Source organism: Lotus japonicus, chromosome 2 (genome assembly GCF_012489685.1).
Source record: "Lotus japonicus ecotype B-129 chromosome 2, LjGifu_v1.2".
Taxonomy (NCBI): Eukaryota; Viridiplantae; Streptophyta; class Magnoliopsida; order Fabales; family Fabaceae; genus Lotus; species Lotus japonicus.
Window position 1 is genome coordinate 61,470,131 of NC_080042.1, and position 66,272 is coordinate 61,536,402.

General features: G+C 37.7%; 5 protein-coding genes and 1 pseudogene across 11 annotated transcripts; 5 read left to right on the top strand and 1 right to left on the bottom strand.

The window, feature by feature from the left end:
- The first annotated feature begins 6,487 nt into the window (after positions 1–6,487).
- On the top strand, positions 6,488–15,730 carry LOC130738680 (disease resistance protein Roq1-like; annotated as a pseudogene).
- LOC130738679 (toll/interleukin-1 receptor-like protein) lies at positions 9,155–12,950 on the top strand. Of its 2 annotated transcripts, none has more exons than XM_057590780.1 (3): positions 9,155–10,902; positions 11,819–12,348; positions 12,715–12,950. In XM_057590780.1, exons 2-3 carry the CDS (start codon positions 11,843–11,845, stop codon positions 12,716–12,718), a joined length of 510 nt encoding a protein of 169 aa, XP_057446763.1. In that variant the 5' UTR covers positions 9,155–10,902; positions 11,819–11,842; the 3' UTR covers positions 12,719–12,950. The 2 variants fall into 2 exon arrangements, with proteins under 2 accessions (XP_057446763.1, XP_057446762.1); XM_057590779.1 differs by having other exon boundaries at positions 12,734–12,950.
- Positions 15,731–22,436: 6,706 nt separating the features above from the next.
- Positions 22,437–30,025, top strand: LOC130738681 (disease resistance protein Roq1-like). Its single transcript, XM_057590782.1, has 8 exons — positions 22,437–23,107; positions 23,272–24,385; positions 24,571–24,858; positions 24,970–25,755; positions 25,838–26,704; positions 27,250–27,610; positions 27,694–28,419; positions 29,598–30,025. Exons 1-5 carry the CDS (start codon positions 22,467–22,469, stop codon positions 26,393–26,395), a joined length of 3,387 nt encoding a protein of 1,128 aa, XP_057446765.1. The 5' UTR covers positions 22,437–22,466; the 3' UTR covers positions 26,396–26,704; positions 27,250–27,610; positions 27,694–28,419; positions 29,598–30,025.
- Positions 30,026–39,052: 9,027 nt separating this feature from the next.
- Positions 39,053–44,860, top strand: LOC130738688 (uncharacterized). 2 transcript variants are annotated; one of them, XM_057590793.1, is made up of 7 exons: positions 39,053–39,190; positions 39,634–39,669; positions 42,439–42,581; positions 43,185–43,322; positions 43,604–43,825; positions 44,036–44,095; positions 44,467–44,589. In XM_057590793.1, exons 3-7 carry the CDS (start codon positions 42,558–42,560, stop codon positions 44,488–44,490), a joined length of 468 nt encoding a protein of 155 aa, XP_057446776.1. In that variant the 5' UTR covers positions 39,053–39,190; positions 39,634–39,669; positions 42,439–42,557; the 3' UTR covers positions 44,491–44,589. The 2 variants fall into 2 exon arrangements, with proteins under 2 accessions (XP_057446776.1, XP_057446775.1); XM_057590792.1 differs by having other exon boundaries at positions 39,069–39,190; positions 44,376–44,860.
- A 482-nt stretch (positions 44,861–45,342) lies between these two features.
- Positions 45,343–56,212, top strand: LOC130738682 (disease resistance protein Roq1-like). Of its 5 annotated transcripts, none has more exons than XM_057590783.1 (7): positions 45,361–46,061; positions 46,367–47,474; positions 47,642–47,929; positions 53,256–54,041; positions 54,125–54,768; positions 55,135–55,449; positions 55,937–56,212. In XM_057590783.1, exons 1-5 carry the CDS (start codon positions 45,547–45,549, stop codon positions 54,602–54,604), a joined length of 3,177 nt encoding a protein of 1,058 aa, XP_057446766.1. In that variant the 5' UTR covers positions 45,361–45,546; the 3' UTR covers positions 54,605–54,768; positions 55,135–55,449; positions 55,937–56,212. The 5 variants fall into 5 exon arrangements, with proteins under 5 accessions (XP_057446770.1, XP_057446766.1, XP_057446767.1 ...); XM_057590784.1 differs by having other exon boundaries at positions 55,135–55,420; XM_057590786.1 differs by having other exon boundaries at positions 55,135–55,265.
- Positions 56,213–56,405: 193 nt separating this feature from the next.
- On the bottom strand, positions 56,406–57,274 carry LOC130736788 (methylecgonone reductase-like). The gene is made up of 5 exons (XM_057588577.1): positions 57,161–57,274; positions 57,020–57,083; positions 56,906–56,964; positions 56,605–56,746; positions 56,406–56,509 (listed from the first exon to the last, which is right to left on the bottom strand). The coding sequence occupies exons 1-5, from the start codon at positions 57,272–57,274 to the stop codon at positions 56,406–56,408; spliced, it is 483 nt and encodes a 160-aa protein (XP_057444560.1).
- Between the last annotated feature and the right edge of the window lie 8,998 nt (positions 57,275–66,272).

The following is a 66,272-nucleotide window of genomic DNA, read 5'->3' on the forward strand; positions in this document are numbered from 1 at the left end:
ACTGATTGCCACAGCAAGACCCTTTGGAATAGGCACTGAGCCGTGCGCATCTACCTCCTCTGCTGGCAAGTTCTCCGCCACCGGGACGTCCTCACAAGGCAGAGGTAACTCTGGGGCAATTAATCCTTCGCCAACTCCAGACATCAATGGCATCAATTGAGTAACTCTTTTGAAAAATAGGTTATTTACCTCCCCCTCCTCTGGTTCTGATTCAGAAGAGCAATCCCTAATTAAAGGGATATCATCCACCTTGCTGGCCTCATCAAAAGGGGAAAGGATAGGGTTCATGTTGCAATCAGCCCTGGCATTATCCAGAATAGCAGGCTGAACCGGCGGACCCCCTCCAATTGGGCTGCTAGCTTGCTTATAGGCCAACCCTTCTGTATCCCTCGAGCCCAAAGAATTTGAGGACCCCAAATTTTCAGATGGACAAGGAACAACATTTTCCAAAGGGTCAACTTGTAAATTCCTTTCCATATTACTATCCCCAACGTGCGATACTTCATGATTCTTGGAACCAGCTACCCCACAATCATTGGGTCCACTTCCAAAGCTATTCATTATTATCCCATTATTCCCATTGCGAATTTCTACCTCCCCAATAATGAGTTGCTCCTGATTCAAAGAAGCATTTACTGCCTCACACCCTTTCCTATGCTCCGAACGTTCAACTGACGGCTGCTCTCCCACCCCGTCATCGTCATCCTCCGATTCCGCCGCCGGAAAGCTTCCTTCATCACTCGACCACTCAGAATCATCACTTCCCTCCAATGGGTTCTGGCAGCGTCCATAGCCACCCGAGCTACCAAATTCTTCTATCAAACGAATTGTATAGGTGATGCCATTCACAGTTACCTTGTACAACAGAAAAACTAGCTCCGACATTGAAGTTCTTAGACATAATCTTGCCCCATCTAACCTTGCAAAGCTACTGGTTTCTCCATCCACAACTATGACTTCTCCAATCTCCTTGGTCACATCTTGAAAAAATTGAGCATTCCAAAGATGTAAGGGTATACCCTCACAACGGAGCCAAATAATTCTCCGCTCAATGACCAAATTCGGGGACCAAGGGTATATACCTTCAAAAATATCATCAAGCCAATCACCAGCTTGGCTGTACAAATCTTTCACACTTGTACCTTCCTCTCCAGTCAAAAGAACAAGGTTATCTCCTAGGTAGCGTGCTTGCACACACTGCATGCCTTCCAGAATGAATAAATCTTGGATTGAATTAATCAATTCAATCTTCTTCAGTTTACCCACCATACTATTTGTCAACCATGGATCCTCTCTCTCTTCTACTTCAAATCGAAGTTCTACGTCCTCATCAGCCTTCTTTTCCTTCCCTGGGGAACACTTCTTATCATTCTTCGTCGGGGCGCTCTTCTTCTCTTTGTCGTTCTCATCTGATAAAATCTCCTTGTATGTTCTTCGATCCCCTCCCAACTTAGCCCTTATCTGCTCCTGATGGAATAATTTCTCTGGTTGTTTTCGGTTCTCCATTCTGGGTTGCACACCAGAATTCCTCTAGGAGTCAGAGCTTGCAACAAATCTCCTTCCGCCACTATCATTGTCTGTTTTCCTGAACCTCGGAAGGTTTACAAAGATCTTCGTACTGCCTATGATTATGTTATCTAACCTCCGTTCCAGGCCTTTATGATCGTCCACATCCCAAAACCGCACAAAACCAAACCTCATTCCCACCTTATTCTTCTTTGCTGGAATCACCACCTCTTTTACATTTCCATACTTCATAAAAACCCCCCACATTGCCCTAGCATCAAAATTGTTCGGGAAATGAGAAAATAAATACGAGGTAGCCCTCCTCTTCTTCTTCCCTCCGACCAGCTCCCAATCATCACCAGGGAGTTCAGACTTTTGACCCTCCCTCCCAAACTCGCGCAGCCTCACCGACCTTCCCCCTGCTCTCACCCCCTCTCTCTAGTTTCTCTCTCATTGTCTCTACCTATATGGTTGGTTCGTGCATATATGTTTATTTTAGTTTTTTATAAGAACATGTTTTGAGTTTGAGATGCATTAATTACTTTTTTTTTACAAGAATACTCTTATTTAATTGAGCATTTTCTCTCTTTTCTCTCTCTTAAGCATTAATGATGTATAGAAACTAAGAAAAATGAGGTAAGGATAATTTGGAAGTTCAATACTCCCTAGTCTCTTCGTTCCAAAATGGTTGTTCTTTAAGGTAAATGCACATAGTTTAAATGCTCATTAATTGATATAAAATTTGATTAAAACACTCTTATTTAAAGTTGAGTTTTATAAAGAGAGAGAATGATAATTATTAGTTAAGTGATTGGTGAGAATTGTGATTGGTAAGAATCGGAAGTGGTAGGTGAAGTACAATATTAAATGAGGGTGTATATGAAAAAAGATGTAACAAATAGTCTTGAATTAGAATTGATCTCGCGCCATGCACAGATGGAATAGAACAAGAAGTACACTGTTAGCATACGTTAGACCTATTCACATTTCATCTCTCGTTTTTCTTTTTCAAATACGTATATCACCTATTTATATATATTTTCTAATCATAGTTACATTCCAAATCTTTTTTTCTAATTTGTTATGCTTTGAATCTAGTATTGATCATACGATATGCACGGATGTAATAAGAGTACTCTGTTGGCATACACTGGCGTTTTCCTATTTCCTCTTTTGTTTTTCTTTTTTTTAAATATGTATATCACCTATTTATGTTTTTTTTTTTTGTAATCCTAATTGCATTCCAATTCCTTTTTTTTTATAATTTGTTATGTTTTGAATCAATATACCAAAACCATTTTAATTTTATAGATATATATATATACACACACGAAACATTAAATACAAATTTTTTGAGTTAATTTCGAAATCAATTCTTTAAAACTATTTGATATAAAGTTTTTTATATCATATTTGATATCATTTGAACGTAAGTTATTACATAAAAAATTATTTTGTAATATAAAAAATAATAATAATCATTAAAAAAAAACTTTTTCAGCATACATCTCAATGGTAGAAAATTCACAATTGACTTTTATTAATTATTATAATTTCATTAAAAACCAATTAATATCAAAATTAATAAAGTAGTTATTTTCGAAAAAAGTTACAATTGACATTTATTAATTATTCTAATGTCATTAATGACTATTTAATACACTATTAATACATTATTAATTGGAGTTAAAAAAAATACATTATTCATTGACATTTATTAATTATTCTGGCTTTTCCTTTCTTTTTGTCTTGGGTTTTCTTTTGATAGGATTTTGTTTGGCTCGGTCTTTGAGTTTGTTTTCGGGTTTGTTGTTCCTTTTTCCGATGTTCGCGGCTTTTTTATTTCCGCCGGCGTTGGTTGGTTTGTATTGCCTGCTTAAGAGTTTTGCTCTCAAGCCTTTTGATACTAGTATATGACCCGTGCCTTGCACGGGGGAATTTAAAATTATGTATGAATTTCATTGTGTTTATAAAGAAATTGTGAACTTTATTTTGTAATCGTTTTGTAAATTTTATATATTTTATCATAGCTGTGTTTATTTCGTCTTGGTTGCAGTTAATAATTGTAATATGCTAATTTAAATATTTAAAAATAGGCTTAATACATAAGAAGGCCCCTGTAATTGTAAAGGGAATCAAATCCAGGGCCTAAAATTTTTTTGCATTAAATTGGGTCCCTAGAAATTTTTTTTTTTAAATTCAATTAAGGCCAAAGTGTGCCAGCCTTCAATTTTATCCCAATCATCAATTCCACGTGGCTTTTATAATTTTTTTAATTAAAAAAATAAATAAATAATTATTTTTAATTCCAACTCAATAATTTAATCAAAAAAAAAACTTAATAAAATCCCTAATTTAAATTAAATCCCTAATCTAATAATCCATAACCTAAATAAAAACCTAATCTAATAATAACAAATCCCAAATCTTATCTATTCATCCCCAAATTGAACCCTGGTCATCTTCTTCTGTTTCACGTTGCCAGAGCCCCGCACACACCACCTTTTTCATTTTTCTTCTCCAACCAAGGCAGCACAATCACCACCGTCATCTCTTCTCCCCTGTACCAGCGAGCACCGCTGCTCCACCATCACCCCCATGAACGACGTGAAACAAAGAAGAAACGCCTCCAACCACCGTCAACTTATCTCCTGCTTTCTAGCGAGATGACTAAGCCAATGATGAAACCAACCCCACGAATGAACTCCCCTTGAAGCCAGCTTCAAAACCCCTCAACCAATTTGATGATCTGCCGTCGTTGACTCCGGTGACCGCCGTCGGCGCCGCCATCCCCGTCCTCTCCGGTGAGCTCTGTTCTGAAAAAGGAAGGTAATTTCTCGAAGCTCTCGACTTCTTCTTCTCAATCTTTGGTGTAAAGGTTCGATCTTGGGTCATAGTTGGTGGTTTCTCTTCTTCATCTCTTCCAGGTTTGATATAATGTCCTTGGAGTAATCAGAACGTGATGATCTGCACGTGCTGTGAAGGGGATCTATGGCTTCAATCTTGGAATACAACTAAAATTGATCTTGTATTATTGGAGATGGCTGAGGAGGTCGTGGTGGTTGTGGGCTACAGCAGGAATTCGACGGTGGTTGTGGGTGAGGGGGAAGATTTTAGCTCTATATGATGTTTCTTCTTCTCTGGGTTGCTGGAAAATTGGGTATGATCCAAAGTTGGAGTTTTTTTTTTTCTGGGTATGGTTTGGGGTTTATGGAATCAGTATGAGGTTTGGGGAGATTGTGGGGTTAGGTGCTGGGTTTGTGATGAGCAAAACACTGATATTATTGTTGAATTGCAGGTGAGGTTGCCTTGCCTGGTGGTTGTTGTTGAATTGCAGGTGAGGTTGGCTTGGATCCTTCTCTTGTTACTGTCATCACTCTGCTTCTGCTCTTGTTGGAATTGCGGGTTGGAGGAGGAGGATGAGGGTGGATCTAGGATTTTTTGGGTTTTGCTGATCTGGGTGTGGTGTTGTTGGATTTTGTGGGTCTTCTGATGAGGGATTATTAGTGATTATTAGATTAGGTTTTTATTTAGATAAGAGATTTTATTAAGTTTTTTATTTTTTATTTATTTATGCTTTAATATATGAGTTGGAATTCAAAAATAAAGTTTTATAATTTTTCAATTTAAAAAAAAAATTATAAATGCCACGTGGAATTGATGATTGGGATAAAATTGAAGGCTGACACACTTTGGCCTTAATTGAATTTAAAAAAAAAAATTATAGGGACCCAATTTGATGCAAAATTTTTCCAGGCCCTGGATTTGATTCTCTTTACAATTACAGGGGCCTTTTGATGTATTAAGCCTTAAAAATATTAAGTTTTTTGTCCAAAAAAGAGAGATCCATATTGGCGAAGTTGATGTTGCTAAGTACGGCGTTTTAGGGTCAGCTTGTCGACAGTGTGATTTTTAGTTCTTAAGAGCACCTGAGTCGACGTGATTTGAGAAACATGTAGCCTCTGATCTTCCAGAGTGGAGGGCGAAAATGTCCTTCTTCGAGGAGAAAATTTCAGAGGTGGGGGGCACACACTGAGAGGAGGTCATTCACGGAACGGAAAAGCGGCCATGGCAGACAGGGGCGGCAGCCTAAGAGAAGGACGATCGAGGAAGGGAGGGACGAATCAGTGAGGAAAAATTGGAAGATATTTGAAACGCAGAGAAGGAGAAAAGATGAGAAATGGGAAAAAAGGGTTTTGATAATAATTGGCATTAAAGAGAGATGAGTGTATGTTAAGAAGAAAGGTGTAGGAAAATATGAATGAAGGAATGCATGTCATGTAGGATTTTTTCATATATTAACCAATCAGGAGGTGACACGCAGGCGATGACTAGGCTGAGATCTTTTCTTGAATGTATATACTATGAATTATATTAATATATATTTTTATCTTTCGAAAAAAAATACATTAATTATTTATGAAAATATGGAATTATTTAATATTTAAATTACTAAAAAATAAGAAAATATAAATATGACATCACCTACTTACTAATTATAGTACAAGAGAGAAAGCTTATGAAGAAAGACTTAGAATGAGGGGTTACACTTGTTGGAGTTTCCACTTTTTGGTTTCGAAAATCGTATAAAGTATAAGATAAGATTTCTAAAACAACAACCATTTTCAAAAATATATGAAAAGTTAAAACAACAACCTTTTTTTTTACATCGGAAAGATAAATTGCACCCGGCAGGAATCATATCGATCCCTGGACCTCCCCCTACCCAACCCAATATGTCTCCAGCTCTTACCACTTAGGCTATCCTACTGGGACAACACCAACCATTTTAGAATAGAAGGAATATATATTGATTAAAAATTAATGTAATACACTTAACTACTTTAACTAATTTTTTTTTTGGTGCGTCGAAAAATTTTAACTAAATTTTTTGAACTGTGTGAATTAATTTTTTGTTTAGACAAGGTAGTATTATCTTATAAATATTTATAAGGGATGTACCAAAAAAAAAATTAGAAGGGAGTCAACCTTCTAGTCCGATCAGTTTTCTACAATTGCAACTTTAGTTTCATTTAAGAGATCCATAACCATACATGGCTGTGCCACCATCATCTTCCTCCTCTCTATTCGCCTATGATGTATTCATCAGCTTCAGAGGCTGTGATACTCGTCATGGTTTTACCGGTAATTTCTACAAAGCTCTTTGTGACAAGGGAATCCGCACCTTCTTTGATGATAAGGAGCTGGAGAGAGGGGAAGAAATCACACCTGCACTTGTCAAAGCCATTCAAGAGTCCAGGATTGCTATCCCTGTATTCTCAGCAAGCTATGCTTCTTCTTCCTTTTGCTTGGATGAACTTGTCACCATCATTGACCGCATTAAGAACCAAGGTCGGTTGGTCTTGCCTGTCTTTTATGATGTTGATCCTTCTAAGGTGAGACATCAAACTGGGAGTTACAAAGAAGATCTGGATAAGCATCAGGTGAAGTTTGAACAGAATATGGAAAAGTTCACGGATAACATGGAGAGGTTGAAGAAATGGAAGACAGCACTTAGCCAAGCAGCCAACTTGTCAGGCTATCATTTCAATCTTGGGTACCCAACTTTATTTACCTTCTTATATTTTGTTTATATATATATATATATATACACACACACACATATTATAACAGTAGTAAATTTCCCCCATTAGTCCTATTCCATATTCTAGTACCTTACATGGTGGAGTTTGATGAAATAAATATATACATAGTGATTATTTTCAAACTTATAATGGATCATAAAATTATGTCGGTTTCAAGGGAAACTATTAGGTTTTCTATTCAACTCATCTTATAAATCCATACACCCCAACCAATGGGAGTACTAACCAAAAAAATCTAATAGTAGAATAAGTTATTTCATTGAATGGCACACACTTTGCATTGTAATAATATAATTATCAATACATGGATATTCTGCATTTAGTATCACTTCACATAAACTTCTCTGTTTTGGCAGGGATGGATATGAATATGAGTTTATTGGAAAGATAGTTAAAGAAGTCTCCAATAAGATCAATCGTGTTCCCTTGTTTGTTGCAAAATATCCTGTTGGATTAGATTCTAAAGTGCTAGAAGTAATATCACTTCTAGATGTTGCATCCAATGATGGGGTTTGCATGGTAGGGATTTACGGATTTGGAGGAGTTGGGAAAACAACACTTGCACGAGCAGTTTACAATTCCATTTTTGACAACTTTGAATGTTTATGTTTTCTTCATAATGTGAGAGAAAATTCAAGCAAATTGGAGCGTCTCCAAGAGAAGCTTCTTTCTAAGACAGTTGAACTGGCAATTGACATAGGAGATGTCAATGAAGGAATTCCAATAATAAAACAAAGGTTACAACGAAAGAAAGTTCTTTGGTTCTTGATGATGTTGACCAATTGAAGCAGTTGCAGGCTATGGTTGGAGGAATTGATTGGTTCGGTCCAGGCAGTAGAGTTATCATTACCACACGAGACAAAAATTTGCTAACAATCCATGAGATTGAAAGAACATATGAAGTAAATGTATTAAATGAGAAAGAAGCTCTTGATTTGTTGACCTTGAATGCTTTCAAAAATAACAAAGTAGATTCAAGTTACAAGGACGTTATAAATCGTGCAGTAACTTATGCTTCTGGCCTTCCATTGGCTTTGGAAGTAATTGGTTCCAACTTGTTTGGAAAAAATATAGCAGCATGGAATAATACATTAAGTCGGTATGAAAGGATTCCGGATAAAGATATCCAACAGATACTAAAAGTGAGCTTTGATGCTTTGGAGGAGGAAGAAAAGAATGTTTTTCTTGACATTGCTTGTTGTTTCAAAGGGCGTCCATTTGTTGAGGTTGAAAATATACTCCATGCTCATCATGGTGAGTGTATGAAACATCACATTGGAATATTGGTTGAAAAGTCTCTTGTAAAGATCAGTTCGAATGATGAAGTAACATTACATGACTTGATTGAAGACATGGGTAAAGAAATTGTTCGACTAGAATCAACAAAAGAGCCTGAGAAGCGTAGTAGGTTATGGAGCCATGAAGATATACTTCAAGTTTTAGAGGATGAAATGGTAAATGGTTTGGTTTTTCATCTTTAAACATGATTTATTGTTTTAGGCCATTATATGCTCTAGTTAGTAGTTATAATTGTTTATTACCCTTAAATCCTTAATAATATGTGAAGTTTTCTGTATATGCACGTTTAAGTCTTACATGTACCGTGGTTTATTTGTGCATTGTGTTAAAAGGGAACCAGAGATATTGAAATCATCTGCCTGGATTTTTCCTTGACGAGTGAAGAAGAAATAGAATGGAATGGAAAGGGCTTCGAGAATATGAAAAATCTCAGAACACTTATTATTAGAAATGCTCATTTTTCTAAAGCTCCAGAATATCTTCCAAATAGTTTGAGGGTATTGGAATGGGAAAGATATCCTTCAAAGTATTTACCATCTAACTTTCATGCGAAGAAACTTGCCATATGTAAGTTACCCAGATATTGCTTTGTTTCATCCAACTTGGCTGGGTTATTGAAGACAGCACCAAGGCAAGTGTAATGTGTTCATTTATCCAATCTTGTATCTTGATATATAAATTATAATAATTTGGTTTTTATGTTTTATATCTTTGTTTCTACATTTTCATTTGTTGCAGAAGCCCGTGAATTTGAAAGTTTAGAAGAACTTGGCAGAGGTACTTGATGTATTTGGTCTGTCAAATTTAGTAGAATTTTCTGTTATGGTCTCAGATCACTCAAACTTGGTTGTTGAAGTAGTTCCTTTTCCCTGTGTTATGATTCAACTTGAAGGATAATTCTATGGTGAGATGGAGTTATCTCAAGGTTCTTTTTCACCATAAAATGCAAATGGAGGTTCACGCAATGAGCTGCAAATTGATGCTATATACGGAGCTATGTGGTTGTATAGCTCCAGTTATGATAACTGATTCAAACTCTGTAAGATTAAGCTGGGCTTGTAACATTTATAGTGATAGAAGGAAATCACTTTGTTGATATTCTCTCATTTGTTGTGAAATGGTTGGACAACTCTGGTTTATTGGAGTTACATTTGCAGATGATGGTATTAATCTTATCCTTATTGGTTGTTGTAATTTGTTGGCTTCTCAGATTAGTTGCATATGGTTCTAATTGTCCCGTTTCCCTTTCTCTTTTTAATGAATTCCTTGTAGTTTAGTTGTTTTTGCTTTGCTATCCTGATATACATTGTTCATTGTATTAAATTTCCTATCATTCTGCCTACATGTTTTCTTTTTTATGATCAAAGATCACTCAAACTTAGCTCCTTTTCCATGTGTTATGATTTAACCTATGTTGAGATGATGCTATCTGGAGGTTCTTTTTAATCATAAAATTCACATGGAAGCTCTCACAATGAGATGCAAACTGAGGCTTGTGAGCTATGTTGTTGGTCTTATAGATCCAGTAATGATAGCTGATTCAATTTTTTAGTCTTAAGCAGGGCTTGTAACATTTTTGGTGATAAAGTGAAACTATCTTGTTGCTACTTCTATCAGGGAAAAGATTGGACAGCCATTGTTTATTGGAGTTAAATTTTCATATGATGCCATTATTCTTATCATTGATGTAGTTATGAATAAATAGTAAATACATCACAAGGAATCCAAGATGAGCTTAAACCATTAGATTGTACATCAATATCCAAGTTCTCTTATTGATGTACAAGGCACCTAAATGAGTTAGAGATACTAACATACATTGGCATTCTAACTGTCAAATTTAATTCATGGTGCTCAGGGAAGTTAACTATACCAGTTGTGATGCTATACTCTAGTTAGTTCTTTATTTTGTTTACACCAACAATCTAATGCTGCACTATGCAAAAAAGTTGTACACCCTTGCTTAATACAAGTGCCAAATTGTCTTTCTAGTTTCAAAAAACAGAAATTTAGATAAATCATATTTCCTTGAGTTTAAATTGATTTTGCCTTGACTTTTCCTTTCTTTCTTGCTTCATGTCTCCTTTTTAAAAGTGTTACATGTCAGAATTTATGTTTCTTTATCAAGACATGTATAATAATATCAAATCATCCTATCGGTTTTATGCAACTTTTCTCTAATATGAACTAATCAAACATTTTTTCCATTTCTCCTTGTTCATTTGTTTTAGAAAATCGTTTGTGGTTCTCTGGCTTATTGCGTTGTCAAACGAGATGTTTAGAGGTGACTCACAGCAGATATTAATTCCGTTGGTTGTTTGAAAGGATATTGTGTAATGATAGGATTTGCAGCTCAGTTTTTCCTGTGATAGAATTTGGACATTTCACTCTCTACTTCTGCAGCTTTAGGTGTTTTCTTCCAAACTATAGTATCCATGCCAACCCCTGAGTAGAACTTGGATTTTGGATGAGTGAATGCTACTCCTGAAAGGTAGGCTGATGTTCTTCAGTTAATGCAGAAAAATGTTCGTTTAGGTTGTTAGAAGTTGTAGTGTTAGTAGTAGTGTTTCTGGTTTTGATACAACAATAGCAACAACAGAAGTTTTATCCCACTAAGTGAACTCGGCTATATGGATTACTTGATCTATTTTTTAGTTACGGCCAGTTTTACGTGTGCTTCCGCCTAACATAAACTTCCTATTTTACTCGGGCTTAGGACCGACTATGACACAACCAACATATGCAGAGTTTAGGATTTTTAGTGGTAATGCTCACAAAATTTTCCCACTCCCCAAAAATGTGTCAAAAATAGTTTTTCTTGGATGTACTGATGTAGATATTTGTACAAGTAGAAAGGACTTGGTTCAAACTTAAGCGCTCTGCCGTATAATAAGACTCCTAAAGTTTTATTTAAAAAATTAAACCCAAGCTAAAGTTGAAATCAAGGAATTAAAATTAAAAAACATTATATGTACAGAGGCAACAATATATCCAAATTTGTTTTTGTAAATTCCACAAATAGCATTTTGGTTGATGCCTATTCTCCAAAAGGTATAAAATGACGATGTTTCCCCAATTGCAACGCCGGTTGCAAAATGCTCTTGAATGTGAAATATTTATTAATATTAATATTATCATTGTAGCATCATCATGATTCATGAATGTGAAATCTCAACAGTCATGTGGAATATTTATCCTAGAGAAAAAGACTTGCAATGCAACGCATTTACAGTTTCCATTCCTATTTCAATTTTGGAGGCTCTAGTGTTCCAGGCGTTGAGTAAGTTATATTCTTTTAATTTTTTAATGAGAAAAAAAGTCAAGCTTGTGTGGTACGCTATGTGCATATACCATTCTTCAACTCCTATCAGTTCTGTACTTTTACAATTCTTTTTTTCATTTTGTAGACCTGGAGCTTCATACTCATTCTAATGGCTTTAGAATCATCATCTTCCTTCACCTATGGTTTCACCTACGACGTTTTCCTCAGCTCTAGAGGCTCTGATACTCGCTATGGCTTTACTGGCAATCTCTGGAAATCTCTTTCCGGCCGTGGAATCCACACTTTCATTGATGACAAGGATCTTGAGAGAGGGGATGAAATCACACCAGCGCTTATCAAGGCCATTGAAGAATCAAGAATTGTCATTCCGGTGTTCTCTAACAACGATGCTTCTTCTTCCTTTTGCTTAGACGAACTTGTCAACATCATTGACCGCGTCAAGGCAAAGGGTCGATTAGTTTTACCGATTTTCTATGATGTGGATCCTTCTCATGTTCGTCATCAGACTGGAAGTTATGGAGAAGCACTAGCTAAACATGAAGCTAGATTCAAAGTAAACAAGAAAAAGTTCAATGAGAACATGGAGAGGTTGCAGAAATGGAAGGCGGCATTGCACCAAATAGCTAACTTGTCTGGTCACCATTTTAAACTTGGGTACACTACTTCACTCTATGTTTACCCTTTCTATTTTTAATTTGTTAAATTTTCTATTGTGTGATAGATTATTCATGTTATAACTTAAAAGGAAAAAATACTGTTTTGTAAAAGTTAGTTCATATAGTGTCAAACAAAATTGAATTATCATAATATACTCATCAATACATGGATATAATGCATTCAGTATGACTTTTCACAAACTTCTCTATTTGGGGAGGAATGAATATGAACATGAATTTATTGGTAAGATAATTAAAGAGGTCTCCAGTAAGATTAGTCGCACCCCTTTACATGTCGCGAATTTTCCTGTTGGACTTGAGTCTCGAGTGTTAGAAGTTGCATCTCTTCTTGATGTTGCATCAGATGAAGTTCACATTGGTAGGGATCTATGGAACTGGAGGAATGGGCAAAACAACGCTTGCACGAGCACTTTACAACTTGATTGCTGACCAATTTGAAGGTTTATGTTTTCTTCATAATGTGAGGGAAAATTCGAGCAAGCATGGCTTAGAACATCTCCAAGAGAAGCTGCTTTCGAAGACAGTTGGACTAAGGATTGAGTTAGGAGATGTCAATGAAGGAATTCCAATAATAAAGAAAAGACTATATTGAAAGAAGGTCCTTTTGATCCTTGATGATGTCGATGAAAGGAAGCAGCTGCAGGTTACAGTTGGAGGACTCGATTGGTTCGGTCGTGGTACCAGAGTTATTATTACCACTCGGGACAAACAATTGCTTACAAGTCATGGGATTGAAAGAGCATATGAGGTATATAAGTTAGATGAAGAAGCTGCTTTTGAATTATTTAGGTGGAATGCTTTTAAAGATAATAAAGTCCATGCAAGTTACAATGACATTTTAAATCGTGCAGTAACTTATGCTTCTGGCCTTCCATTGGCTTTAGAAGTAATAGGTTCCAACTTGTTTGGAAAAAGTGTTGAAGAATGGAAATCTACACTAGATTCGATATGAAAGGATTCCTAATAAAGAGATTCAAAAGATACTAAAAGTAAGTTATGATGCCCTGGATGATGAAATGCAGAGTGTTTCTCTTGACATTGTCTGTTGCTTCAAATGGTATCCACTGGTACAGCTTGAAAATATACTTCATGCTCATCATGGTGAATGCATGAAAGAGAACATAAGAGTTCCTTCTGAGAAATGTCTCATAAAGATTAACTTTTATGGTAGTCGCCAGGTAACATTACATGATTTGGTAGAGAATATGGGTAAAGAAATTGTCCGGCAGGAATCATCGAAAGAGCCAGGGAAGCGCAGTAGACTGTGGTTCCCAAAAGATATAATTCACATTTTAGAAGACAATATGGTAAGACTAATATGTATGGTTTAGTTTTTCTTCTTTGATCTTTATTTTTCATTTTGGACTATTATATGTTCACGTCGTTCTTGGTTTTTTACCCTCAATAATATGTGAATTTTCTGAAATTTTGAAGTCTTACATATTGACATTGTGGTTGTTTCATACTTTTTGTATTAAAAGGGAACTTGTGAAATTGAAATCATATATCTGGATTCCCCCTCAATTGAAGCAGTAGTTGAATGGAATGGAAAAGCCTTCAAGAAGATGAAAAACCTCAAAACACTTGTTATTAAAAGTGGTCACTTTTCTGAAGGTCCCAGACATCTTCCAAGTAGTTTGAGAGTCCTGGAATGGCTGAGATATCCTTCACAATGTTTGCCGTCGAATTTCCACCCAAAGAAACTTGTCATATGCAAGTTATCCAGTAGTTTCTTAACGTCTTCGGAATTGGCGTGCTTATTGAATAAGGCAAGGATGATAAGTTCATTTTCCTAATCTTTATATCAACAAAGTCACTTTGAAATTTGATTTTTCCCCCATTTTTTATGCAGAAGTTTGTGAATCTGAAAGTTCTGAATTTCAATGAGTGTAAATATTTAACAGAGATACCAGATGTGTCTGATCTGAATTTAGAAGAATTCTCATTTAAATATTGTGAGAATTTAGTTACAATTCACAGTTCAGTTGGGTTTCTGAATAGACTTAAAATCTTGAGTGCTGAAGGTTGCAGCAAGCTTAGGAGTTTTCCACCATTGGAATTGACTTCTCTTGAACAACTGGAACATTCACATTGTAGCAGTCTCAAGAATTTCCCTGAAATATTAGTAAAGATGGAAAATATAAAGCATCTTAATTTGATGGAAACTTCCATAGAAGAGTTGCCATTTTCATTTGGAAATCTTACTCAACTTTTGACGTTACGGCTCGAGCAATGTGGAAAGCTTAGGTTACCAAGTAACATTCTATTAATGCGAGAACTGGCTATGATTTTGGGTTGGGAATTGGGTGGGTGTCTATTGCCAAAACAGGATGATACACAGGGCTTGGCAATGTCTTCCAATGTAGACTATCTTGATCTCCCAGACTGCAACCTGTCAGATGAATTTCTTCCAATAGGTATCACATGGTTTGCTAATGTGAAATATTTAATCTTGTCGGGGAACAATTTCACCATTCTTCCTGAATGCATAAAACAATGTAACTCTTTATGGTGGCTTGATTTGAATGATTGCAAGCGTCTGCAAGAAATTAGAGGGATTCCACCAAAATTAAAACGTTTCTCTGCATCAGGATGTGAATCCTTGACTTCCTCAAGTATAAACATGTTACTGAATTAGGTTTTTTTCTTCTTTTTCTTATCTGTTTGACTTGATATTTGAAGTGTACTTTTTGTGGTGTAACTTATAAATGATTTATGGCTAATAGGAACTTCATGGGGCTGGAGATACCGAATTTTCTTTGCCAGGAGCAGCAAGAGTTCCAGAGTGGTTCGAGCACCAAAGCAAGGGACTAACAATTTCTTTCTGGTTCCGTGACCATATCCCTTCAATAGTTCTCTGCATTGTTGCGAAATCAAAGCATGAGAAGAGCACCAACAGTCTACTTCCCTTCTTTCGTGTCGGTCTAATTATCAATGGCTATAAATGTGCTCTTGACGATTCATTTCCTGGTATCCATCTGAATGTAAAACCGAATCATACATATCTTTATGATCTAAAACTGAAAGATAGGAAATTTGACTATACAATGGACATCAACAAAGTACTTGTTGATAAGGAATGGAACCATGTGGAGGTTACATGTGAGGATCGGATGATGAAATCAATGCCTCCAGAAAAAGGAATCCATGTATTCAAACAGGAAAGTAGCATGGAGGATGTTAGATTCACTCATCCTTATAAAAGAAGAAAATTAGATGATGATCACAATTCACAATAGTTCAGAATCCCAAAACCACTGTTGCTGAAAAAGCATAGATTCATGGACTTGGAAGCTTCTGAAACAATTTGTGTAGCACTAACAATATATTGATTAATTGTCATGCTCATGCATGTGGAACTGTTCATGTGTGGTTTTTACTCCTTCAGTTCTTCCTGCTCCCGCAATGCATTCATTGGGCGATGATGTGGATTATGATTCTGGTTCAATGGTATCAGTGTGCTGAAACTAGGTAAATTCTCTTTTGGTCTGCTATCAATTTAAGTTTGTAGCTAACTTTAATTGCCCTATTTCTTTTGATGTTCAACACAAAATAGAACAAAAGGAAGGTACTAGGACTATTTTGACTTTGTCATGTGATCGAGAGTAATCCTATCTCTGGACTAGTAGATTCTTTGTTGTGAATTCCTACATTTGTTTCAATCTTAAATAAAATTTTGGAGTTATCTAAGTTACTAATGAGAGTGATTTACACATCCTAGGTGGACCAATATAACAAAATAAGTAGGTAAGAAATTTCATTATTTTTTTCTTTATTTTTTACAAATAATTCTATTTATCCCCTAGGATGAGGTTAAATCGCCCTTATCGATAACTTAGGCAACCCTTTAATTTTTACAATGAAAAAGCAACTGTATTTGAGAGATAAGACAAATAGTATACTCGGCAATAGCGTTACCACCTCTACTCAAAAAGGAAACATCCACAAAATCAAAGCATAGAGCAAGGTCACAACAATCACAAATAATGAATAATGTATCTTTCACACCTCTCTCTTTAAGGTGGAAACGGGTGGAAGAAGGTGAGAGATAAGAAAAAAGGAAAAAGTAAAAGAGATAAAGTATAAGAAGTGATAGATGATAAAATGAGAGTTTGGGTTCCATGGTAGTTAAACAGTAGAGGGGTTGTTTTTTGCTTTTGGTTTTCTGTTTTTTGTTTTGGGTTCTCTTTGGTTGCTTGTATAAAAAAAAAGATGATAAGAGGAGAAAGATAGAAATAAAAATGAGTGAAAATGAGATGTATAATTAATAGTTGTGAACATATCATTATTGCACAAATAATAGAGTAAAGATGAGATCTACTTGGCGAGGGTTTGCGCCAAAATTAAAAAGCTGAAAATAATCTGTACCAAAACTCACACCTAAAGCCTAAATTAGAAGCTAGAAACACAGTCCATCTCAGACATAAAGTCTTTTGTAACGCCCCAATTTCTCAATCGGGGATCACATTAGTAACCCAACAAATATGAGGACTAACTCGGGTTTTTGTTTTCCAAAGGTGTATATCGGGGACAAACCAAGCAGAAGCTAGTGGGTCTGTGACACCTAGGGCCGACGAGAGCGGGGAGTGATTGCTGGTGCAGTGAGGCACGGACAAAGAGCGGCTCCTAGCAGTCTTCTAGGCGGAGGGACACATGAATGAGCCGATCTCACACCTGAACAAGAGATGTACTGTATAGGTATGAGAATATACAGTTGAGGAAGGCATAAAAGATTTGATTGGTACTACTCATGACAATTTTTTTGGGAGACCAACTCATAAAAACTCCAAGGTTAAGTATACTTGCCTTGGAGCAATATTGGGATGAGTGACCTCTTGGGAAGTGTTGTTACCGTGAGGCCAATCGTCAGATCGGGATGTTACAGTTTCTACACCTCATTTCCACTCATTTTTATTTTTATTTCTTTCCTCTTATCATCTATCATTTTTCATACTTTCTCTCTCTTACTTTTTCTTTTCTTCCTATCTCTTCCCTCCTTCCACCTCCAAGAGAGGTGTGAAAGCAACTTTATCCTTAATTAAAGCGTACGAGAACCTGTCTCTCGCAAAACTTTTCATTTTATCTTTTTCTTTTTATCATCACATCAAATATCACATTCTCCTCCCCCCCCCCCTCCCCCAACATCGGAACCCAATTTCGTAAGTACCATTTCTTTTTTGGTTAAGCATTATATTGGTCCTTGTCTTTATGGCGCCGTCTGATCTAAGTCCCTCCCCGAAAAAAGTATGGTTTTTGGTCCTCATGTTTGAAATTTGTTTGGAGTAGAGTGCTTGAGTGGCGTGCTGACCGTGCATACTTAAGTGACATGGATTAAAAAAAAATTAGAACTCAGATTTTTAAACACGATTAACCTTTCCTAATTACAACCCCTAATCTAATCAACCAAATTAACTCAGATTTTTAAACACGATTATCCCTTTCCTTTTTAGGTGTTACTTCAGTACCTTTTTAAAATTTGAAGGATTCAGTACCATTCAGTCCATTGTTTTTTTTTTGTTACACTTGCAATAATAAGCCTTCATTGTTTTTTTTTTGAAGAATCAAATATAATTGAATCAAGAGAGTCAAAGTACAAAAACATAGTGCCAGATGGTTCAAGAATGAACCTGAGCACTATCCCAAAAGAGGAACCGTCCCTTCATGAGAAGGGGTTCCAAAATCCAATCTACAGCGTTCAAGGTACAAATAAAGAATAAAAAGGGAATTAAAATCTAAAATCCTGAAACATTTATAGTTGATCCCTATTCTCATCTAACAGAACCCAAATAGGATCATGTCCCTCACAACCCAAGTTTGCCAAATGGTCAGCTACGTCATTTCCTTCTCTGTAAGTATGCCTTATTTCCAAACAGTAAATTTCATCCATGAGAAGGTCGATTTGGTTCAAATCATTGAGCAGTTTCCAGGGTTCTTAATTATAAGTTTCTTGAAGACAATTACGCTTATTATGAAAATATTGAATGTAATTAATTAATGCATTGATTTAAAAAAAAAGTTATGCAATCTTCCATATTTACCTTTATTTTTTCATCATTGTACTCCCTTCGTTCCTAATTATAAGACATAGTTTTAGATTTTTCATGTTCCTAAATATAAGACCTTTTACAATAATCTAGCAAAAATATTCTACTCTTCCATATATACTCCTCACATTAATTGTGTGTTTTCAATTCTAAAGTTTTAATTACCACCTACCATTAATTAGTGAGAAAAAATAATAAATGATAAATATGAAAGAATGTATGCATTTTTAAAAAACCTTTAAACACATTTAATTCTTTTTTAATAAGCGCAATTTTTTTGTATTAAGTCTTATAATTAGGAACAAATGAAGTATTAGTTGTATCTAGGGGTGGGAATAGGCTGTGCCTAGGTAGGCTTTGCTTAAATAGGCCTAGCCTGTTTAAAAATCTTAAGGCCTGAGCCTGGCCTATAGCCTATTAAAGGCTTTTTTTCAAGCCTGGCTTGGGCCTTCCGAAAGTCTGGCTTGGCCTGGTAGCTTGTTTAAAGGCCTGTTTCACAACAAGAGTTTTACGTTTGTTAACAAATTTATCTGTAAAGAAGCTATCAAACTTATAAGCTAACGGGTTAAATTATACTAAAATAATCTTTTCAACAATCAGACTTATAATATTATTAGCTAATAGGTAGTGATGAAACTAAACGAGATTATGTTGATTTCTTAGAGTTGGAGAGCCAATTTAAAATCGCACGTCATATTAAGATATTTAAATACATCATTTTTTTTTGTTAAATAGACTTATAACTTTGAATCGTTATATAAGTCAATTTGCTTAAATATATAAAAATCTCAATAAGTATATAATATCAAGATATTATTATAAATTTCTAATATATAGACATCATTAAGGGTAAAATATATTTATACTTATCATATTTATAATTTACCCAAAAAATACTAATCATATTTACTTAAATATGCTAGCCTGTAAGGCTTACAAGGTTTGTTGAATATTATCTCACTACCTCTTTAATGTTATCTCACTCTCTGTTAATAAATACAATGGTTAAATATTGAAAAAAGATAATAACTTTTTCATTAAATTAGTTGGGTCTTATGTTAAGAGACACCAAAATTTTTCTAAAAGGTCTTATAATTAAGAAAAGAGATAGTATTATAGAATAAAAAAGGATGACAAATCAACAAGATTTACTGGAATTTTACTATTTTACTTTCAAAGGAGTACCAAAAGAGAAATTGCCTTTTTTTTACTATCGAGGACAATGAAAAAATGACACATGAATCAATGGTCCCCTAATATACATCACTTTTAAAGCAATGCATATTTGCATCATATGCTTTGAAAGGCCATACCAAGTAGGGGTGTTCATCGGATCAGATCGATCCGATGAAACCGACAAACCAAACCGAACCAAAGTAATTGGATTGGTTTTTTTTTTTTGTCATTCAGTTAAAAACTGATCCAAACCAATAAAAACCAATGAAAATTGGTTCGGTTCACGATTTGAAAAATTAAAAACCAATGAACTGATGAACCGAACCGATGATATATATATATTTATTAATAAAATATTTAAACACACACATATATATATATATATTAAAGAAATGTTTTGATGAAATATTGTTTATGTTAGACTTTTTATTAGGGGTGTAAGCGGGTATGGTTCGATCCGCGAATCCGATCAAACCGATCCGAACCGAACACATTATGGTGGGTTGGATTGGATCATTGGTTCAGTTCATATTTTTTTTACTGAATCCGAACATCATCGGTTTGGATAGCGGATTTGGAGATTGAAAAACTGATCAATCCGAACCAACCCAATGAATTGAGAATTTTTTACATTAAGCTCAAACACTTTCAGCCCATTACATATTGGATTTTCTATATTTTTTTTTTATTTTTTTCACGTTTTTAGAATAATTTTCGTGCATATTTCCAAATGATATTTTTTTATTTTAAATTCGACCATCCGAATCGATCCAATCCGATTGAGACCAGGTTGGTTTGGTTCGGGTTTAGAAGTAAAAATCATGAAATCCGAACAAAACCGAACATGTTTGAATGGTTCGGACATTTAAAATCCCTAAACCAAATCATTCCAGTCCGATTACACCCCTACTTTTTATGTGTTTTTTTTAAATGACTTTTTATGTTTGTTAGACCTATTATGTTTTTGTTTTCTAGTATTAATTTGTAATGGTACTAATATTAAACACTACTTTAAATATTTCTACTTTGTTAAGTACTTAAGTTGTTGATTATGAATTATGGATTTGTGATTAAGCTATGATTGTGTTATTGATTTGCCATTTTTATGCATTGTTAAGTTGTGAATTGATAGTTAAAAAAAAAGTTGTGAAACCGATGAACCGTACCGATCCAAACCGCTCATCATCAGATCGGTTTGGTTTTGGAATTTTTTTTGCTAACAATCGATCAAAACCGAACCAATGAATTTTGATTGAATTGGTTTTTGGTTTCACCTAAAACCGGTCCAAACCGAACAGCGAACACCCCTAATACCAGGTTAGCAAATCAGTTTTTTAAAAAATTAACATATAATAAATATTTAATATTACTTTTTTAAAAAATATATTAACCTGCTATGATCGACCAAAACACATGAGCTATGTTTGGCATGCCTAGCTGAGAGCTAATAATCTAGCTGAAAACTGAAAGTTGACAGCTGAAAAGCTACCTCATTAAAAAAAGTGTTTGGTAAAACTATTTATTGAGCAAGATGAAATTATAAAATGACATGAAAGGGCACACAAATAATTACCACTTTAAATGTTTTAATTTAGTTCAAATTATTTATCATCTAAAAAATATAATATTAATTGAAATAGAATAAAATAAATAACTTTATATTTTAACTAAATAAAGTAAGTTTATATTATCTAAATTAACAAAATATTTTTTAAAATTTTATATTAAAAATAGTAATTATTTCAAAATAAAAATAATTACAGTTTAGTGTTTTTATAATTATAAAAAGGACATGATAGAATTTTATTAAAATGATAAGGATTAAAAAAAGAATAAATTTAATAAGTTTTAAGCTTTAAAGTTTAAACTATAAGTTACCCGAGGTAGCTTATTAAAAAATTTCAAACTACTAAAATAAAATAAGCTCTTTTACCAAACAATTTTAAAAAGTTTTTAAAGTGGTTAAATAAGACACGCTAAACTAGGGGTGCACATGGGTTGGGTTTGATGGATTTTGGTCAAAATAAAATCCGAACCGATCAAAATTGGCTGGGTTGGGTTGGGTTGGATTTCACGAATTTCTTCTTCGGACCCGATCCGAACCAACCCGACGAAGTTTGGATTGGGTTGGATGGATTTATTGGGTCACTATATTAAAATAATAATATATCTGAAATATTAAAAAATCTTGTAAAAATTATTATAAATTCAGCAAAAAGTTATAAAAAATACTAAATATGTTATAATACTAAATAGCATGAAAAAAACATAAAAAGTTATAGAAATAATACCACATAAATGACATATAGTCAAATATCATGAAAATATAAAACTTCATTACCAAATGACATGAAACAATCTAATATAAATAATATCTAAAAAGTGAAAAACAACACTAAATGTCATGTGATGATACTTAGAACTTAGATGTCTCCAACATACCAAATAACTATATATAAACATGTAACAAATAACTATGAACAAATACTCTAAGTTCAAATATGACAAATAACTACAAATATTTAAGTCTCAAAGTTTCAAAAAGTCATCACTCCGACACTAGCACTCCAAGTATGAGTAAAATTATAAAAAATTATTATTATATGTATGGATTCTGGGTTGGGTTGGATGGATTTGAACTGAATCCGAAATCCAATTCGAACTTGGTTGGGTTGTAGTAAAATCCATCCGACTAACCCGATTGCCCGATCCAACCCGCATTTTTTCTATTGGATCGGATTGGGTTGGGCGGGTTCATTAGATTTACCCGGCCATGTTCACCCAACCTAAACATAGCCATGGTGTAAAATTGCACCTATTTTAGTAGTGAAGTGAAAAGTGTATGAATGAATTCGAGGGAGGCACATGAATCTTCATGGAAACTTGCGGTCCTCCTCCGCGTTGCAACGCGTATGAATCAATTCTACGCGTTATCTCCTACTTCTTTCTCCCTTTTGAATACCCTACTGTAAACTCTTCATCCACACTCATCGTTCTTAGCTTTCTACTTCTCATGGCTTTGCTACCATCATTTTCCTCACCTTCCTGCATCTACGATGCATTCCTCAGCTTCAGAGGTCCGGATACTCGCCACGGTTTTGCTGGCAATCTCTGGAAAGCTCTTTCGGACCGTGGAATCCACACATTCATCGATGATGTGGAGCTCGAGAGAGGGGAGGAAATCACACCAGCTCTTGTCAAGGCCATTGATGAGTCAAGGATTGCTATCCCCGTGTTCTCCACCAACTACGCCTCTTCTTCATTTTGCTTGGATGAGCTTGTCAACATCCTTGATCACGTTAAGGCAAAGGGTCGATTGGTTTTACCCATTTTCTATAACGTGGATCCTTCTCATGTGCGTCATCAGATTGGGAGTTTTGGAGAAGCACTTGCTAAGCACGAAGAGAGGTTCAAAAATAACATAGGAAATTTCAAGTGTAACATGGAGAGGTTGCAGAAATGGAAGGTGGCTCTGCACCAAGTAGCTAACTTGTCCGGCCACCATTTCAAACTCGGGTACCCTTTCGATTCTTAACGTTTTGTTTTGGGTACCCCACTTCACCAAGTAGCAAACTTGTTTATGTTGATTTAGTTAAATCTATGTCTTACCATTTGAATTGTAATATAAAATATGATGCATTTAGTATTATAAACTCACACAAACTTCTCTAATTGGGCAGGAATGAGTATGAACATGACTTCATTGCAAAGATAGTTAAGGAGGTCTCTAGTAACATTAATCGCACTCTTTTACATGTTGCAAACTACCCTGTCGGATTGAAGTCTCGAGTGGAGAAAGTACTCTCGCTTCTCGATCTTGCATCCGATGATGGAGTCTTCATGGTAGGGATCTACGGAATTGGGGGAATTGGCAAAACAACACTTGTGCGAGCAGTTTATAATTTGATTGCCAACCGATTTAAAGGTTTTTGTTTTCTTCATAATGTGAGAGAGAATTCAAACAAACATGGCTTAGAACATCTCCAAGAGAAGCTCCTTTCTAAAACACTTGGATTAAACATTAACTTTGGAGAAGTCAGTGAAGGAATTTCAATAATAAAGCAAAGGCTACATAGAAAAAAGGTTCTTTTGGTTTTAGATGACGTTGATGAATTGAAGCAGTTGCAGGCTATGGTTGGAGGACATGATTGGCTTGGTCCTGGCAGCAGAGTTGTTATTACTACTCGAGACAAACATTTGCTAGAAAGACATGGGATTGAAAGAACATATGAAGTGGATGAGTTAAATTGGGAAGAAGCTCTTGCATTGCTTAGGTGGAGTGCTTTTAAAAGTAATGAAGTTGATTCAAAGTACAAGGACATTTTAAACTGTGCAGTAACTTATGCTTCTGGTCTTCCATTGGCTTTGGAAGTGATTGGTTCCAACTTGTTTGGAAAAAGTATTGAAGAATGGAAATCTGCATTAGATAGATACAAAAGGATTCCCAATAAAGAGATCCAAAAGTTACTTAAAGTAAGCTTTGATGCTTTGGAGGAGGAAGATAAGAGTGTTTTTCTTGACATTGCTTGTTGCTTCAAATGGTATCCATTGGTGGAAGTTTACCATATGCTTCATGCTCATCATGGTGTGTGCATGAAACACCACATTGGAGTATTGGTTGAAAAATCTCTCATAAAGATCATAAAGGAGGAGGATTGTAGCAAAATAACAATACATGACTTGATAGAGGATATGGGTAAGGAAATTGTTCGGTTTGAATCGCCAAAAGAGCCTGGGAAGCGCAGTAGGCTATGGTTCCATAAAGATATAGTTCATGTTTTAGAAGACAATACGGTAAGACATATAAATGGTCTTTATTTTTTTTTCTTTAACCTTCATTTATTGTTTCGGGCCTTATTTTTTGTTTTGGATTATTATATGCTCACGCCCAACCTATTTTTCACCCTTACTGTAAATTTCTCTAAATATATTGATCTTTTACATGTATTGTGGTTGATTCCTGTTTTTTGTGTTAAAAGGGGACATGTGAAATAGAAATCATATATTTGCATTGCCCCTCAGCTGAAGCACTAGTAGAAGGGAATGGAAAGGCCTTTAAGAAGATGAAAAATCTTAAAACACTTATTATTAAAAGTGGTCATTTTTCTGAAGTTCCAAAATATCTTCCAAGTAGTTTGAGAGTACTGGAATGGCAGAGATATCCTTCACAATATTTACCATCTGATTTCTATCCAAAGAAACTTACCGTATGCAAGTTATCCAACAGTTGCTTCACATCATTCAAATTGTCTGGCTTATTGAATAAGGCAAGTGTGATGAGTTGTTCATTTCTCTGACATGTATACATCTGTAAATAAATTCACTTTGACATTATTCATTTGGTTTTAATTTTTTTGTTTCTCCACTCTTTTTGGCAGAAGTTCATCAATCTGAAAATTTTGAATTTTGACTATTGTGAATATTTGACTGAGATACCTGATGTATCTGATCTGAACTTGGAAGAACTTTCATTTGAATATTGTGAGGAATTAGTTACAATCCACAGTTCAGTTGGGTTTCTGGATAAACTTAGGATCTTGAATGCTGAAGGTTGCAGTAAGCTTAGGAGTTTTCCACCCATGGAGTTGAGCTCTCTTGAAAGACTGAATCTTTCACATTGCAGGAGTCTCGAGAGTTTTCCTGAAATATTAGGAAAGATGGAAAATTTAAAAGGCATTTATTTGGAGCGTACTTCCATAGAAGAATTGCCTTTTTCATTTGGAAATCTTGTTGGGCTTGATACATTAATACTTGAAGAATCTGAAATGTTTAGATTAACAAGTAGCATTGTCATGATGCCAAATCTTTCTGCATTTGTCGCTATGGATTTGAATGGGTTTCTATTGCAAGAAGAGGATGATAAATTAAGCGCAATGATGCCTTCAAATGTACAACATCTTTGTCTCTCGAACTGCAAGCTGTCAGATGAATTTCTTCCACTAAGTCTCTCGTTGTTTGCTAATGTTGAAGAATTAGACTTATCATGGAATGATTTCACATTTCTTCCTGAATGCATCAAAGAATGTCGCTTTTTGTGGAAGCTTACATTGAACAAATGCAAGCGTCTTCGAGAAATTAGAGGGATTCCTCCCAACTTGAAACATTTCTGCGCAATGGACTGCAAATCTTTGACCTCCTCCTGCATAAGCATGTTCCTGAATCAGGTTTCATTCTTTTCTGTATTTCACTTGATATTTAGTTTTGTGCTTTATGTTGGGAAACTTATTAATTATTTGTGACTAACAGGAACTCCACGAGGATGGAAACACTGAATTTTGTTTGCCAGGTATTCCATGGATTCCGGAGTGGTTTGAGCACCGAAGCTGGAGACCATCAATTTCTTTCTGGTTTCGTGGCAAGCTCCCTTCCATAGCTCTCTTCCTTGTTAGTAAATCGATGGAGTCTTCACTGGGACTGAATTTTATCATCAATGGCCATGAATATGCTCTTGCTCATATATTTCATCCCGTCTATCGCACGATAAGGCCAGATCATGCATATCTTTATGATCTGCAGCTACAAGGAAGGAAATTCAAAGACATTGACCAAGCACTTTTAGAAAATGAATGGAACCATGCTGAGATTATACTTGTAAGTTTTTTGAGCACATTTATAGGGACTGGAATCCATATATTCAAACAGAAGAGCAGCATCGAGCATATTCGATTCACCTGTCCTTATAAAAAGAGAAAATTAGACTATGATCACCATAACAATCATAGAAATTCCCGAACTATTCGTTCGAGTGCTTGGCATCCTCTTCCAAGGGGGGTATTTAAATTCAATGTTGATGGATCTTCCTGAGGATCCTCGAGAGCCAATGGTATTGGAGGTGTGCTAAGGGACTCGAATGGCATAATTAAAGGGTTCTTCTCTAAGGCTGTGGGGTTTGCTGGGCATATGAAGCTGAGGTGAACGCAATCCTTAATGCGTTGCTGTTCTGTAAGCAATTCTCGGCGTCACACTTCATGATAGAAAGCGACTTGTATTTGGCAGTCGGTTGGGTGCGCTGTCGAGATAACAGACCTTGGAAATTGCTCAATGACTTGAATTTAATTGATCTGCTGCTATCAGAGTTGGATTGCATTGAAATCTTCCACATTTTCAGAGAAGGTAATTCTATGGCAATTTAGCCAAATCCGGTTGTGGAAGGGTGTCAGCCTTTGTGAGAGTGGGCTGTTTAAGTGCTGAAAATCTGCTGCTGTCTTCTTTTTTCCCCTGGTTTAGTCTGCTGATTTTCATTTGCTGTGGGTTTGTTGTTTTCCCTTGTCTCTTCAGGGGTTAGAGACTTAGAGTACCTGATGCTGTTTGACCCCTTTGTTTTCTTTAGTTGCTATACTCATTTTCTTTTGGGCTCTTGATGTTGCGTTTTTCTGCTGTAGGTGCTTTAGTTCTTCTGTTTTTTTTTTATCTTGGGGTGTTGGAGCCCCTGTTTTGTTCTGTTTCTATTTTGGCTACTTGGATAAGCCATGTTCCCAAGCTTTTTCATCTAATAATATTATCTTCAGCTTTCAAAAAAAATAAAAAAAATAGTTCAGAGTCTCAAAACCACTCATTGCTGAAACGCATAATTGGTGGACAATAGTTCAGAGTCTCTGAAGGAACTAGTTTAGTTTGCTTTGAGTAATTGCATTGATGTCTCTTGTCCAATTCATTAGGCAGTGGAGAATTCAATTGAGGAACTAAGGAAATAGCAGTCAATCTGAATGGTCAATCTGAATACACAGGGCTTGGCAATGTCTTCCAATGTAGACTATCTTCATCTCCCAGACTGCAACCTGTCAGATGAACTTCTTCCAATATGTATCACATGGTTTGCTAATGTGAAATATTTAATCCTGTCGGGGAACAATTTCACCATTCTTCCTGAATGCATAAAACAATGTACCTCTTTATGGTGACTTGATTTGTTGCAAGCGTCTGCAAGAAATTAGAGGGATTCCACCAAAATTAAAACGTTTCTCTGCATCAGGATGTGAATCATTGACTTCCTCAAGTATAAACATGTTACTGAATCAGGTTATTTTTTTCCGTATCTATTTAACTTGATAATTGAAGTGTACTTTTTGTGTTGGAATTTATGAATGATTTATGGCTAATAGGAACTTCATGTGGCTGGAGATACCGAGTTTTCTTTGCCAGGAGCAGAAAGAGTTCCAGAGTGGTTCGAGCACCAAAGCAAGGGACTGTCAATTTCTTTCTGGTTTCATGACCAGATCCCTTCAATAGTTCTCTGCATTGTTGCGAGCACCAACAGTTTATTTCCTTTCTTTCCTGTCGATCTAATTGTCAATGGCTATAAATGTGCTCTTGGCTATCCATATCATGGTTTCCATCTGAAGGTAAAACCGAATCATACATATCTTTATGATCTGAAACTGAAAGATATGCAATTCAACTACACATTGGACATCAACAAAGTACTTGTTGATAAGGAATGGAACCATGTGGAGGTTACATGTGAGAATTGGATGATGAAATCAATGCCTCCAGAATAAGGAATCCATATATTCAAACGGGAAAGTAGCATGGAGGATGTTTGATTCACTCATCCTTATAAAAGAAGAAAATTAGATGATGATCACAATTCACAATAGTTCAGAATCGCCGAACCACCGTTGCTGAAAAAACATAGATTCATGGACAAGGAAGTTTCTGAAACAATTTAAGCAGCACTAACAATATATGGATTAACTGTCATGCTCATGCACATGTGAAACTGTCCATATGTGGTTTTCACTTCAGTTCTTCCTGCTCCCGCAATGCATCCATTGGATGATGATGTGAATTATGATTCTGGTTCAATGGTATCCATGTGCTGAAACTAGGTAAATTCTCTTTTGGTCTGCTATCAATTTCAGTTCGTAGCTAATTTTAATTGCCCTATTTCTTTTGATCTTCAACACAAATGGAAGAAAAGGAAGGTACTAGGACTATTTTGACTTTGTCATGTGATTGAGAGTTATCCTATTCTCTGGACTAGTAGATAATTGTTGTGAATTGCTAAATTTGTTTCAATCTTCAATTAAATTTTGGGGTTGTCTAAGTTACCACTGAGAGTGATTTAACCCCATCCTAGGTGGACTAGTAGGATTTAAGATAAGTAGGTAAGGAATTTCATAACTTTTTTTTATAAATAATCCTATTTGTCCACTAGGATGAGGTTAAATCACCCTCATGGATAACGTAGACAACCCCTTGATTTTTACACTTCTAGAAATGAAAAAACAACTGTACTTGAGAGATGAGACAATAATATAGTATACTCGTGGCTTTCTGCAGAACTTTAATATATGTTTGTGCTTTCGTTTTTTGTGCTATGTTAGAAGATCTTGATGAGCTTCTTATTATAGATATTATGTCATTGTTCCATGCTCTCCCTCCTTTTTCCCTTTAATGTGCTATATCAACCCATATTTAGGGTCTCAGAATTGGGTTTGAGGACAAGAACTTCCTAGTTTGAAATTCTGTAAGATGTCACAGAGCCTCGATATGCTGCATTTAGTAAAGCTATACAAACTCATGATCTACACACACCCTGAATTTTTGTATTAAAATCATAAAAATCAACAAGGACTTCTTTGATTAAGGGCTAGCTAAATCAGATCAAGTTCTCAAATCTAAGTATATCCGTAAGCATGATCTTGCAGACAAGTATCGCATTCTGTGATTATATGGTTATTTCTACGATAGGTTAAGTGATTTAGATGTCCTATTCTTCTTATTAATACTAGTATTTTTTTTTGCTTTCAGCTATTCTCAAGAAATAATGCCATCTACTCCCTCTGTTGATTTATATCTATATCTATCTGTCATTCTTTTGTTTTTATTTATCTGACATTTGTAGAATTTCAAATGATCATTAATATGTTTTACCAATTATAGTCTTAACTTAATAGTGATAGCAAAGTTGAAGAGTCAGAATTAATGAGAGATAAAGAGCATATTAGGAAGTATCTATTGTTACTATTGATGTTTAGTTTATTCTTGTCAATGTGCATACCAGATCAAAAAGGCAATGGTTGGATGGCTTTGCTCAAACTAAACCTTGTTCTTCTTACTGGGAAAGAGCTACATGATCTACAGGAAGTTGTTACCTGTTAAGGAACTGAATCTGAGAACTAGCACTTAAGAGGTCCTTTTGTATGGCTCATGACAGTTGTTCTCTTGTGCTGCCCGAGTAGTAGCTAATTTTTCTAGTGGAGACTTATTGTACTGGTGAATCTTGGTCTGATTAGACCTCATGTAATTCTAGTTTCCACCAGTGTTGTGTTTCATTGTTTTTACTTGTTATTATCTGTACTTGTAGTTTACATCATCTTTATAGCTGTTTACATCATCTTTATAGCTTATGGAATCAATAAATTGTGCAAGTACTTGTAAATGTGTAGTAGAATAGAAAGCAAATGTAAAAATAAAGAAAGGTTTCTGACTTATGTTTGTTCAATGCTATTATTTGATTGGCAAATTACTTAAATTTTAAAACAATGATTAAACTAACATCAAAATATCTTCAACATCGATTTGCATTTTGTCCATTGTGTTAGTTAACGCACTATCAAATTGAGTAAGATTTCAGTAAAAAAGATACATTTTATAATTTTTTGGAGTTAGAGTTAGTGCTCCGAGGTAGGAGAAGGGTACACACTCCTTAAAAGTTTCTTTTTTGATTTTATTAAGGTATACACACTACCCATAAACCTAAAGAATAATATTCTAGTGTATGTAGACTTGAGTAGAATTACTTTTAGGGATTTGAGTCCATTTTAAAGTATAATTTACTCCGTGTAAATGTGTTAGGTAGGATTTTTACATTCCTTGGAATATTTTCAAATTTTGTTTAATTCAAAAAATTAAAAAATATAAAAACATGTGATGAAATTGTAGAAATAGGAAGTTATTTTCAAATGTACCTTCCATTTTCATGAGAATATAACATTCTCATCTTTTACCTTAGGCATAGAAATGTGATAAAGTGTGTGTAATGAACTTTCCTGAGAATAAATTATGTCGCGACTTACTTTTATAAAGCATCTGCCAAACATGAGAATACAACATTTTCACACATACTTTTCCGAAAATGTTTTTGGATACATTTCCATGTTTCATGTTTGATTTCACATGTCACCTTTGCTATAATGTCATTCTCATTCCATGTGATGTCTAGGAAATAGGAATCATTATTGAATGTCATTATACCAGACGCGGGAATTGTAGAAACCAATGTACGGTTGCGATTTAATGATGATGGGCTCCAACTGTTTCCACACTTCCAGCTTCATCACTCAACATTTAGAAAGAGATTCAGCGAGGATACTTCGGAGAGGACGCATTCAGAGGAAGCTCCATTTTTTTCGACTCAAAAAGTGGAAGAACAAGTCACGTAGCAGCTATAGTAGGAGAAAAACAGTTATATAAATTATGGTATATTACTCGCACCTCGCAACCTTCAACATTCCCAAGAGTTTTGCGTTTCAAACTTACATTGCACTCACTCACTCATTCCGGTGACAGATTCCCAATACCACCACCACTTTTGTTACAATGGCTAGGGTTCAGAGAACTCCACCACCCTCAACTTTGCTGGCTTCCACCATCAAAGCCTATGTACTTCCATTCATACTATTCCTCGCCGCCATCCTCTACCACCTCTTTCTTAATTCCTCCCATCCTTCCCATTACCAAGGTCACTCCTTATTCCTTTTTTTACTTACTTCCTTCTTTCAATTTTTATTTTTTGTGTGAAATTAATTATTCTTTTTTTTTTTCTTCATTTGTTTATGTGGCTGCAGTTTTGCAAATTGATAGCAACAGTTCCATCCAAACAGTGCATGAGGCTTACCACAAGCTTGAATCTAAATGGTAATTATATTATATAGTCCTTTTTTATTGTTGTGCAATGCAGTGTTAGCTATACAAAAGTTTAATTTTTTTTTGGCAATATGAGTTAATCCAAACATGTACAAATATTTTGTTTGTTGTGATCGAACGTGGTTTAGAAATTGCGTGAGTTATAGAAATTGCCATTGTGATTTGCGGCGTGCAATTTTAAACCTTGATTTATGTGGAAGGACCGTGATGAATGATGATCTAATGGTAACTAGTACATTCGACAAATACACGGAGATCCTTATTCACTGCCTCAATGATTTGGAACATTTAGTCTTAAAGAAGTGCATATGGTGTAGGAAAAAAAGGTTGATTATATTGAAATACTTGGTTTTTGTTTCGGGTAGTTTAGTCTGTGTAGACGAGTAGTGGCTTTGCTATGGTATACTCTACACTCACTCTACTTAGCATGAGTTCTGTAGCTTAATTTGGTACTATGTATTTTACTCTTTTTATTTTATTTTAGGTTGCTTTTTATTCAAGTTACCTTGGGTAGCTGGGGTTAGATCCATTCTAGGTCTAAGGATTTACTTTTAATTAGGATTTTAATACCATGTAAAGGAGTTTAATGGTGGTAACAGGAAGAATCTATTCTTTAAGTGAAGTAATTCAAATAAAGAACAATGATTTTTTCTTATGATATAGTTTATTGAACATGTTGATCTGTAATAGTTTGTTCTGAATGTGTAAAACTTTTGCGTGGCATCCTTTTTGACATTTTATCAGCATGCTTATCAATGATCTTATAACCCTTTTTCCAAGGTCCCTCAAGAATTCGGATGTGGAAGTTTCTGATATTCGGGAGTTTATAAAGGTTAGTTTTGAGAGGCCTTTTATGAGCTGTCTAATCTATCAATTAAATTGTTGTACTTGTATGATGGATAGAATCCTCATAAGAAGAAAGGTTATTCATATATAATTTATGTTTTGATTATTTCTGGATAATTCATAAAGAAGTCTTTAAAGAGAAATAGCAATGTAGTAATGTGAACTGGTCATCTATTAAATATGGGAGAAGAACACTGATCAAGATCATTCTACTAGGTTTATGCTTTTTCTGAACCTAGTTGAATTTTATTGTGTTAGTTTTTAGTTTATTTTCTTAGAAGACCAGTTTGATCATTAAATGAATTATACTTTATTGCTTATAACCCAGAGAATGTTGAATTCATTTGAACTTTGTAATGTCTCAAAATGATCTTTTCAAGTATATGTTAATCCCATCATTATGGTTCTAAAGCAATGAATCTGCTAAAATAAGAGATCTAAAGAAACAGCCTTGACATTGTGAGCAACTGCTTTAAAAAGTTGTTGCAAACGCTACCTGAGAAGATATATGGAGATGAGTTCTTTGTTATGCATGAGAGGTTCAAATGTAAGGTTGAGATAGGGTCTTTGATTGTGAAGTTAACCAATTAACTTTAGCTAGTAAGATGAGACTATTGGTTCGCAGGTGTTGAATTCAATCTACTTGCTAAATTTGGTCCTTATTGGAAAATAATGTTGTTGTGTGGTGGTGAGAGTTGCACTGAAAGCAAAGGAGATTCAGGCCAATGAAGTGTCGGATTTGGATATCTTAATTTAACTTCAACTTTTTTGTTAAATTTTAAAAACCATACAGTGTAGGTTGAACCATTGCAAGCAATATGACTCCTTTGAAAATAATATCTTGAAATGTTTTTGGATACTAAAACTCACAAACATGTTGTAAATGGGCGAAATTGTATCCATGGAATGAGACTGTAGTATTCTTATTTTTAATTTAGTATTTTCCCATGTCACGTGTCTAGGTATGATAATGTGGTTTCATGTATTACCTAAATATTAATTTTGAGAGCATGGTTAACAGATTAGATATGCGTATGAGTTTCTGACAAATCCTATCCGTAAAAGAGATTATGACACGTTTGGAATTGATGAAGAGCCTGTGAGTACTTTTTTTTGCATTCTTTAAACCTCATGTCTTTTTTTTAATTGATCTGTTTTTTAAAAGCTTGTGATTTTTTATGGTAGCATTTGATTGAGAGTGCTAGCAAGCTTTATGCTGGCAAAAACATCTCACAGCTGAAACTCCCTTTACTACATCGGCCATCAGGTGAGTCAAGATATACATCATAAATGATAGGAATTTTATGATATAGAGTTGTTACATGAATTTTTTTTAGTAAGACATGCATTGTTTTTCTGCCTCAGGTTTTATTGATCATACTTGGAAAAATATCAGTATGAGTGACTTCCAATCTTTATTTCCAGATGCAAAGCCATGGATTATTCAGGTACATGCAGTGTAATGCAAATATTATGTAACTAATAAGGTCCATAACTAATGAATAAATAGTATTATGAGATTACCTCACGCTTGCTAGCATTCTCAAATGAATTCAACATTCTCTGGGTTTTAAGCAATAAAGTGTAATTCATTTAATGATCAAACTGGTCTTCTAAGAAAATAAACTAAAAACTAACACGATAAAGTTCAACTAGGTTCAGAAAAAAATAAACCTAGTATAATGATCTTGATCAGTATTCTTCTGCCATGTTTAATAGATGATTAATTCATATTACTATATTGCTAATCCTCTTTAAAGACTTCCTTATGAAATGTGAATTATCCAGAAATAATCAAAACATAAATTATACATGAATGACCTTTCTTCTTATGAGGATTCTATCCATCATACAAGTACAACAATTTAATTGATAGATTAGACAGCTCATAAAGGATCTCCCAAAACTAACCTTTATAAACTCACGAATGTTGTGACTTTTCACTCCTTTTAGCATCTCAACAAGTTAGATACTTAGATGGATGGATTGGTTTTTCCAGTTATTAATAAGGTGTTAAAGGCATGCTTTGCCTGAACCACAAAAGCATGCCTAAGGTTCAACATGCATGCGCCTCAATTAACTGGGCTTGGCCTGAACCAGCAAGAGGTATGTTTGGTGCCTTACCTATATGCTCCAGGACGCCTTTTTGTACCTATTATTAAACTACTCAAAACATAGAAAACGTGAGAAACCTGGTGCAATTTTGACAGGATGCACCTTTTTTTTTGTAATGTTGGAATATCATTTAACCAACAGAAATGTCAAAATAGCTAAGACTTTTACTGTATGTTGGTAAAATATTGTTTTCTATGGTGCTGTCTGAGGATTAGGAAACTAGTTTCGTCACATTTTTAAGTCTGGAAGACGCCATCAAGTTCACTTTTTTGTATTGTGCTGTCTCTCAAAAGATAGATTTATTTGTTCTTTCTTGCAAAGACACTATACTAGCTTGCCTGATTGTTTAGTCTGGACCTATTTTATTCATTAAAAGCTTCTGACTTGACATACATGCTGAATATATTTGTATCAGTTGTATTCATTGGGGAGCAATCGTTCTGCTGAGTTTTCGAAGTCGTGGAATAAAATTGGTATGTTATTGAATACAAACTCCTGATATGCTGCTGTGGAGTGTGGAAAATTGGAAATAATGTTATCAGTTTCTACTGAGTAGCAAGTCATTTTCTTGATCTGAGTTAGTAGATAGTTTTTTAAATTGTAATGGTGGAGAAAGGGAGAGAAAATTACTTTTTAAAAAGTGTCTGCTTAGAAATATGAGAGACATGCCGGCTTGTTTCATAAATTATGAAAAGTAATATGGGGGAAGGGGATCAAGCAGGTTGTAGTTTCTGTTGTATTTAGTCGATCTGTTCTGCCCCTTTCCCCTTCTTTCTCCCCTCACCCTCCCACCCTCACTTATTAGAAGCCTTCTTGGAACAAAATGAAAGGCTTGGCCATGGCCTTTCTTCTTTTTTTTTTTTTTTTTCAGGCAGTGCAGTTTTCTTCAATGAACATAATTAAAAGATGTGTTATTCTTTAGTTTATAATATGGACTCAATCTGTAATTGATATCCAAGAACTTTGTCATGTTGGTCTCTAGACCAATTTAATGATAAGATATTCTGATTAATGTTTCTGCTTTTAGCATCTTTATTGGATGGTTTTGCAAATATTGGTGCGGTGGAACTTGGTGAGAAGGAGCTCTCTGTCTACCTTGCTGATAAAAGATCAACGGGAAAACCTTTTTTCAGAAATGGTATGTGCTGAATACAGTCAATTTTTTTTCTTACATCCTTTTGTCAGAACAACTATTGGTTGGCTTAAATAGTTTTGTTTGACTATCCTTGTCAGAACATGCCATTTTAAATTCATGATGAAAGATTGTATCTGTTTTACCTAAACCATGTCAGCTGTAGATCTGCTGCAAATTCGTAGTATTTTATTGGTACTTATACACTTTGTGATAGACTCGTGAGAATTTCCCTATATCAAACTTGTTAACTGCAGCATTTCTCTGCATATACACCTGAACTACTACTACACATGAGCGATTTAGTAACATTTAAAAAGTGTTACTAAATCACACAAACAATGAAATCAGTTTCAACCTGAATGAATAAGAACAACAGCCATATAGTAGCAAATTTGATTGAATAAACAAACAATGAAATCAGGTTCAAAATATGTTGTAAGTATCTGATTCTGATCTTCTAGTAGCTCAAATTCTTTATCTGCAATCATTGTGGGAAAACTGAAGTAAATGTCTAGTTTATTTATTAAGCAGCTAAAAAACTAAATATCTTCATAATTTTATTCAGAGTAAAGCAGGAAAGTAAGTTCACAAACTTTACTTATCTAAATAAAACCATTGAATCAGACAATCAAATAGAAATCTAAAACATGGGTTTGGATATTCATTGTTAATGAGGGGGTTTTGTTCAACGGCCCTTTGGAGCCCCTGGTCAGTGATGTGGGTGCAGTTCATCAAAGCCAGAGTTTTGAGCCTACCAATGGCCTTTTGAGCCCCTGAATTTGATGGTAAAAAACAGTTTAGCTATTTAATTACAAATATTAAATTCATCAGCGGGTAAACCACAATTTAACTACTACAGGAGCATTTTAACTAACATAATTTGGTCTACATTAATTTCACCACGGGTACAGTTCAGAAATAGATAGAAATGTTGACAAGGATAAATAAGTACACACAGCAACAGAAAAAATACCATTTCAATGCTAAGATCACCCATGTCGGAATGCCCGACATACTTAGAAGTGCCATAATCTCACCTTGCTTCAACCTCTTCAGCACAATCTTCCCCAATATCATTTAAAACAGTGACATCTATTCAAAGGGATGAAAATGAAAGCAACAAGTTTAAGGTCTTAGATAATCTAAAATTTGAATGATAAGGCACCACACCTTTCAACATGGGTCCATCTTTGACAAGTACAAATATCTTCATTGAACCATTGTTAGTGGAAACGATTATTGATAAGGGCGAAGTTTTAGAAATTGACAATAATTTTACTTGATTTTCAAATTTCTGTTTTTCTGGCTTAAATATGTTTTAAACTTTGGGGCAAGGCTCTCTCGTGTGGCTTGTCTTAACATATTGAAAATTTTGATCCAGGAATTCCTTCTCTTATTGCCATTCCTCCAAGATGTCGTGCTCCAAAGTGTTTTAGAAGGCGAGTTTTATTGTAAGGCTAGGGAATTATTTGAGGACAGACAATTGCAATTATGGAAATCTTTTTAACTTAACTCTATAAGGGTAACTCACATTTAATGTAGATTAGATAATAGATAGTCATTATATAGTGTGCTTTGGATACTTGCATAAATCTAATTATACTGCATGGAATTCATAAACATGATTTATCCCAATGTTAGGTTTGATGGTGAGCTTACTGTTGACGAGGTTACAAATTGGGTTGCAACAACTGTATTGACTTTACCTCAAGTTTACTACCACTTCACAGACTCACTGGTATTTTTTCTAAACTCCAAAGGATCATGCTCTTATATGTAATTGTGCATGGTAGGCTTCATTTTTGTCTCTTTACCATTTGTGTGTTCTGTGTTGTAAGGAAATTCCTTGACTATGTGAACATCTGCAGTGATCATAGGCGAAGGATTAATATAGTATAATATTGTGTATGAGCAAGATTGGTTATACTTCACTGTTTCCGTGTAGGATTTTCCCCTGCATTGATAGTACTTAATTTGGTCAGTTTCATTATTTTCTTCTCGAGTCTATTTAGACAAAGAAAAATGTTATGTTTTATCACCTTGCCGAAATTGCTAAGCTCTTCAAATACATTCATTCATGATCTTATCATTTCCTGCATGTCCATTGGTTTTATACGTTTATGTAACATTTTCATCTCTGCAATACTCATTTTTTATGCTGTAATTTCCCCATTATCACCTAACATTCAGTACGATCAAACATTGCTCATTTAGCTAGCTGCCTAGCTTGAATCTGATGACATGCAACTCTCTCTAAGTCTCCTTCACTTTATATGACAGATTCAATATGCCTATAGCAGGTCAATTATAGTGCTCTATCTTCAATGTTTACATTCATATTGGTTTCTGGTACTATCACGTCTTGCCTAACTTGCATTCCAAATACTCCTCTTTGACTTCTGCTTACTGTGATTGCAAAGCTTTTCTCCATAACTCCACAGTTCTTTTTCTTTCAACTCCCCTACCTTAGCTATATCATTTGCAAAAAATAAAAAAACACGAGTTACGACATTGGCTCTAGAATATATCAAGAATGTTGGTAACCAAGATAAAAAAAAAATTCAAGGTTGATCCTCTATGCAGAGCTATATACTACTACATTTATAGGGAGATTCTTTATAGCCCCACCATATGCTCACATATTGGTTTAAGTTAACCCATTGAACATATCTTTGATGGCTTGAATATAAGCAACACAAACTTCCTTCTTCATCAGTGCCTTCCTAAATACTTCTCTTGGAACTCTATCGTTGACCTTTTCCAGGTCAATTAAGACCATGTGTAGATCTGTTCATTTACTTTGATAGCTTTCCTCCAAGCCTTGCAAAAGATATTTTCCTGCCATGGTTGACCCTCCAAGCATAAATTGAATTTGGTTCTTTAAACTATTAATCATCTTAACTTTCTCCTTTAGTTTTATAGTATGGTTCATGGGCTTAATCCCTCTAGTTAGTACATTTTTTGTACATCTCCCATTAGAGACCATAGTGCTTCTCCTTCAGACATCTATAATTTTCCTAAACCTGATTATCTCATCAAAAAGCTTTGTGATCCAGATTATACCTTTCTCTGTTAGGCACTTTCATACTTCATAGACACACTATTTGGTTCAACTGCCGATCCATTATCCATCCTCTTAGTCATTATAATGTATAATTTTAGTCCTCTCTAGTGTTTAAACCAGTGTTATTAAAACCGGACTGGCCTCCTGGTTCAACCAGTTGGACCGAAAAAAGGACCATTGGCTGGTTTGGTCACAGTTGCTATCCCCTATCCCATTTTTGTGGCCGGCGCTACGCGCCGAGATCTGGGATTGACAACGTAGCTTGTAACTCATTCTATGAGTTTTTCTTCTCTTTTTGTCATCTTTGCCTCAGACTCTTGAACTATTTTGTCCCTTTCCTTCACTTTACAGCATTTATATATGTGTATAGTATACATTATATATAAAAAATTTAAGCATAGCAGCCGCACCACTATCAGCTATACCGCTATAGGATTTTTGTTGGCTAGCCATCTTATCCACAACATATCTTTAGCTCTCTTCGACTTCTGAAATCTTTTCCTTTAAATCATTCCTTTGAAACAACATTTATTTTCCTTCCAGAAGGTGCCACCATTTGATCATTGGGGTTGGCTTGGAAATTTCCCTTTGTTCTCATCTTATGCTTGATTACTGAATATGAAAGTGATAATTCAATGTGTTAATTGCGTCTGGTTTAATTTTTTTACTAGAAAAAAACTATAGAATCAAATCCTGACCAATTTCTTATGATTATGCATGGCAAACTGCTTTTAACAGACTGAAAATGATTCTCATTTAGTAAATACTTCAACTCTATGTCAGTCTTCTGGCAATCAGTTGTCAATTTGTTCATATCATATGCAATGAATTTGACAACTAACTTTTATTTAATTATCTTACTTATATTTGTTTATCTTGCTTTTGTTGCTGCACAATGTTATTTACTTGATTTGCTTTTGGCTTTCAAATTTGTTTGTTGTGTTTGCTTATGTTCTTATAGTTAGAATTCCCTTGTTCTCAATTATTGTTGCTGACTTAATTATTTGACAGATACTGAGATTTTTTGGAAAAATCAGCGATCATAAGGTACAATTCCCTTGCTCTTCTATTATTATCATAGATTCATTTCTCTCAACATAATGTTTTAATAATTAATAATCCCCCTCTGATTATCTTCTTATACATTGATTACATTCTCCTGGTTAACATTTTTGTTGATTAAAGTCTCATTGGAGAAATGAATTAACACATTGAATTATCACTTTCATATTCTGTAATCAAAGCATAAGATGAGAACAAAGGGAAATTTCCATGTCAACCCCAATGATCAAAGTGATAAGGATGCTAACAGAGGATAATTTAGCAACATGGGAAAAAGTATCAGTGCAGTCGACCCCATATGTATGAGCATATCCCTTGGCTACCAACCGAGCTTGCAAGCGTGCCACAACCATCAGGGTTTACTGTAGTAGTGTAAACCCACTTAGACCCAATGGCTTGTTTCCCCTTAGGTAAAATGACCAAATCCCAAGTTGCATTATGCTTGTAAAAGAGAAAAGACTAAGATAGAGAGAGAAGTGTAGCCTCCCTCATATATATAATACTAGGTTAAGAGTAGTACAACATGTAGTACAAAGTACAAACTTAAAGTACATATGGGTCTGGCCCCTGACCCATAGCTCTATGTCTAACTCTAACTCTTAACATGATCCTTATTGCAATAGCTTGCCTCCAATGAACAGGTGACATAGAGGCCTAACGTCAAGTCAAGAACAAAACAGGGGCAGTCAAATACTTTTGGGGGCAAGGGAAACAAAGAACATGACAGAAACAAAACAGAATAGGGAATAACACCATTTAGCACTGTGGATGACATGCGATTAATTAAATATGCAGCAGAAAGAACTGAATCAGCCCAAAGAAATTTCAGAACTTCCATCAAAAACATTAATGCCCGAGCAACTTCCATTAGCTGGTAGATGGATGATCTAAACTGTTGGGAGATTTTATGATCTATGTCATGCTTATCAGTGGCGGACCTGTGTTGGTTTCAGCGGGTTCATTTGAACCCCCTGAACAAAAAAAAATTGCACTTACCCCCTATATAAATTTTTTTTTTGTATATAAATTTTTTTTGAACCCCCTGAAAATTTTAAATTATACTAGTAGACCAAATTTTGCACCTATTTGCACCAAAGACTCACACTCACTTATTCCTCTCACTCTATCACTTTGTCCCTCTTTCTCTCGCGTACGGCGTGTCTTTCACAGGTTCCCACCCTACTACCCAAGCACCCACCAAGCCACCAAACTAGTCCACTGCGCCTCCCTCCTCGTCCTCGCCCGTCACGCCGCGCGTCCCACTCTCCTCGCTCGTCGATCTTCACAGGTTGTTGTGCACTTGATGTATAATCTACCCCAATTTTTCATACCAACACCCCTTTGACTTATTTTTCCTTTTTCCATTCTCCAAATCGGTTTTTTTTTTCTTTCTCTTTCGCAGTTTTCCTCTGGGTTTGGATCTGAATATTAAGTGAATTAAAACTAAGGAAATTGTGAAATAAATTGCGTTCTTAATTAATTGGATATTAATTAACCAATCTGAAGTTATATGATAGTATTAGACTATATGGTTTGAAACAGGCACCAAGGGTATGGTTTGAAAAGTTTCGAACAACACTACTTGGCTTTTCCTTCACACAAAGTCAGTATGATTCGTCCCTTTTTCTGCAAATGACTTCTAAGGGAATTGTGGACCTATGACCGCAGAGTTATCACTCTACCTCATGTCTCCACATCTGTTCAAATTGCTGACATCTTCACCAAATCATTGACATGTCAGCGGCATAATTTCCTAGTTAGCAAATTGATGCTTGTAGAATCACCAGCATCAATTTGAGGGGGGATGTCAATGGAATTAGCTGGCAGAATTACTGCAGCATTTAAGCTGGCAAATTGTTGAAATCAAGTGTTAAAGTCAAGTCTCACATCGGAGAAATCAAGGTGAGAGGGAGAGTTTATAAGGAGATGGACCCATAAACCTAATACCTTAAGGTTTTGGGTTAAGATGTGGTGTCCAAGATCTCCTTGGTGTCTCCCCTCAGCCTTGGTCCATGGGTCCTCGCCGTGACTCTCCGCAATAAGTGGTATCAGAGCCGATGGTTCGTGAGACCATGACGGCTCCTTGTGTCGAAAGTCTTCCTAGCAGTGTGGCTAGGCAGCGGGTTCCGTTGGCAGCGAACGGCGGTACAAGGTGGATAGCTTCCGCAGACGGGAGGACCATAGGTGATGTGGTTGAGGGACTCACACTTGAGGGGGAGATTGTTGAAATCAAGTGTTGAAGTCAAGTCCCACATCGGAGAAATCAAGGTGAGAGGGAGAGTTTATAAGGAGATAGACCCATAAACCTAATGCCTTAAGGTTTTGGGTTAAGATGTGGTGTTCAAGATCTCATTGGTGTCTCCCCTCAGCCTTGGTCCATGGGTACTCGCCGTGACTCTCTCCAATAATCCTGCATTATTGCAGAGCTGTAATCATGCAATTCTGTAATTATATCTTTAATTTGCATAGGATAGCAATTATAACAATTTAACAGAATTTTTAGGGATTGTATTATACTATATATATGAGAATCCTCCGGCAGAAGGATACACAATTCAAACATACAATTCTCACATTTGCACATATACATTAATTTCCACTTGATAGATGCTTAGTCGTATACCATCATCATGATGTCTTTTTTTATTTTAAATTAGGCCCTTCATTTGTAGTTCAGAAGTTTATAGGCCAAAAAAATTTCTGAGCCCTAATTAACCTGCTAAAATTTCCTATTTCTTCTCTTTGCCCTTACAGAGCTTCAACAACTAAGGTTTTCGACATTGAGGGAGCTTGGCTGTGATTATCGTTGCCACTCCCGGGCTGGTTGTGAAACATTAATTTGGTATTGTGCTATAGCAGTAGGAAGACCCAGTATGGAATTGAACAGAATGCGTGAAGTATGTATTTTTATATTGCTTTGAGCATAATTTCCATAACATGTTCCAGAAAGTATATTTAATTATTAGCAATTGTCCATATTTGGGTTTCTAGTTTAGTAGGTATGTGGCTCCTCATTCAGAGTTGTACATGGTAGACATGTAACAAAGCATTTTGAAACTTGCGTATGTTACACATCCTTTTAGTTATCTGTGATTAGTTTTCAATGCATCATCTTCAGAAATTGGCAATAATTTTTGTTACAAAACATTTTCACTCCTTATACTTTGTGGAGGTACAAGACAGGATAGAATTAGGGATGTATGCATTAAAAAGGAAATTGAGATAGCACTTATTTTAGGTGATTCGGGTGTGTGTTGGCCCAATAAGGATGGTAGATTAAATGGAGGATAGTCCAATCGTTAGAGGTAGAGCATGACTAAGGAAAACTGAAGGCCAAACCATTAAGAAGAACTTAGATTTAAATTAATTATGATATGATACTATGACATTTTTCTATCCATGTACCAAACCACCTCGTGGGAAAAGGACTTATGATATTTATCTTTTAAACAAGCATTTATTTGTAATATTTTGTTAGAGTTTGTAATGTAGGTTTGTAGACCATGCGCAGGGTCCAAAAAACAATATCCGAGCACAGAGAGGATGCATCATCTTATAACCAATCCTTAGCTCCAGTTGTGGATGCATATAAGAGAAAGCGATTGACATTTTCCTGGCTTGATGGTGAAAAGCAAGAGGTAATCCTTTTCTTCCATTGGCCTGGTTTTTATTTGCTTTTGTTTGTCATTTACAATAAAATTACCCATTTTTTTGTTCATATTAAATTACACAATGTTGGTACTTAGCATTAATGAATTTAATAGATACATTATCAGAATACTTTTCAAAGAATGCCCATTTTATTTGGCAAAGGCCCATTCATGGGCATATAAATTGCTCCCTTGTCAGATTTCAGTGTCTAATCTATCAGATGATGCTTATCTATAACACTTTGATTTGAACTTGTCACTTTAATTAGGACTTTTGCCTATATCACCTTGGTCTTCCAGCTGGCTATGATTCTTGTAGACAATGGGTGCCGGGTCTGCCAAATATTCCTCACTTATTCATTATCCGATACCAAAAGATCGCCAATAAAAGGAACCCAGAAATGACAAAGTGCAAAGACAGGCCATCTTGCATCTGTGGTATTGCAGGCCAGCTTGCATTTGTGTACGAGGGTGAAGCTGATGTTTCACAGGTTTGCCTTTTCGAGTTAAATCTTCACTTTGAGAAGTGGTTCTTTATATGATGCCTGCATTGTCTGCGACTTTTTGTAATACAAATAAATTATCATCATCAATAATCATCACCATATTTCTTATATGCTGGAAGAACTACTCATATTCAATGACATATATTAAAGCACAGTTCTTTTAAGATATTTTCTAATTTTATTTTTTATTAATAGATAATCGAGTGGCTTACAAATCGGGTTACAAATGGCGACTCCTTAGAAGTTTCATTCAATGTAAGTCTTTCTAACTTGTAAATAAGTTTAAGAGACATGCTACAAGCAGCAACTCTTTCTCATCAGTTGAAATTCATGAAACCTACTAAATTGGAGAGATGTTTATGTGATTTAGTGGATCCCACATAAATTTCAACAGATAAAGAAAGAAGAGTGTGTTGGAATTGTGATAGTGTATTGGTATACATATGAATTATGAATATAATTTCACAAATTCACCAGGTTGATGAGATTAATTCTGTATAGTTTGCTTATTATGCATTTCATGTCCTTTTTGCAGATTCCACAAACTCCTAAGTTTATTCGAGATGACATTGACACAGAATCTTATTGGATTAGTGTATTCGAGATGATACATAACTTTTTTGCAGATTCACCCATGTCAGTTCGTTTGAAAAGTCTAAAGCAGAGTATTCTAGGTGAACTCTCAGTTTACCGTGAGGACCCAAGAATTGCTCCAGCTTTGCTTCTCGGAGCATTATTCTCTTTCAGCACAATCTGGCTGCGAAGGAGCCAACGAGTTGATCAATTTGTTTGGGAGGTATTGGTGGTATTTTTGTTGGGTAATACTATTGCTTTGGTCTTCCTCCTTTCTTTCTCGAAGGTCTAATTGGGTTTTGGGAATTTTTGTATTGGGATCCCCTTGAAGTTAGACAATACATGGATAATTAGAGGATGTGGTAATATTAGAATATTATTTGCTTTCATATTATTTAGAGATTTGTTTTTATTTCGGAGATTAAGAGAGATATTGTAAATAATTAATTATTTCCTTGATTAATTAGTCACTCTAGCCTCTATAAATTGTAATTGGCTAGTGTTTTTTTACTTAAGTGATAAAATTATATTTTCTTCATATTTCAAGTTCGTATCAAAACGCCCGATTCTGGGGTCTGCTTCCGCGCTCTATAAAAACTCGCTGTCTTACAATGAAAATACTAATAGAACACAATAAGTATACGGAAATGGGATGAATTATTATTTATATTACCTTTATTTCAAAAACCTCTTTAAATATATTTTTGCCCTAAATAAAAAAGGAAGAATAATGAGAACACACAATAAAATAAAATACAGTGAGTTTGATTTAAGTTCTATTAAATTCCGCAAGTTTATGATCAATCTAAGTGTGGTTTGAATAAGTGAAGAGACAGCCTTTTCTTTTGATATGAACTACCTGAATGAAAAAAAAAATGACAGGACAACCATATGGTCAACTCCTTGCTTAACCAATGAACCAATTCTTTATTTGCTATTTATATCATCTTGTTCTCTTCACTTTGTGACTTTTGGCTATGCCAGAAAAAACATACTGATCTTCTATGCGTTCTCTTCATTACATTAATACCCCTTTATCAAATTTCTAGTCTTGTGCTCTATAAGATTCCTACTTGTTCATTTTGAATACCACACTCCATCCATTTTCCAGACTCATATTAAACTTTCATGTCATGGCTCTGCCACAATCCCCCTTTTCCTCCTTCACTAATGAATTTACCTATGATGTGTTCCTTAGCTTCAGGGGTCCCGACACTCGTCACTGTTTTACTGGCAATCTTTGGAAAGGTCTTTCTGACAGCGGAATCAACACCTTCATTGATGACAAGGAGCTTGAGAGAGGGGATGAAATCACACCGGCACTTGTTAAGGCCATTCAAGAGTCAAGGATTGCCATCCCCGTGCTCTCTACCAACTATGCCTCTTCTTCCTTTTGCCTAGATGAGCTTGTAAACATCCTTGACCGGCGGCTCGAAGCAAAAGGTCGGTTGGTTTTGCCGGTTTTCTATAACGTGGATCCTTCTCATGTGCGGCATCAGACTGGGAGTTATGGAGAAGCACTTGCTAAGCATGAAGAGAGGTTTACAAATAACATGGAAAATTTCACAGGTAACATGGAGAGGTTGCAGAAATGGAAGGTGGCTCTGCACCAAGTAGCTAGCTTGTCTGGTCACCATTTCAAACCTAGGTACCCCACTTCTCTTGTGTCTTACATCTATATTTTTTTGTTAGACTTTCTGCTGTTGGATCAGTTCATTTTATAACTTAAAGAAGAGGGAAATTCCTATTTATATTGAAGTTTATTTATTCTATGGCAAACCATTTAAAATATTATATGATAACTACCAATACATGGATATTATCATGAACCAATTATCCAAGCTTAAGTTGTTGGGTAAATAGCACATGAATAGTTTTTACAGTTTTTTATTGTATTTTTAACAGATATGATACATTTAGTATGACATCACACAAACTTCTCTGATTGGGCAGGAAAGAGTATGAACATGAGTTTATTGCTAAGATAGTTAAAGAAGTCTCAAATAAGATCAATCGCGCCCTTTTACATGTTGCGAATTATCCTGTTGGATTGGAGTCTCGAGTGTTACAAGTAAACATGCTTCTAGGTGATGTATCCGATTTTGGAGTCCACATGGTAGGAATTTATGGAATTGGAGGGATGGGTAAAACAACACTTGCACGAGCAGTTTACAATTTGATTGCTAACCAATTTGAAGCTTCTTGTTTTCTTCATGATGTGAGAGAGAATTCAAACAAACATGGCTTAAAACATCTCCAAGAGAAGCTCCTTTCTAAGACAGTTGGACTGAACATTGAGCTAGGTGATGTCAATGAAGGAATTCCAATAATAAAGCAAAGGCTACATAGGAAGAAGGTTCTTTTGATATTGGATGACATTGATGAATTGAAGCAGCTGCATGTTATGGTTGGAAGACCAGATTGGTTTGGTCCTGGAAGCAGAGTTATTATTACCACTCGGGACAAACATTTGTTAGCAAGTCATGGGATTGAAAAAACATATGAAATGGATGAGTTAAATAAGGAAGAAGCTCTCAAATTGCTTAGATGGAACGCTTTTAAAAGTAATGAAGTTGATTCAAGTTACAAGGACATTTTAAACCTTGCGGTAACTTATGCTTCTGGCCTACCATTGGCTTTGGAAGTAATAGGTTCCAACTTGTTTGGAAAAGGTATAGAAATGTGGAAATCAACATTAGATCGATATAAAAGAATTCCGAATAAAGAGATTCAAAAGATACTGAAAGTAAGCTTTGATGCTTTGGAGGAGGAAGAGAAACGTGTTTTTCTTGACATTGCTTGTTGCTTCAAATCGTATCCATTGGTGGAGGTTGAGGATATACTCCATGCTCATCATGGTGCGTGCATGAAACATCACATTGGAGTTTTGGTTGAAAAATCTCTTATAAAGATGGATGATTATGGCAGCAACATAACATTACATGACTTGGTAGAAGATATGGGTAAAGAAATTGTTCGGTCAGAATTACCGACAGAGCCCGGGAAGCGCAGTAGGCTATGGTTCCCGAAAGACATAGTTCACGTTTTAGAAGACAATACGGTAAGACATCTAAATGGTTTTGATTTTTCTTCTTTAACTTTCATTTATTGTTTTAGACTATTATATGCTCATATCACACTTGTTTCCACCCTCGATGTAAATTTCTCTAAATATGTCTTGCGGTCTTAATATATTGTGGTTGATTCCTTTTTTTTTTGTGTTAAAAGGGGACAGGTAGAATTGAAATCATATATTTGCATTCCCTCTCAATTGAAGTAGCTGTAGATTGGAATGGAAAGGCCTTTAGGAAGATGAAAAGTTTGAAAACACTTATTATTAAAAGTGGTCGTTTCTCCGAAGGTCCCAAATATCTTCCAAGTAGTTTGAGAGTGCTGGAATGGCAAGGATATCCTTCACAGTATTTTCCATCTGATTTCAATCCAAAAAAACTTACCATATGCAAATTATCCAACAGTTGCTTTACATCATTTGAATTGGCTGGCTTATTGAACAAGGCAAGTGTAAGAGTTGTTTATTTTGCTGATACTGTATGTCTATAAATTCTCTGTTAAATTATTCATTTGGTTTTAATTTTGTTAGAGATAAATAGGCATACTATCCTACGGGATATTTTCTTTATTATTATTTATTTTATTTTATAATATGCCTTAGAATATTCTTAGCATATTCTGTTATTTTATTATTATAAATAATATTGTCTACCTCATACATAATTTGTGGTGAGAGTATCCAATCTTACATGGTATCAGAGCCTCTATGGCCGAGAGGTCTAGAGTTCGATCCTTGCTCCCCTCACTTTCTAATTAAAAAGTGGAATTTGATTAAGCACATGGTAGGTGGGCCTGTGCATTTATCCACGCTTCAAGCCCAAAGGGCTCTTGCGTGAGGGGGCGTGTTAGAATATAATATAAAACCATTAAAGTGGCCCTTACCCAACAACTTAAGCTTTTGGGATAAGTGGTTGTTTGACATGGTATCTGGTTTAGGTTGAAAACCCTAGCCCCAAACCTTCCTGTGCCGCCACCCTTTTTCTCTCCCTCTTTTTCTGATACAGCCATTATTTTCCCCTTTGATTTTTGTGCCTGCTTGTGCTTCTGTGTGTGCCGTCAGCCAAAATTTCTGTGCTGTTCTCGTGCTTTGTGCGCCATTAGCAGCCCTACACTCGTAATCATCACTTGCATTTCGTGAAGGCTTTGCAACAAGTATCATTCCATCATCATCACGTTGCTTTTCATATGCAACAATCATTCCATCATCATCACCTTGTTTTTTGTGGGGTCCCGTGCCAGCCAGCCACCAACAGCCATTATTTTTTCTTTGTCATTTTCTTGTGACTCATCCACATATTTGATTATTTGATTTATTTTCCAGTATTGCTCACATGGCTTCTGATGCTACTCCTCCGACTTTTTCCATGAACACTTTGGTGCATATGCTTACGGTGAAACTTAAACCAGATAATTTTCTTCTCTGGCGTAAACAGGTTACTGCTCTTCTTCAGAATCAGAACTTGTATGATATTGTTGACCCTACCGTCGATCCTCCGCCAGAATTTACTCAACAGACATTTGCACAAACTATTACTCAACCACAACGTACTGGTGCTCCTTCTCCAAATCCTCTTTATGCTGATTGGCAGGCTCGAGATCGTAATGTCAACAGTCTGCTTCTTTCCTCCCTCACTGAGGAGGCCTTATCTGAGACTCTAAGCGCAACCACTGCTCGTGATGTTTGGGTTGCTTTACACTCTGCCTATGCCTCCCGCAGCAAGGCACGTGAACTACGTCTCCGTGATGAACTTCAACTCATGCGTCGTGGTTCTTTATCAGTTTCTGAGTACGGGCGGAAATTTCGCACTATCTGTGATCAGCTGGCTGCTATTGGTGCACCTGTGCCTAATGATGATAAAGTTCACTGGTTCCTTCGTGGTCTTGGCCCGTCATATGCAAATTTTTCCACGGGCCAGCTTGATCAGGTGCCCCTACCTTTCTTTACTGACATTCTTTGTAAGGTCGAAAGCCATGCTATTTTTCAGGCTTCTCTTGAGGAATCAGTGACCCCTCCGCCTGCTGCCTTCCATGCAAGCAATCAGCCCCGCTTTTCTGGTAATCAGTCTTCCAATAGTGGCAACCGTGGTAATTCCGGTGGAGGTTCTCGTGGTGGAAATCGTGGCAACTCTAATGGAGGATCTCGTCAGCGACGCCACAATGGTGGCTCTGGCCGCCGTGGCTCTTATACGCTTCGCTGTCAAATTTGTCGTGAGCAGGGTCATTATGCCGATAAGTGTCCGATTCGCTGGGATCGGTCTTCTGAGTCTGCAAATCTGGCACAATCGTTTGCTGCAGGTTGTTCGTTGGATAACTCTGACCGTTCTGATTGGTATATGGATACCGGTGCCACCTCTCATATGACTCCTTCTCTATCTCAGCTGACGGACTCTCAGGACTATTCTGGTAATGACCGTGTCTTTGTGGGTAATGGGGCTGGTTTACATATTACTCATACTGGTTCTCGTTCTGTTTCACATTCTGTTCCTTTATCTAATGTTTTGGTTGTGCCTCAGTTAACTAAAAATCTTGTTTCTGTTAGCAAATTGACTCGTGACCATCATGCTAAAGCCATTTTTTTGGATGATTCGTTTGTTATTCAGAATCGAAAGACAGGCGCCGTTCTGGGAAGGGGCAGATGTGATCAAGGACTTTATGTGCTGAATCAGGACTCGCAGGCGTTGCTTACTACCAGTTCTCCATTACCCCGTGCCTATTTTGAATTGTGGCACTCAAGATTAGGACACGTCAATTTTGATATTATCAAACAATTGCATAAACATGGTTGTTTAGATGTTTCTTCTATTTTGCCTAAGCCCATCTGTTGCACTTCTTGTCAGATGGCTAAAAGTAAACGATTAGTATTTCATGATAATAATAAGCGAGCTTCTGCAGTTTTAGACCTTATTCATTGTGACTTGTGGGGACCATCTCCCGTTGCTTCTGTTGATGGTTTTTCTTACTTTGTTATATTTGTTGATGACTTCTCCCGTTTTACTTGGTTTTATCCATTGAAGCGTAAGTCTGATTTTTCTGATGTACTTCTTCGCTTCAAAGTGTTTGTGGAAAATCAATTTTCTCGGTCGATTAAAGTTTTTCAAAGTGACAACGGCACTGAATTCACAAATAACAAAGTACAGACTTTATTTACTTCTTATGGAGTGCTTCATCGTTTTTCATGCCCTCACACTCAGGCCCAGAATGGTCGGGTTGAACGGAAACACAGACATATTCTTGAGCTTGGTCTTGCTATGTTGTATCACTCGTGTGTACCTACTGCCTATTGGGTTGATGCCTTCAGTTCTGCGGTATACATTATTAATCGTGTCCCCTCTAAGGTGTTATCTGATCAGATTCCGTTTCAGCTCCTATTTCAGGTTGTACCCATGTATGCTAATTTCCATCCTTTTGGATGTCGGGTGTTTCCGTGCTTGCGTCCCTACATGAAAAATAAATTTAGTCCTCGGAGCACTCCTTGCATATTTCTGGGATACAGCAGCAACCACAAGGGATTCAAATGCTTCGATCCGACGACTTCTCGCACTTATGTGTCTCGTCATGCTCAGTTTGATGAATTTTGCTTCCCTTTTGCAGGTTTAAACTCTTCTCCCCATGATTTGGTGATTTCTACGTTTTCTGAACCGGTTGCGGGATCTTCTCCATCTTCACACCCTATTATTCCTGTTGTTCTGGAGAGTTCCCCACCGACTGGTCCTCTGCCTTGTTCGTCTTGTGCTGACCCAGATGTTCTGCCGGTTCCTCCTGATGATGCACCACCTTCGCCGGTTCTTCCGGATGATGCTCCCCCTTCGCCAGCTCCTGCTTCCCCAGCACAGCCGACCACTCCTCCTATTGTGACTCAGGCTCCGCCTACTTCCCCGCCTGCTACACCTCCTGTTGTGGCTCAGGTTCCACTTGCTCCTGTTGCTGCTCGTCCGCGGACCCGCTCTCAGAATGGTATTTTTAAGCCGAATCCACGTTATGCCTTGGTTCATGCTCAGCCTACTGGTCTTCTTACTGCTTTGCATACTGTTACTGAGCCTAAGGGATTCAAATCTGCTATGAAGCATCCTCATTGGTTGGCAGCCATGGAGGATGAACTTTCTGCCCTTCATAAAAATTGTACTTGGACTTTGGTTCCTCGTCCTTCCACTACCAATGTTGTTGGAAGTAAATGGGTTTTTTCGCACTAAATTCCATAGTGACGGCACTGTTGAGCGTTTAAAAGCGCGTTTGGTGGCTCAGGGTTTCACTCAGATTCCAGGGTTTGATTACTCTCTTACTTTCAGTCTTGTTGTCAAAGCTACTACTGTACGCCTCATCTTATCTCTTGCCGTGCTTAACAATTGGCAGCTTCATCAGTTGGATGTCAAAAATGCTTTTCTTCATGGTCATCTCACTGAAACTGTTTATATGGAGCAGCCTCCTGGATTTGTTGATCCTCGTTTCCCGACTCATGTGTGTCGGTTGAACAAGGCCCTCTATGACCTCAAACAGGCGCCTCGTGCTTGGTTTCAGCGCTTGAGCTCTTTTCTCCTGCGTTATGGTTTTTCGTGTAGTCGGGCTGATCCATCCTTGTTCTTTTTCTACAAAGGACATATTACTCTCTATCTTCTTGTGTATGTGGATGACATCATCCTTACCGGTAGTGATCCCTCTCTTCTGACTCAGTTTATTGCTCGCCTTAATGCTGAGTTCGCCATTAAATATCTGGGTAAGCTTGGCTATTTTCTTGGTCTTGAGATCACCTATACTGCTGATGGTTTGTTCTTAGGACAGGCTAAATATGCCCATGATTTGCTTTCTCGTGCTCTGATGCTTGAGGCCAGTCATGTTTCTACACCCTTGGCTGCCGGATCTCATCTTGTCAGTTCTGGTGCTGCTTACTCAGATCCTACACACTATCGCTCTTTGGTTGGAGCTTTGCAGTACTTGACTATTACTCGTCCTGACTTGTCATATGCTGTTAACACTGTTAGTCAGTTTCTTCAAGCTCCGACTGTGGATCATTTTCAGGCTGTCAAACGAATCCTTCGTTATGTCTGTGGCACACAACATTTTGGTCTCACGTTTCGTCGTACTTCTTCCCCCGCTGTTCTTAGTTATAGTGATGCCGATTGGGCTCGCTGCACTGACACTCGCCGCTCTACTTATGGCTACGCTATTTTTCTTGGTGATAATCTTTTGTCTTGGAGTGCCAAGAAACAACCTACTGTTGCTCGCTCTAGTTGTGAATCTGAGTATCGGGCAATGGCAAATACTGCGTCTGAGTTAGTTTGGTTGCTTAATCTTCTTCATGAGCTTCGTGTTCGGTTATCCGCGACTCCTCTTCTTCTTAGCGACAACCAGAGTGCCTTGTTTATGGCTCAGAATCCTGTTGCTCATAAGCATGCCAAACACATTGACTTGGATTGTCACTTCGTTCGTGAGCTGGTTTCCTCTGGTCGTTTAGCTGTTCGCCATGTGCCCACTTCTCTCCAGTTTGCTGATATTTTCACTAAGGCGTTGCCTCGTCCGTTGTTTGACCTTTTTCGATCCAAGCTTCGAGTTGGTCCTAATCCAACGCTAAGCTTGACGGGGGGTGTTAGAGATAAATAGGCATACTATCCTACGGGATATTTTCTTTATTATTATTTATTTTATTTTGTAATATGCCTTAGAATATTCTTAGCATATTCTGTTATTTTATTATTATAAATTATATTGTCTACCTCATACACAATTTGTGGTGAGAGTATCCAATCTTACAAATTTGTTATTTTCTTCATTGCAGAAGTTCGTGAATCTGAAAGTTTTGAATTTTGACTATTGTGATTATTTAACTGAGATACCTGATGTATCTGGTCTGAATTTGGAAGAACTTTCATTTGAATGTTGTGAGAATTTAATTACAATTCACACTTCGGTTGGTTTCCTGAATAAACTTAGGATCTTAAATGCTAAAGGTTGCAGCAAGCTTAAGAGTTTTCCAGCCATAAAGTTGACCTCTCTTGAAAGACTAGAACTTTCACATTGTAAGAGTCTCAAGAGTTTCCAAGAAATATTAGGAAATATGGAAAATATAGAATTCCTTTATTTGAAGGGAACTTCCATTGAAGAATTGCCTTTCTCATTTGGAAATCTTACTGGGCTTGATACATTAATACTGGAACAATCTGGAATGTTTAGATTTACAAGTAGCATAGTTATGATGTCAAAACTGTCTTCTATTATCGCTTTGAATTTGTGTGTATCTCTATTGCAAAAGGAGAATGATAAATTCAGCGCAAAGGAGTCTTCAAATGTACAACGTCTTTATCTCTTAAACTGCAACCTATCAGATGATTTTCTTTTAATAGGTCTCTCATGGTTTGCTAATGTAAAAGAGTTAGACCTATCTGGGAATGATTTAAAAATTCTTCCTGAATGCATCAAAGAATGTCGCTTTTTGTGGAAGCTTTGCTTGAATAATTGCAAGGATCTTCAAGAAATTAGAGGGATTCCTCCAAATTTGGAACATTTCTCGGCACTAGACTGCAAATCATTGACTTCATCATGTATAAGCATGTTACTGAATCAGGTTTTGCTACTTTCCTGTATTTGACTTGACACTCAATATATTTTTCTATGTTGTGAAACTTGTGAATTATTTATGAATGACAGGAACTTCATGAGTCTGGAAGCACCCTTTTTCGTTTGCCAGGAACAGCAACGGTTCCGGAGTGGTTCGAGCACCAAAGCAAAGGACCATCAATTTCCTTCTGGTTTCGCGGCAAGCTCCCTTCCATAGCCCTCTTCCTTGTTAGTACACCAATGCATCAAAACTGCTTTGACAGTTTATTTCTTTTACCTGGACCCAATCTGATCATTAATGGACATGAATATGCTCTAGATCATTTATTTCATCCTATCTATCTCACAATAATTCCAGATCACACATATCTTTATGACCTGCAACTGCATGGAAGGAAATTCAAAGACATGGATAAAGCACTTTTAGAAAATGAGTGGAACCAGGCAGAGATCATGAATGAGGATTGGATGAGGAGATCGATTGATATAGAAAGCGGAATCCATATATTCAAACAGAAAAGTAGCATGGAGGGTATTCGATTCACCTGTCCTTATAAAAAAGAAACTTAGATGATGATCACAATTTACATCTCAAAACTACCCACTTCTAAAAACCAGAGATTGGTAGACATGGAAGTATGAATTAATTGTCATTCATTGGGTGGTAATGTGAATTTTGATTCACATCCAAAGTTATCAACACGGATAAGAGGCACTACTGTTTGGCGTCAAAGGTAATCTCTCGTTTGATCTGCTTACACTTTAACTTACTTTAGTGGCCCTATTGTTTATTTTGATCTCTACATAAATGGAACAAAAGGAAAGGAATATCAATTGTACAGTGCTTGATCAGGGTGCCTGATTAATTATTTTTTTTTTCTTGAAGCAAATGCACAGGACTTCTGCTTGTTGTTTCATTAGTGACAAATTAAAAATAAACTTGCTTGGGTTAGAGAAATTGAATGTTGTTAGATTGTAAATTAATTAGACAATATTGTAATTTTGATTTATGTAGTATGCTTGTAAATTATCTTGACTTCAACATTGAATTGATGTATTAAGCTTAATAATGATCCCATCATGTTTCAAATTTGTTTCAGGCAAGAGGGAAAAAAAATGGTATTGGTAGTGTTGTAAAATGAAGACAGTGATTTGATTTGTCAGGTATCGTCGAAAGTGTTATGTGGAGCTTCAATTTTGAGGCACTGGTGATGTAGATAAAATTTCTAGTGTATGGAATTGTATACTTTGCTGCTCAATTTTGCCATGGTACTGCTATATTGTGTATGATTTGGACATTGCACTTGATAGTTGATCCTCCTGCATCTCCACGTGTTTTCTTCTGGGTTAACCATGCCAATGCCTGGTGCAAAGTGCAAACTAGTGGTTAGTGTAGTAAATAACATTTTGCGAAGGTTGGTTTTGCCTATGCTTTTGCAGAAAAAAATTCACTAGTTTTTAAGAGTTTGAGTGTTAGTGGACTTCAAGCATGTACCGCAGAACTTACCTACAACCTCTTTTGCAACTGGCAAGTGTCATTTAGTCTGTGAAAATCTTAGCAAGCTAAGATATGAAACTGGGATTTCGTTTTATGCTTGCAATCCATACTTTCTATTGAACTTTTATCAAATTTGACTTGCGCCCTGTAAAAATATGATAAGTCTTCAAGACTTTGTTTGTTTGGAACCATGATTAATAGGAATATAACCAATTGGTTAAAGTAGTGAAGGGAGATATTCTAAGTGCTTATAGTCAAGTTTAAAATGGTGCTTAATAAAAACTTATGTTTTGGTAACTAAGCATGTTACAGAACCGATTCTTGCTTAGCTTTTAATGTACTTAATTTTATTAATGATTGTCTACTTAATGTTGCTAAACTTAGGAATTAATTATCATTAACAGGAACTCCGTCATGAGGATGGAAACATCAAGTTTCATTTTCCATAAGGAAAGATTCCACAGTGGGGAGGAGGAGGACGCCGCCTAAGACCGTTGCGCCGCTGTTTGAGACCCTATTCATTCTTGATTTTAATTTTATGCTCTCTTCAAGTCTGTACTACTCTAGTCTCTATAAGACTTATGTTTTGGTACTTTGGTTTTTATGTACTTTGTTGAACCTTGCTTTATTATGAAGTTGGATATTGAAATTATTTGATTAATGCTTCTTTGATTGTCCTAGTAGGTTACCTTTGTACACTATAACAGGTTTTATTAAGTATTTCTTCATTTTGATAGACTCTTACAAGTCTACAAGTCGACTCTACCAACCCAAAACAAGGATGCGTAGACTCGCAAGTTTGACAACCTTGATCTCATGTACTTTAATTATTTTGATGGACAAAACCTATTTATGAGTAGGAAAAGTTGCTTATTACTCAAGAACACAGGCATAATAACCAAATCTTCTCCCATTGAACTCATTGGCAGCTGGCTGGAGTTGCAAAGATACATATATTTGGAAGACATTTTGCTCCACTAAGAATGATTTCAGGGGTCACCATCCCATAGTTCTTAATAGGACTTGTAAGGCCCATTTTCTGATACAAACATATCTCCAGAGCACATCCTACGCTGTGGTATCTGGCTGAATTTCTGTGCCTCCTCCCAGGTCAGTTCCCAATCAAATAGTTCAAGGTTTAGTTTCATTCTCTCCTTGTTGAAGCTTTTTACAATAGCACTTGCCCCTTGCTCGTATATCCATCTCAGTGCTATCTGCATGACATAGAAAATAATGGACACTTTACTATTTACCAAATAATGAGATTATGTCCATATAGCAAATTGTTATGTCCTTTTTTTATATGGACATAATCTCTTTACTCTTTACTATTTTCTAAAGGGAACTTTTCATATCTAGGATAGTTAGAGAACCTGAGCTACACTCTTCTGTATTGCATGTGCAATTTCCTTAAGGATTGTGTTCTCCATCACTGCATTTGAACGGTACACACAATTATAGGCTCCTAGGGGTGACCAAGCGCTTACATGGATTCCTTTCTGCTTGAAGAATTCTGAGTTTCACCTGCCTCCATGATGGGCTCATTTCCACCTAAAACCAAAGGAACCACCAGCAATTATTCATCACCTCTCTGTCAAAACCAATCTGGCATTGCAAAAATTTCATACCTGATTGACTGCAGGAGGGATGGTGGCATTTTCTAAGAGCTGTGTGGGCTTTTTGATGCCAAAGTTGCTGACACCTATGGATTTGGCTAACCCCAATCTGTTACACTCTTCCATAGCATCCCATGTTCATTTCATGTCAAAGGGTATCACATCCTCCTTTGATATATTAATGCCTTCAGTTTCAGGCTTCAACCTCACTGGCCAATGAATTAAATAGAGATCTACATACTCCAACCCCAACTTCCTAAACAGTTTCAAGGATACTTAGAACATAACCAATCATAGGGAGGCTACAAAGTGAGGAAGAAGATTGTATTGTATTGTACTTACAGCAGTGTTGTTTTCAGAGCTGAAAGAACAAGGTCATCTTGTGCATCTGTGCCCCACAATCTGGAAGTGATGCATATCTCATCGCGGCTCTTAATGAGGCCGAGCTCTAAAGCTTTTGCCACTGCTTTGCCTAGAGGCTCCTTTCTTTCATACACCGCAGCAGTGTCAAAGTGTCTGTAGCCAACATCAAAGGCATCAATGAAGATCGAGGTGAGTGCTTCGTGTGGTGGGGAGAGGCATTGTTGCAGTTCCCAGGCCTATCTGTGGCATTAGTGTCACTTCTGGTTTTTTCTTAGCTTCCATAGTCTCTTGTTGGTTTTGGTTTGTGTTAATTTTGTTGTGATTAGAATATATACAAGACAGGAGTTACCAAGATAAGATAATGGTGCCCGGTTGTATCCACACGTTAGGCTATGCCTCTGGAAGAAGTTGAGAAGCATCACGTTTGAATGAATAGACTGTTCCACAAGGATCATTTGTCACTTTCTAGTTTTCCAGATAACTGATACAATACACTAGCTGCTGGGTGTATTTGTGTTCTGTTGCTTGTTCTGCTATAAAGTTTTTAACTGGCAAGCATGAAGGAATTGATAGCATATGCAAAGTGAGTGAATTCTCTCATGTGCAAATTTCACAGGATACTGTCATGTTAAAATTATGTCAATTTATCTCTTTGACTCTTTGAGCCTCTTGAATAGTGGGTGAGACGTTCTATATTGATGAAAGAGAAATTGATGCAAAATTTCATGTTATTGTGTCATTTTATATGAGAAAATCTTAATCCGTTAGAGGTAGAGTTAATTACCGATTTAACCGTTATTCTTCCCTTAAAGTTCAGTTTTATATTTAATAATATGCATTAGGTGATTTTTAAGTTTACCAAATTATTATCAAATAAGTGCATCTTTTTTTTTTGAAACCAAATAAGTACATCTTAAGAACTAGTATGAGATAAAAATGTGCATAAAAAATTTATCAATTCAAGAATTTGCTTGTATACATTATTAAATTTAAGGTTTAAATTGAAATAATTTCAACAACTAAGTTGCTTGCTTTTTATTCTTTATCCTCTTCATGATATCTGGTTTACCGGGAGAATAGGATACTTAATTCACACATTTAAATGAGACAAATGAAAAAGATTTAGCTTTGTGTTGCATTTGACTATTTAAACAATATTTGTTTTCAGGGGTCGCCTTCCCACAGGTCTTCCATGAAAATGTAAGGTCCATTAAGATATGAATTAGCCTTCTGAATGATTTTGTTTCATCCTCTCCTTGTTGAATTACAATGGCACTTGCCCCTTGCTCGTATAATCCACCTTAATGGCATGTTTGGCCATGGAGAGATGGGAAACGGGGATGAGGTAAAGTTGACCCCGGGTAGGAATTGGATGGATAATGAAGTATTGAGTAATTTATAAGTGAAAAGATTCATTTACCTTGGACTGGGCGAGACCCTAGGGTCCTTCGCCCAGGTGCGCCAGCCTGGGGCGACATGCGAGCCAGGGAGTTGGGCCTTCTCCCGGGAGGCCCAACTGGCCCATTATGAGAAGTTAAGGGCGCCAAGCCCAACTCCCGAATCTATAAATAGGGAGCGGTTACCAATTGTAAGGGACTCTTAGCTCATTTGAGAAATAAAAGACTTGAAATTCAGTTATTTTCTCTCTCTAAGCGGTTACGCGCTCATTCCCTCTAGATTCTCACATCACGATCCTCTCGCTATGGGTACCGTACCTCATCTCTATGTTCTTGGATAGAACATTTGGCGCCGTCTGTGGGTATCGGTAGATTTCGATTCCCGGATCACGTGGATTGTGATTAGTTCAAGAGAAATCTGATTCTCTGTGAAAATTCTATTTGGATTTTGGACTGTCGGTGGAATTCTAGTCATCCAACGGAACTTGATGGAATCGTGTCGTCGACGGCGAAGCGAAGAGCTGGAGAAAAGGCATGGCTCCCCACCGCGCCGGGTAAGAAGGAGGTTGCGCCGTGAAGAGGAGCACCGTACACGGAGTGATGACGTCAGGCTGCACCGTCGCGAAGGTTAAGCCACTCTCAGCGGCAGTGAGAGAGGTGGCTATACCGGATGATATGAGGAGCCTTGAGTTGGTGGCATACAACGGACAAACGGATCCAAAGGATCATTTGCTTTATTTCAATATGAAGATGGCAACAAGCGTGGCTTCCAACGCGGTGAAGTGCAGGATGTTTCCATCCACGTTTAAGAGCGCGGTGATGGCTTGGTTTATGGCTCTGCCAAGAGGATCTATAGCGAAGTTCCGCGACCTCTCATCGCAATTCCTTGTTTAGTTCTCTACAAGCAAGATCGAGTCGGTAACAATTGCAGATCTGTATGACGTTCGACAGATGGAACGAGAAACTTTGAAGCAATACGTAAAGCGGTACAGTGATACGTCCAGGAAGATCGAGGAGTTAGAGCCTCAGGCATGCGTGCGCGCCTTCAAAAATGGATTGATGTCGGGAAAGCTAAACAGCAAGCTGAGTCGGAAGTCGGCGCGCTAGATGACAAAAGCTCGCGCCCGGGCGAGTGCCTACATCCTAGAAGAGGAGGACGACGCATTCAAGAGGAAACGGATAAGGTCGGAAAAAATAAGCAGCCGAAGGAATGTGTCGCTAGCAGGAAAATGGACACGAATGAGGGAGGCAAATAGAGCGCGAGAGGAGGACGTTGAGCGCCTCCGCCCTCGCCGGATAAACAGCCCTCGCCGGCGTGGAAGGCCAAAGAAATGCTCGAATGAAGAATTGACAAAACTGCTCCGGGAGGTGGAGGTGACACAAGCGGTCGGGAGCGGAGGAAATGGAAACGATTCGCGGCGAGAGGTGGAGGGCCGGATAAAATGGTGCGAATATCACCACTTGGAAGGCCATGACACCAGTACTTGTTTCGCGTTGAAAGGCAAAGTCGGAAGGCTGATCAGGGCGAGGCGATCACAAGCAACAGACCGCGAATTAGACAAGGATCAATAAGGCGGTCGTCGGCGAGCGCCAGCAGCGGGTGAGAGGGGAACAAAGGTGGCGAAGGAGAAAGGGGCTGAAGAAACTTTCAACACCAATGTCAAGATGTCATTCGAAGCGATCAACACAATTGCAGGAGGTTTTGACGAGGGAGGCGGCAGGTCCACGGTGAGACTAAGGCACGAGAGGGCGGTAGCGTCGGTGCAAGAGTATCCGGCCCCGTTTGGTTGTCAACACCCAGATATAGTGATATCGTCGGCATATTTTAAGGGGATTAGGACGCACAAAGACGATCCAGTGGTGGTAATGGTGAGAATCAAAGGTTTTAACGTGCAAAGGGTGCTTCTGGACCAAGGTAGTTCCGCAGATATCATTTACGGAGATGCGTTTGATCAATTGGGATTAACAGACAAGGATTTAAGGCCATACACGGGGGTCCTAGTAGGTTTCTCTGGGAAGCAGTTCTAGGTGCGTGGCTACGTAGATTTGTTCACGGTCTTCGGGGTCGGCGAAAACGCTGAGCTTCTACGCGTAAGGTATTTGGTCTCGCAAGTTGCGGCGGCGTACAATGTCATCATAGGGCGGAACACATTGAATCGTCTCTGCACGGTGATCTCAACGGCCCACCTGGCAGTAAAGTACCCCCTGATTTGCGGTAAAGTTGGGAAAATCGAAGTAGATCAGCGAGGGGCGAGAGAATGCTACAACAACTGCCTTAGTTTGTACAGTAAGAGAGGAGTTAATGACGGACACAAGTGTCATGAGATTGAAGTCGCTAAGGGTGGATGGAAAAAGCTAGCTGCACAGGGCCAAAGCGTCGAGGGACAACCGGTCGGCGAGAGCACAAAAAGATCAAGGAAAGATCGAAGTCGGGACAAAGAAAGCCGAGAGGCAGGGCAGAATGGACAACCTATTTGCACCATTGACGAGAGGCGTTGGGGGAACTGGGATATGGACGCATCCAGTAGGGGCATGCTGGCAATTGAGCCCAGGCTTACCACTGAGCAGGAAGGGCGCTTGGATAGATTAGTAGAGGACAACGTGGACCTCTTTAGCTGGGAACAAGACGAGGTAGCGCTTCGAAGGTTGAACACACTTAACAGGTCAGTACAGTTGGCGAGAAAGAAGCTGAAAAAGGCGAAGCCCCAAAGGGTGAGCAAGGGGGTTGGTCTAGATCAGAGTAACTTAAAGACGGGGGAAGAAGGGGGTCAGTCGCATATCCACCAGGATAAGAAAGGGAATAATATGAAGTACAAGGACCCAGCAGAGGCCGCGAATATGGGGTCGACAGAGACGAACCAGTGCGTCAAGCGAGAGAAAGAGATCAGAAGGCCTCCTTTCTACCATAGGGTTGTCGGGCAGGGCGACGAGCTGAAAGATGAGGTGTTCGGTGTGGTGCTCTAATCAGGGGAGCCGGCGACAGAACAAGGGTGTGACGAGGATACTGAGGAACTAGGGTAAAAATAAAGATGCACTCTTTTTCTCCACCACGTTTTTTTTAACGAGGCATCCCTCGAATGTAAAAACTTTTTACAAGACAAATATACAAGGATATTCTCAGCAATACTCCTAACCTTCAACTAAATTGAGATGGCAGCCTGGTGGGAAAAATTCCCTGAAGGTGGCGATCCCAACACGACCTTGATGTCTGGGGATCGCTCCGGAAAGTCCGGCGCTAACCGTAGCCACCCGTTGGCGACGTGTGCGGATAAGCTTCTTATCCCAAGAACCTCCCCGAAATATGGGCGAGTCAAGTCTCCCCGGAACGCGGGCGAGCATTTAAACTAGGTCAAGCCTTGGGCAACCCACATGACCATTGGGTCCCAAGCAACTATAAGTCCCCGCCTAATAAAGCTGGTGGGGCCACACCTGATCTTACGGGAAAAGGGTGTGAACAAAGCCTCGGTCAAAGACTGAGCAAAAGTCCTATTTATACCCAGCACACTCTCAAAATTATTCGCACGAAACTCGGATTCAATTACTGGAGGCACGAGCAAAAGGGCGACGTAATGTGGCGAGTCGTCGAACTCACACGTTTATGCATATGTTCGTTCATTAATTCATAAATTCATTTATTAATTCATACATTCATTCATTCATTCATTCATTTGTCCATTCATTATATATTTGCTCGATTCATTCATTAGAGACAGGCGTTATTTTATTCATCAAAACCAACAGAGTACATTCAAAATGGAGGGTTCATCCTCATTACATGATACCGATCTAGCATCACTGCTAGCTGCCTATCTAGGATTCGTCTCTGAAATATCAGCTGCGTCATCTCATTTTTGCACTCCTCTTTTCGCTCCTCTGTTTCGTTCTCACGGAGCTCCAGTTCCCATTCCCAACCACCAATTTGTCTAGTGATTTCAGCCTCCTCTTGAAGGAGCCCGCCTAGCTCCTCCACATACTCCAGAAAGATGCGAATGGCCGCATCCAGAATTGGGTTCAACTTCATTGCCAGCAACAACATACTAATTGACGGATGTGGCCTATGGACGTCCTCCGGTAATACAAGGCGGCATACAGATTCTGCTCGAAAGCTCTTTCTCTCAATTCGTTCAGAGCTCTCTCGTAGTTTGCCATAGATGATTCTTTTCAAGTTTGTTTCAAGTTTGTTCCTCTCCCTCAGATAACCCTGCTATTTATATTCATGGAACGCTTGCTAGCATTTAACAATGAAACAACTTCCCGATACTCCATTACCGAGGTCATCTTTGAATGTCTTAAATTCACTTGGCCAGTGGTAAACGATGGTCCTCTGACTAGAATTAAAGGATGCAGCGTTTCGGGAATGAAGGTCACGAATTCGCAGGTCGGTTGACCCGCTCGTTCCATGCCAAGTCACCAGGGCTCATGAGGAGCATGACTCCAACGGGGAAAAGCGAGAGCTCGAACGTTGTTATGAAATTCAGTTAAAAAAAAGGGAGAAGAGCTCAGAATCTTCATTGAAAGAGGGCAGGAAAATTAATTGTTATTACATAACTAATTTAAGGATCAGTAACATTTTTATCTTGCTCTACATCTTGTTCGTTCAGGAAACGCTCGGCGACGAAACCCGGAGGATCGTCGGGGCCAACCAGTCCAGCATGAGTCACCTTCTTGAACGCTCCCATTTGGCTGAGGTTAATTCGGGGATGAAGGCGTTGAACTTGAGTTTTGGCAAGGAAGAAGCCACGCCCACGCTCGAAGACAGCGGCAGCGACGACATCTGACCTCATCTTCTCTTCTAAGGCCTTCGCGTCAGACTGGGCTTGGGTTTCTGCCGCAGACAGAGCTTCGTTTTTCTTCGCCAGTTCGGCACGGAGGGTTTCCTGTTCCTCGCCCATTGAAGAAATGGTTTGATCCTTGGAGGCCATCAAATCTTGCTTGGCGTCGATCTCCAACTTCGCTTCCTGCTGATGTTTTGCAAGGGCCCCTTCCAGTTCCGAAATCTTCTTGTCTCGAAACTCCAAACTGACCTCAGAACGACTAATCTGCTCGGCCAGCCCTTTGGAAAAGGTGGCTTCTTGGGAAGCTAGCTTGGCAAGAAGCGCCTTGCGCTCTTCAAGGAATCCAACGTTGAGGGCGCGAAGGCGGGCCACCTCCGACCGTAGCGCCTCGACGTCTTTGGTGGATCACTTATAACGATGGAATGCGTGGAGCACCATTTCCAAAGCACCCCCGGACACTCTATCTAGGCCCTGTTGTTGAACCACTTCATCTATCCTCGCGACTTGCGCCGGTGTCAAAGATAGGGAACATGGCAATCCCCGGTTTACAGAACCTGGGGGCGGGGGCAAATTGTGTCCCAGGGGTGGCGGTGGCGGCAAGATGGCAGAGGGCGTCGAGCTTTGACCAGAGAGTGGCGGGACAACCGTCCCCTCAGGGGGCGATTCACCAATAGGATCGCCCCGAGTGTTGTGCGAAGAAGCTGGAGTCACCTTGGGAGGTCCGCCGGGCTGAGTCGCCCTAAGAATCTCCTTCGGACCAGGAGGGGTCGTGACGGCAACAGGGATGCTTTCCCCGCCAGAAGAAGAGGTAGAACTCACGAAGTGTGGCTTCTTGGGAGGCGGGCGAGAGGCTCCGGCTCCCTCGCCGAGAGCTCGTTTTCCACCCTCACCCGCCGGGGCCATTGGGGAAGATGTCTTGTCACCCCTCAGGTTGACCTGGGGGGGAATGAGATGCTCTTTTTCTTTTCAAAGGCGGCCAGAAGGTCCGCACTGGCGAAATTCATTCTCCCTGAAACGAAATTCAACAAAAAGAGTCAGCAAGGGGCAAAAAGTGTCAAATAAGCAAAGGATAAGGGTCGAAGCAGAGAAGGGACAAGAAAACCTAAGTAAGCAGGAGTTGATGAAATTTTGGCTTTACCAATCACGCGAGAGCAATCTAAAACCAAGATTTTAGCTAGGAAGCCGATAACAACTTTGTCTTGAGGAATTAGGGAGTCCTCATGTGGGTCGATTACTGAGGATACTTCTTGGGTCCAGTATAAGGGAAATCGGGCGGTTCCGTCCCTCAGGGTAAAAATCTCGGGGTATTCGTGAGATACCACGATTTTGAAATACCTGCGGGCGAGGTAGGTAGGGATTGTGGGCCAAAAAGGGTTGAAGCGTTGGCGGCTGGATCTGGCTTCCAGAGAAACCCAGCTGCGTGGTGGTGAAGGCTGGGCGGACGCCCTATAGAAGTAAAAAAAGTGAGAGGGTTCGGGTTCTTGCTGGATTGCGTCGCATAGGATTTCAAAGCATCGCAAGAAGGCCCAATTGTTGGGATGAAGCTGACACGGGGCGACGTTGATGCTGCGCAACACGGAGCAAACAAACGGAGAAAAGGGAACGTGTACTCGTACACATAAAAGAAGTGGGGCCGATCCGTGAAGTGGTTAGGGAGGCGAAGCCAAGGGCGCTCAGAGGCTGAGCAACCACCGTAGTTCAGAATGTTGTCAAGGGGTTTCTCATGACAAAACCCACCAGACTCTGAAGAAATTTCGCAGACGGACGACCATTGTTCTAAGCTGGATGGCTGGTTGGGAATCGTCCCGGCCGGTAAGCCCCTTGCCATAGAAACTGGCAAGGACTCCGAATACTTGGCCCGGAAAGCGGCAATGTCTTTTTTATCAAGTGGAACCGGAGGGGGGGGGGAAGAGTCGATGGGGGGAACGTACCGTAGAGGGGTGGCAACGGTGACACTGCGGTTGGAGTTCTTGGTTCGGCGTCTCGAAGACATTAAAGGAAAGGGCACATGAAATGAAAATACTTTGAAGTTGTAAGGACTCACCAGAAGAGAAGGCGGCGCGTGGAGCGCTGTGTGAACTGAGGCAATGGTGTGTTGAAGGGTTTTCGCTTGCAAAAAGGGTGGCCAGGAGTTGGGGTTGTGAAAGGAGTAAGTGATGGGGAAGTAGCGTCTTTATAGGAGAGGGATGATGATGATCAAGAGGAAACGTGGGGGGAAGTGTTGTGGGCAGTTAGGAAACGTGGGGGAAAGGTGGAAAATCGTGCACCATACCGACGAAGAAATGATTGCAGTTGCGGGATTTTGAGGAGTGGGAATGTCGCAATAAATGGAAACTGCAACAACTGAAGCTAATTGGTTCAAATTCAAACTGACAGGCTTTTGCGGGGAATTTGAAGAGACGTTTCAAGGGAGGCAGTTGGGATTCTGCAGATCTTTTCTACCATGTGGCATAGGCCTAATACGCGTAAAGCCACCACGACTCATGACGCGTGCATAACTGCAGCGGGGCGAGAAGACCAAGTGTGGGAGATGGCTGTCGCCACTAGCTCACTTTGTGGGCTCGTGGAATCGAAGGAACTCGTTAGGAA

What these genes read in the sequence shown, in the direction of transcription:
- LOC130738688 (XM_057590792.1), top strand. Translation starts at nt 42,558, where the DNA reads ATGGAATTGAACAGAATGCGTGAA. An exon ending in TTGATGGTGAAAAGCAAGAG is followed by an intron (nt 43,323 to 43,603) that starts GTAATCCTTTTC and finishes CACTTTAATTAG; the next exon opens with GACTTTTGCCTATATCACCT. An exon ending in GTGAAGCTGATGTTTCACAG is followed by an intron (nt 43,826 to 44,035) that starts GTTTGCCTTTTC and finishes TTTTATTAATAG; the next exon opens with ATAATCGAGTGGCTTACAAA.
- LOC130738682 (XM_057590783.1), top strand. Translation starts at nt 45,547, where the DNA reads ATGGCTCTGCCACAATCCCCCTTTTCCTCCTTCACTAATGAATTTACC. An exon ending in TGGCTGGCTTATTGAACAAG is followed by an intron (nt 47,930 to 53,255) that starts GCAAGTGTAAGA and finishes TCTTCATTGCAG; the next exon opens with AAGTTCGTGAATCTGAAAGT. An exon ending in TAAGCATGTTACTGAATCAG is followed by an intron (nt 54,042 to 54,124) that starts GTTTTGCTACTT and finishes TATGAATGACAG; the next exon opens with GAACTTCATGAGTCTGGAAG.
- LOC130738679 (XM_057590779.1), top strand. Translation starts at nt 11,843, where the DNA reads ATGGCTTTAGAATCATCATCTTCCTTCACCTATGGTTTCACCTACGAC. An exon ending in GGTCACCATTTTAAACTTGG is followed by an intron (nt 12,349 to 12,733) that starts GTACACTACTTC and finishes TCACATTGGTAG; the next exon opens with GGATCTATGGAACTGGAGGA.
- LOC130738681 (XM_057590782.1), top strand. Translation starts at nt 22,467, where the DNA reads ATGGAAACTTGCGGTCCTCCTCCGCGTTGCAACGCGTATGAATCAATT. An exon ending in ATGTTTTAGAAGACAATACG is followed by an intron (nt 24,386 to 24,570) that starts GTAAGACATATA and finishes TTGTGTTAAAAG; the next exon opens with GGGACATGTGAAATAGAAAT. An exon ending in TGTCTGGCTTATTGAATAAG is followed by an intron (nt 24,859 to 24,969) that starts GCAAGTGTGATG and finishes TCTTTTTGGCAG; the next exon opens with AAGTTCATCAATCTGAAAAT.
- LOC130736788 (XM_057588577.1), bottom strand. Translation starts at nt 57,274, where the DNA reads ATGGAAGAGTGTAACAGATTGGGGTTAGCCAAATCCATAGGTGTCAGC. An exon ending in TCCCTCCTGCAGTCAATCAG is followed by an intron (nt 57,084 to 57,160) that starts GTATGAAATTTT and finishes CTTTGGTTTTAG; the next exon opens with GTGGAAATGAGCCCATCATG. An exon ending in ATTCAGCCAGATACCACAGC is followed by an intron (nt 56,510 to 56,604) that starts GTAGGATGTGCT and finishes AATCATTCTTAG; the next exon opens with TGGAGCAAAATGTCTTCCAA.